The sequence below is a fragment of the Rhinolophus sinicus genome, linkage group LG10, assembly GCF_036562045.2.
Source record: "Rhinolophus sinicus isolate RSC01 linkage group LG10, ASM3656204v1, whole genome shotgun sequence".
NCBI lineage: Eukaryota > Metazoa > Chordata > Mammalia > Chiroptera > Rhinolophidae > Rhinolophus > Rhinolophus sinicus.
In genome coordinates, this window is record NC_133759.1 from 80912487 (window position 1) to 80973434 (window position 60948).

The 60948-nt window shown below is 42.5% G+C and overlaps 1 protein-coding gene, 1 long non-coding RNA gene and 1 other non-coding gene across 10 annotated transcripts in view; 2 read left to right on the forward strand and 1 right to left on the reverse strand.

Moving 5' to 3' along the window:
* SIL1 (SIL1 nucleotide exchange factor) overlaps positions 1-8143 on the reverse strand; it is a 183624-nt gene extending 175481 nt beyond the window's left edge. Inside the window, exon 1 of one of the 3 annotated variants that reach the window (XM_019740406.2) lies at positions 7941-8143. The gene's annotated coding sequence lies outside the window, so the exon portion shown is untranslated. Of the gene's footprint in view, positions 1-6424; positions 6446-7940 lie in introns of those variants that run through there. The other 2 variants (XM_074313593.1, XM_074313592.1) reach the window with 2 other exon arrangements.
* A 38008-nt stretch (positions 8144-46151) lies between these two features.
* LOC109451791 (uncharacterized) lies at positions 46152-55296 on the forward strand. Of its 6 annotated transcripts, XR_012489794.1 has the most exons (7): positions 47209-47282; positions 47490-47585; positions 48506-48543; positions 49250-49300; positions 49815-49894; positions 50679-50761; positions 54766-55296. It is a non-coding gene; the product is annotated as an uncharacterized LOC109451791 (long non-coding RNA). The 6 variants fall into 6 exon arrangements; XR_012489795.1 differs by lacking the exons at positions 47209-47282; positions 47490-47585 and adding an exon at positions 46152-47005; XR_012489793.1 differs by lacking the exon at positions 47490-47585 and having other exon boundaries at positions 47212-47282.
* Positions 50407-50607, forward strand: LOC141567428 (small nucleolar RNA SNORA74). The gene has a single exon (XR_012490008.1). It is a non-coding gene; the product is annotated as a small nucleolar RNA SNORA74 (small nucleolar RNA).
* Positions 55297-60948: the final 5652 nt, after the last annotated feature.

Sequence of the window (60948 nt, forward strand, 5' to 3'; positions counted from 1 at the left end):
GGATGCGGTGTCTACCCTCCAGGAATTTCTAGTTGGAAAGGTAAGCCTTACTCTAAAGAATCAAACTGCTTCAAACACAAAGGGGCCTGGGAGTTGAGCATGCCCGATTCACTGTGGCTAGGGATCAAGGAATGCTTCAGAGAAGTGGGATTTGAACAGGACTGTTATCATTTCTCAGGCTTTCACCTAGTCATTCATTTATTCAACAAGCATTATGGTGTCCATGTTACACTCAGCATTATGCTGGAGACACAAAAAATAAAGCAGAGCCCATGTCCTTGAGAAACTCATATAATAAGAGACAAAATAACTAACCAGGATAAAGTAGATTGAATTCCACAATCAAAGTGTTGCTATGGGATACAGATAAGGAGGTATCAGGCAAGGCTTGCTGAAGAAGGCAGCTGTGCAGCACGAAGTAGGAAACTAAGGAGTGGGTACTCTGTGCAAAAGAACTGGCAGAGATACAGACATGAGTCTTGCTCAGAGGACCACATGGACCAGTCTGTCAGGAGCAAAGGGTACACGTGGGTAATGGTAAAGGATATAAAGTGTAGGACAGGGAAACACCAGGATCGGTATGGAACACCAGGACAACTGATACATGGGAATTTATTCAGCAGCCAGTGGGTGCCACCGAAGGCTTCTAAGCATGAGTGTTCTCTGTCAGCGCTGTATTTAGGAAGACCCCAAATGTCAGTGGCGTACAATGTCCCGGAGGAAGCTGATGCAGGAGCTAGGAGGAGGCTCCCGTAATAACTCCATTATAACAGCAGCTATAGGAAACAGGAAGCAGTAAGACTAGGTGAGATAGCTACTGCAGAGGCCTGCCAGAAAAAATGGCATTTCTTTGAAAACACTTAATTCTCATTTTTTACCAATTCAGAGTGGTCTTGCTCTAAAATAGTGAGGTTTTCGTTTGTTTCATTAAGACACAGGCTATAGTTATGGTGCTTGGGCTTTTTAAATACTCAGCTTGAGGTCAATATAATGGGGGGTAGCAGCTTCAGGAGCTTACTCCCATTCCCACTCCCACTGCTACTCTGAACCAGTTGTAAATCTTAAGGGGAAAAAGGGTCAACTTGAGCACAAAATCCAGGTCAGTGTATTTAAGTATGTCTCCCTGACCTAGCACAAGAATCAAAAATGGGCATGCAAATCAGAAGAAAGCCGTGATGGAAGTCCAAGTTCCCTTAATGAGCTAATTGCTTCATGTCTGAAGAACAGAAGGCAAGAGACAAGGGGAACACACTGTCAGAGGGCCCAGGTGGGCTCTGGACCCACCAGCCCTGCTCCATTAAAATCCCCATTCAGACACTGCCCGGGAAACAGGGCCCGCGGGCTTGGGCAGCCCATTAAAGAGGGCATCAGAAAGGTGAGAAATGAGCAGAGTAAGGAAGGAGACGGCAGAGAAACTGCAAAGTTCCTTACTATTTACAACTTTTAGTTATTCAGCATGAGCTAGCTGAGACTACTGCTATGAATAATAAACCAATCAACAAAGACAGACAATGACACAGTGGCTAAGATAAAACGTGGTCAGTATACCTTATCCTCTAACCAAGTTTTGGGTCAGGAACTGGCAACTGCTGCTGTTGTCATTATTGATAATACAGAGCACTTAAATTGTGCCAGAGAAAGCACTTTCCGTATATATTCTATTAATTCTCAAGACAGCTACAAAAGTAACTATTACTATTCCCATTCTACAGATCACGAAATTAATTCTTTGGCTGCGTTGATTTCAACTTTTTTATTCAAAATGTGTCAGAAATCCACAAAAAACAAAAAGGGGTTATTTTGACTATTTTATGCATTTAATAATAATTTGAGCTGCTTTGTATATGAATGACATTATTTTTATACATAAAAATTTCATTATTCATTCTTGAAAAACACAAAAATACAGAGAAATGTACATCCGCTTTCCTAAACTTCCTTTCTGGAAGTTTCTATCTGCAGTCAGCAGATGGAAACATGAGGTCTCACAACTAAGTTCACAAACTCGCCACCGTACGCTAACATTGGCAACACTGTACAAACAGCTCCGTAAGGTTTCATAACCCTGGTATATCAGTGTCTCACAGCTGTGTTCGTGTCGATGTGTGGCGATGTCTTGCTGAGTGGCGTTCATTATTGTTTGGGCATGTTTTTGTGTAGCATCACAAGAATGTCTGAGCTTGAATTAGAACAACGAACACACATTAAATTTCTTGTTAAACTTGGCAAGAGTGGAAGTGAAATCAGGGACATGTTAGTCCAAGTTTATGAGGATAATGCCATGAAGAAAATGGCACAGTACAAATGAATTAAACGTTTTTCTGAGGGGAGAGAATGTGTCACTGATGAAGAGGGGTCAGGGCAGCCAAAAAACGAGCAGAGCTGATGAAAACATTGCAAAATTCGTCAAATTGTGCATCAAAATCATTGGCTGACTATGAGAAGCAGTGCAGACCAAATAAACATCGATGGAGAAAGTTAGGAAAATCTTAACTGAAAATCTTGGCATGAGAAAGGTGTGTGCAAAAATGGTCCTGAAGAAGCTCACCGAAGAACAAAAGCAAAGAACAAAGTTTGCCAAGACCTTTTGGAGAGGCAAGACGATGTTTTGGGCCGTGTTATCACTGGTGATGAAACATGGGTGTATTAATACGACCCTGAAACAAGGCGTCAAAGTGCACAATGGAAGTCAGCCAATTCTCCACAACCAAAAAAGTTCCGTCAGTCCAAATCAAGAGTCAAAACAATGTTGCTAACCTTTTTTGATTCAGAGGGATTATTCATTATGAATTTATACCAACTGGACAAACAGTTAACCAAGTTTACTATTTGGAAGTGCTGAAAAGGCTCCATGAAAGTTAGGCGACCTGAACTTTTCGCCAAAAATTCATGGCTCTTGCATCACGACAATGCACCAGCCCACACGGCACTGTCTGTGAGGGAGTTTTAGCCAGTAAACAAATAACTGTATTGGAACACCCTCCCTACTCACCTGATCTGGCCTTCAATGACTTCTTTCTTTATCCGAAAACAAAGGAAATATTGAAAGGAAGACATTTTGATGACATTCAGGACATCAAGGGTAATAGAATGACAGCTCTGATGGCCATTCCAGAAAGAGTTCCAAAATTGCTTTGAAAGGTAGACTAGGCACTGGCATTGGTGCATAGCTTCCCAAGGGGAGTACTTCAAAGGTGACCGTAGTGATATTCAGCAATGAGGCATGTAGCACTTTTTCTAGGATGAGTTCGTGAACTTAATTGTCAGACCTTGTATACACTTGGATATATTCGACTGTCACAGTAACAGGGTTAAAGCTTAGAGAAAATAAGTAACTTGTTCTCGATCTGACATCTAATAAGTAGAGAGCAAAACATGAAACCAAGTGAGCTAACTCCAAAGTGTTTTTAAACCACTCTGACCTGCCATTCATTCCTTCACTGTCTTTTTCTTTTAGAGATGTATTAAAGGTCTGCTTGAGTCACCAGAAAAGATCCACTGGTGCACTGGCCCCATTCTTTACAGAACATACTCACAGTGTCTGGTCTGAAAGCTATTTGTTTAGAAGAGAGGGGGAAACTTCAAATCTATTTCCTCAGGGTTATGAGCAAGAGGAAAGAAACACACTTCAACATGAATAGAAGAAATACCAGCATGACAGCCAAAGCTCTCAATGGTGACAACAGACAAGATAGTTAGTTGGGGGGGAGGGGGCCTTCTTTCTCCCTGGAGATTTTCAACTGCAATAGCATCTTGCATCTTTACAGGCTTTAAATAATTCTAACAACTTCTATGGCTACCCTCTGTAAGCTCTCTTGCTTGAGTCTCAGCTCTGCCACAAATATACCGGTGGCCCTAAAAAATGTATATGACCCATTTCACTTCTCTGGGGCTCAGATCTGTCATCAGTAAAATAAGAACCTATCAAATGCAAAACTAAAGCCAGGGCAGTGACAGAACTAGAAGGCTATCTCCTGACTCTTCACTCATCCAAGGAGCCACAAACAGTCATCCCTTGGATCTGAACCAGACCCAGCCCTGATGTTTGTAATGAAATTGATATAAATCCCCCAACAATGATTTCCTCCAGCCCAGAAACACGATGATTTTAGACTTTAGCAGCTGGGCCCACGGATGTAGACTTTGCTTCATGAATACAATCAAATCCAACTCCCCATGAGTATGAGATGGGGAAGATCACAAAATCAACTTAAAATACCTTGCTTAGGAGCTGGCCCCTTAAACTTCCAATGTCTTATTACCCATTGGATTCAAGCATGACCCATCAATGTTGTATCGACTGTTCTACTTTATGTAACTTCCAGGGAACTGAAGCCTGCTAGTCTAGAATTCTAGAGTTTGGTCAGATGGCTGCTACCCACCCACCTTGGGAGCCTCACAGAAATGTGAGGTATGTGCATGAAACTATTCCCGGAAGAAAAGATACCGTGTTTCCCCGAAAATAAGACCTAACCGGACCACCAGCTCTAATGCAATTTTGGAGTAAAAATTAATATAAGACCCGGTATTATATTTTATTATATTATATATTATATTATATATTATGTAAGACCAGGTCTTATAGTAAAATAAGGCCAGGTATTATATTATTTTATACCCAGTCTTACTTATAGTAAAATAAGACTGGGTCTTATATTAATTTTTGCTCCAAAAGATGCATTAGAGCTGATTGTCCAGCAAGGTCTTATTTTTGGGGAAACACGGTATGAACTGAGAGAAGGGCACTCATCATAACGTGACCATGCTGGCACCCTGATGTCACACTTCCAGCCTCCAGAACTGTGAGAAATAAATGTCTGTTATTTCAGCCACCCAGTCTATGGTATTCTGTGATAGCAGTCCATAACTGATTAAGACACTTCTCAATACCTCATACTTCAAAGCCAAGGGCAATATTAGGAAAATGAGGGCAGAGCTGGCCAGCAAACACAACCACACCCTAGTCAAAGAGCTGCCTAGGGGAAACCTGAAGAAACTGTAAGTCCGGATTGAGCATAGTTCCGTTGCTACTATATTCTCACTCTCCAAGGTAGAGAATTGCACAAGTGAGGACACCAGGTGTAAACTCTTAACAAGTCAGGAAAATTCTGGGAGGTTCACCACAGGTATTCTGAGCAGCTTAACTCTTTTAGGGTTCTGTCCCAAAGACAAACGCGATTATTGTTGATGCTAGGAATCAGGGGTTACCCAAACCCCACTAAATGGCAACAGGCTAGTCTCCTTCTCCCTTACTCAGCTGTGAAATCCTTAGTGAAAGTAAATGAAGGAAAAAAAGGGGGCAGGATAGTCCCTCTTCAGACCACATATATTTGAAATAAGAAGCTCTGTGCTGTGGAAGACTAAGGCTTGCAGCTTAAGGCTGACTCAGAGAAGGATAAAGTATTCATCCTCGCTCAGAAAGAACAAGATTAGCTCCACAAAGACAGGTCTCCAAGTTGACACCAAATCCAGCAGTTAGAGATGCCTGCGCTACAGAGCGTGATCTAAGTAAGCGCCATCTGAGGCCCTAGAGAAAAATCCCCAGGAACACACAACCAAGGGACTGGCTTTGTAAAAATGTTCAGATTAGCACTCCTGTAAAGAGGCTTACTCCAAGAGACTGGCAGACGGCCTCTGCAGCAAAGCTTCACTTAGGATAAAAAATTAACGAAGGGAAAAAAAGGAGGCAGGATGAGAAGAGCATGAATCCACAAACATAATGAAGAGATTTGGAAGGCATCCATCTATTTGGAAAAAGGTACAACTTGCCTTTAGAGACTGTCTTTTTTTTTTTCAATATTCTCCGTAATAGCAAATCTTCATTCTTTGAGGTTGAAAACAGTTACTACATTTCTATGTCCCAAGAGCTTTTATATGTATTACCTCATTTAACCACTCTTCAAAGTAAGTATTATTCCCATTTTTATGCAGTGGAAAACCGAGTCTAAGAGGTGAAATAACTCATCTAAGGTCATACGGCTAATAAGCAAGTGATAGACTGAATCAAAACTCATGTTTACCACACTCCAAAAATCTTTTATGCCCACTTCGAAAGAACTGTTAATTCATCTATAGACAAGTCAGATGACAAGTTTCTTAACCATGCCATTTGGGGTTAAAAATAAATAAATAAATAAATAAATAAATATACACACACACACACACACACACACACACACACACACACATATGGTGTCGTATTAATGAAACTGACCTCTCACATGATCCAAAAATGTCTCTGGAGATCATTTCAGAGGTGAACTTTCAAAACTGCTTTAGACAATAGCCATATCACTTAAGGGATGCCACCTTCAACGCCCACCACCCCACATACCACTCTAGAGGAGAGCAACACTCATTGAGGATTAAATTCGGGTGTTTATTTTAAAACCCATTTTGTAGCTTTTTCCTTTCGCTTAATTACCTTTTTTTGGTACCAGTGAAACACACCAGGGCTCAAAGTTGGCCTCTGCAGGGAATAGATGGCCTGCAGACAGCAGAAAGGGGAAGAAAACAGGAACCAGCATACAAGGCAACTTTTCATTCTTGGGCTACTAACATCGCTAACATGTTCCCATTCCCATCTGTAAAATGGGGCCAGTAAATCTTTTCTGTAGCCAATTTCATCAGAACAGCACATGTATTAAATTCACTAAACACCACAAGAAAGTTTAAAACACATCTGCTGTGGCAACACCTTCTTAAAAACTTAAGGGCCATGTTCTCAACTGAAATTATAAACCAAGTCCTGATCCATGTTATACAAATATCAACCCTGATATCCTCATGCCGTGGATCTCATCAAAATCCTATCCAATCCCCAAATGTGGCTATACTTTCATCAAAAAAGAAAAATGTTTGAGTGGAGTGAGAGCTAAAAAGACACACAGATACAAAACATCTTTCACACTGTCAAAACAAACACTGTTAAGTGTTTATAAATACATCAGTTTCTTCTCTTAGCAAACATGGACAGGGCCATTCATTCTCCTGCCTACCTAGTCTGGGTTAACCTAAACCCCCCAACCCCCCAAAGCAGTTTGTGGGTTTGGTTTTGTTTAATTGAGGTCAGAAAGCCAGCTGGACTTGAAGCCAGGCTTTGAAAAAGGTTTATTAGAAAACTGATCTTACATATGTGTTGTCAATACATATTTTTAAAGGCATCAAACAGCCCTCTAGCTCCTACAGGGCAAAGGAAGCCCCCACTGGCCTCTGAGGGGTTAGGCATTTCCTGACTCCTGGTCTTTCCCTCCTGGAGCCATATTAAGAAGCTCATATATCAACTGATTCTGTCTTCTGAAGCAGAGACTCTCAAAGCGAGAGTTTCGCTGAATCAGAACCACCTGGGGAGGATTGCAGGTGCCCAAGATCCACTTCATCAGAAATCCCTGTGGGTAGAGACGAAAGATATGCACAACCTACAAAGTGATTTGAGACACACCAAAGTCGGTAACCCCTACTTTAAAGGCAAGTCTTCCCCTACCGGGACAAAGAAGAACACAAGATAGGACAGGAAGTAGGGCGCAATTCCATATGGTGACGAGACACAGAGGAGTCAGTCAGCCAAGAACACTGGAGCGGTTAGATAGATGCACAAACTGAGGCCGGGAGACGGGAACTGGGAAGGAAACTAAAACGTGTGGAGTCAAAAGCCTGTCTCAGACCCCCCAGCCTCATCTCCTGGTATTTAAGAAGGGTTACTAGAGACGTTCTGAGTAGTGAAGGCAGGGAAAGCAGCAGTTGGGCTGAGAGGCCAGGTCGGCTGACAGTACTGAGCGCAGGACCCACTTAAATGTCCCACTTTGGAGACACGAGGGGGGATACGTGGGGACCCCAGAACAGTGCTGGGAAAGCGCCGGGGCCGCTGCCGGGAGGAGGCCGGGGCAATGCCCTAAGCCCCCCGCCCAGCTCCAGGACCGGACGGCCCTCACCGCCCCTACCTTCGGGTTCCCGCCTGACAGCCGAGGGGCAGACACAACCCCCACAATTCCAGGCTGCCGCAGCGGCAACTAGCTCCAGATGCGCAGACGCCGTGGCGACCGTCCGAACCCGTGAACGCGCGGCTATTACGTCGCTCTCCGCTTCGCCCAATTGCCGCCTTCCAGAACAGCGGGAGGTCGCCTCACTCCCTTTCAAGCACTTTGAGTTGTTAGCCCCGCCTCTTCCTGTCGCTGTTAAATTCCCCTGCCCCACAGCGTCTCCCTCCGCGAACATCCTGGAACTTTTTTTTCCGGTGTCCTTCCGCCGGAGTGAAACACGTCTAAATGATGCCAACGGGCATAGTTTTCCTTCTAAGTTAGGCCAAGGTGTCACTTCTTCTCTGATTTCCCAGCAGTCTAATTTCTTTCTAAGGGGAAGATCCTCAAAAAGAAACGGGAGTGAATTAAAATAAATCAAACTGTTGTGACTCAGTTTGGGATAAAGCCGAGTCTCAAGCAACAAATAGTCCTTCGAAAATTCATGGAGAATAGGCCACCTGCAAGTCACCCACTTTACATACTTGTGTATTGTATGAATTTTTTACAACGACAAAATGTTTTTAAAATATTTTAATCTACTTTTATCACTGAATAGCTGCTATTTTATAGGTGCTAGCTGCTTGCATATACATCGTATTTCTGTAACTTTCTAAGATTAAAATTGTCATCCCATTTTTATAGATGGAGAAGCTGAGGCTCAGAGGTTAAAGGATGTACACAAGCTCACACAGTCAGAAAGTGGTAGAACTGGGAATTCAAGTCAGATTTGTATGCCTCCAAAAGTCCTATTTTTCTTTTCATGATACTACTCTGTTTCAGCTTTCCCTTGCCTCCCCTGACCAGTAAAATGGGGTGCTCCCTCACGCCCTCAAATGATCCCTTGTCATTCAGGGGTGGAGAAAAGGATCATCCGAATAAGCAGTGATCTCCCCCAAACAGCAGGTATTCCCCACAAGCAAGCAAACAACCTATCTTTTGAGTTCCTTTCCCTTTACTTTGTATTATGTGAGCTTCTAGCAATTAATTTACTTTCTTGATTGTTTACTCTAAGCAGGTGGGAAATTGACTTTGCAGCCACTTAGCAAGCCTTGATTAGTATCCTGGGGGAGGGAGAACAAGCTCCTGGGCAATAGTTGAGTGAGTAGTATCAGTGTGGGGACAGAGCCCCAGAGAACAGTTTCCAGGCTCTCAGCCTCACATAGAAAGGTGCTGGCTCAGGTAGTAAATGGCTATCACCTGTGATTAGATGGCCATCAGCTGTGGCTAGTTGGGCGTCAGCTGTAACCAGTGAACCATTGGCCATTAATATAACTGCTGTGGCTAAGCTAACAGAAAATGGGGGCTAGCAAGAAGATGGTGGCTGAACTAGCAAGCAGCGGAGTGTGGCGGAGTGTGGATTGCAGATTCTGTGGCTCCTGCTTCCTGTGTCTCCAACCCAGCCACCAGCGAGAATATAGTGGTATAACTCGCCTATCTATGCCTCTGTGGGTGTTCCTTTTGGGCCTCACCATATCCTGCGTTCCTATGTGGGGAGCGGGACCAGAGACCCCCGCAGGCCGCCCCGCATGACAATCAGTTTACAAGAAAGATCTAGATCGGGGTGTCCAAACTGTGGCCCGTGGGCCAACTGCAGCCTGCAGTCCATTTTTAATTGGCCTGCAGCTAATTCCAAAAATATATTTAGTTTACTTAAATAAACCAGGTAAGTCAATACGTACTTCATCTCGCGTGAGTGGCCCGGCTGTTTGTGTATTTTACCACATATGGCCCTTGGTGAAAAACGTTGAAAAAAGTTTGGACACCCCTGATCTAGATAGAACACTTGCCTGGGACTGGGTGGAAAGGACAGAGAATAGCTCACTTTTCCTATGGAACACCCAGGAGACCAGTGAGAGTAGCTGGGTCCAGAAATAATTCTAACTTGTGGCGTTGCCTAGTACCATAAGGACAGATAATAAATGTTCAACAAATATCTATTGCAAAAGTGATAAATTATACAATGAACATGTAAACTACAATCAAGCCTGACAAAAGTTATTTAAAAAGTTATAAATGCTATAATAGTAAGATGCTTAAAAACAGAATAAGCTCAAATCTGATAATAGAATGAATAAATAAATGTATGGGCCAAGAGAAGAGTTCAGCTGGACACAGCTTCAAGCACTCACGAGTCTGGCTTCCTTCTTCGGACAGCTCTAACCGGCTAACGTGTGTGGGGAAGGGAAATTCCAAGCCTGCCAGTCCTCAAACCTTGGAAATCCCTGACTGAGAACCACCTTCCCAGGGAAACTAGCTCTGAGCTCAAGCCTCCTGAACTGCTGAAACCAGTGTCCAGAACCAATCCTAAGCGTACAGCCTCTACTTTCAAGGCTCCAAACCAGGAGGACCACTACAAAGGTGGGCAGTTGGAAGTCCAGGAAGCTGAGTGCACAGATGGGATCACGGTAGTCTCTTTTTTTGTTTGTTTGTTTCCCTGTATTACTCTTGATAGAGCAGAAATAAGCTTACATTTTTTCTTTTAAATAAGTGAATTAACAACCCAAAAGCCGTTTCTTCCCTGTACCTCTGTTGGAGAGCTGCAAAGTTTCCTCCTCCACTCCCCAAAAGAGCAAACGCTTGGAAGGGTAGAGAGCCTAAGGAATCACCATCAGCTTGGCCACCATCAATCAAAGGAAACTACAGCACCTGGCTAGGGAGAAATTTATATGACCTGGCCTTCTTCAACAAGCAAAATGTCTTGAATGGGTCATTTCTCCCCTGATCAGCCTTTCTCTCTCTCCCACAAGCCCAGTTGTATGGAAGCATTCCCAACATCAGGAATTGGCTCCCTGCTCTCTCTGGATAGGCCTAGAATGTAGAATGTGGGGAGCAGGAGCCCTAGCACTCTGTCTCACCACTATATTGTTCTGCTTTCTCTCTGCTCTTTCCCCGCTGCCCCCACCCCCACCCCCCGCCAGCTTTCACCATATGCTTTAAATCCTGCTGCCAGGAATCCCTTCTGGACAACAAATATTTTATTCACTTGAATATAAGTATGAAGCCACATGTCAGCCAGTGGCTGTGAGGATACAGGTGTGAAGCAGTCCCACCAGGTTCTTATCCTCAAAGGGCTCAGGAACTGATTAGAGGTGCAGAAATTGTAAACAGATCAAATCAAAACAGCCCAACAAGGGCAATAAAACAGAAACATTAGCAAAGAGCTAAAAGAATAAGCCCACTCAGTTCACATTGCTGTCATCCTTTCCAGATCCCTTATGTGAGGAAAACTCTTTCACATTCATCATCTGATTTGCTGCAGACAGCTGTGTGAGGTAAATGATTGCATCCCTATTTTACAGATAAGACAAAAACTCTTAAACTCTTCAGAGCTGTGCCATCCAATACAGTAGCCAATGTAGTTGTTTTTTTTTTCCAAGTCAAGTTGTTGTCCTTTCAATCTTAGTTGTGGAGGGTGCTGTTCATCTTCAAGTTGTTGTTCTTTCAGTCTTAGTTGTGGAGGGCACAGCTCCGCTCCAGGTCCAGTTGTCGTTGCTAGTTGCAGGGGGCACAGCCCACCATCCCTTGCGGGAGTCGAACCAGCAACCTTGTGGTTGAGAGGACGCACTCCAACCAACTGAGCCATCCGGGAGCTCAGCGGCAGCTCAGCTCAAGGTGCCGTGTTCAATCTTAGTTGCAGGGGGCACTGCCCACCATCCCTTGTGGGAGTCGAGGAATTGAACTGGCAACCTTGTGGTTAAGAGGATGCGTTCCAACCAACTGAGCCATTCAGGAGGCAGCTCAGCTCAAGGTGCCCTGTTCAATCTTAGTTTCAGGGGGCACTGCCCACCATCCCTTGCGGGACTCGAGGAATTGAACTGGCAACCTTGTGGTTGAAAGCCCACGCTCCAACCAACAACTGAGCCATCCAGGAGGCAGCTCAGCTCAAGGTGCCCTGTTCAATCTTAGTTGCAGGGGGCAGAGCCCACCATCCCTTGCGGGACTCGAGGAATTGAACTGGCAACCTTGTGGTTGAGAGCCCACTGGCCCATGTGGGAATCGAACCAGCAACCTTCGGAGTCAGGAGCATGGAGGTCTAACCGCCTGAGCCACCGGGCCAGCCCCCAATGTAGTATTTTGATTTAAACTAATTGAAATTAAATTTAAAATTCAGTTTCTCAGTCACACTAGCCACATTTGAAGTGTTTGATAGCCACATGTGACTAATGTCTTTCATATTGAACAGAGCAGAGTCTAGAACATTTCCGTCATCGTCAATAGAAGGTTCTATTGAACAACAGTGTTTTAGAGGTCCTGAGAGGCAGCGCAAGGGCAGGAGTGTAAAGCCAGACCTCTCAGTGTTCCCTAAGTCGAGCTGCCAACGTGGAAGAAGCAGGAAGCTGGGGGCACTGCACAGAAGACCAAGAGGAACTGGCCATCTGAACCAGAATCCTCCAGTTCCTGCGCTGCCCTCAGATGGAGTGGGTTGCAGTTGCAAAGGCGGTGCAGAGACCAGATGATCTCTAGCCGGGGACCTGGCACACCTGAGCCTGTATCAGCCACTTCCTTGGTGGCAGTCAAGAATCCTATGTCTCTTTACTCCAAGAGACCACAAGGACCACAGTGACTATGCTTTGCTCTGTCTCTGGATCATTTCTAAAGGCCTCACTAGCAGAAAAGGACAATTTTTGTTAAATAGCATTTCTAGCCCCTGTGAAAGGCTTATGAGACTTCCGGATGGCAGCCTCCCACCTCCTGGAAGCCCTTGGCAGCTCCAGGAGGCTTTGACCAGAAAAAATAAACTTAAACTGCATTTGCTTTGAGGTAAACAGGCCTCTTTGCTTCAGAGGAAAAACACTCAAGAGAAGAGACCTAGAAGACAGATAAGATTTCAAAGATTTCTCACCAAACAGCTCCCACTGACGCCAAAGCAAAATCCCAAGAACTATGATTCTGTCTCTGGAAACACATTCAACCACACACCTATTCATGTACACAGACACCTGACACAAATGCACTGCCTCCGGGCACCTAGAAAGGCCCTGAATCACAGGAGCACACACAGGACAGACACAGCAACAGCCCTGTTCTGGTTACCCACGGCCACATAACAAAGCATCCCCAAACAATCACTTATTTAGCAGTTTAGACAGGGCTTAGCTGGAAAGAACCGACTCTGCTCCATATACTGTCAGCTGGGGTGGCTCAACTAAGGCAAGACGCTCACTAGCATGGCTGGCAGTGGTTGTGGACTGTCGGTTGGGAGCTCAGCTGGCGCAGTCGGCCAGGACACTGACAAGTGGCCTCTTCCAGTAGCTGCTTGGCCTCCTCACAACTCAGTGGCTGGTTTCCAAGAATGAGCATCCCAAGAGAATAAAAGTGCATGGTATTTTTATGAGCTAGCCTCAGAAGTTGCATAGCGTCATTCTGTCATACTCTTATCGGTTGATGGAGTCACTAAGGTCTGTTCATATTTAAGGAGAGGGAAGGAAAGCCCACCTCTCAGTGGGAGGAGTGTCAATGTCATACTGTAAAGAGAACATGTGGGTGGAATAGAACATGGAAGCTACCCTGGGAAATGGAGTAGGCCACAAGCCCCTCACCCTGTTACAAACACTCACACCTGTGCATCGAGCTTACATATCCAGACTCATACTCTCAGCACATAGACATGTTTACACATGTAGGTAAATGACAACACCCTGTTCACATATGTGAACACTGTCACACCATGATATGCACATTGCCACAGACATATTACTTACATAATTATACAGTTAGGGATGTCTAGTGAAACACGTAAACATACACATATAGAGTAGCCTTGAAAACCAATCAGAAAACCTAAGGAAACCAGACTGGGGACAAATGAAATATAACCTAGATGTCAGCTGTCCCCTCCCTGTCCCATTTCCCCACCAATAACCCACACCTGCAAAAGTATCAGTGTGAAATGCCGAATTTACTAAAGATAGTGATGGAGAACACGAATACCACACACCCTGCAGCAGACATCATGAAAGCCTCGCTGAGCAGTTCTTTCCTCCCCGTTCCCTGTCTCCTCTATGTCACCTCACTGCATCATTTTTATCATTTCTTTCCCTTGCACAGCACCCAGACAGCTAGTTCACATCTCCTCCTAGATTTTCCCTCAAGCTTCCAAATTCCTCACCTCTTTATCATACAGACCAGACCCATGATACAGGGCTGAGATAAAGACAGGCAGGGACTGGAACTGGAACTCAAGTGGTCTGAAGACAGGCTACTACGCTCTCACCTCTCCTCATGGACTACTTGTTCTCTCGCTCTTGTCACCAACATGTATCACACCAACATGTCTGACTGGCTGAGCCAGTTTAACTCTACATACCAAATTTGGGGTGAGCAGGTTGACTCGAATAGTTCATTGCAATCACACACACACACACACACACACACACACACACACACACACCGTGAAGAGCCCTAGAACCAGGGCACTGCATGGCTGTTTTCGGATAGTCTACATGGGCCCTCTTCCTGGCCCCCTCTGTGCCTACCCCCACACAAGCCAGGGCTGCCTCTCCAAGGAGGTTAGAAGAGATGGTGACTGTGACAAGGCATAGTGAGTACAGTGACTGACCACACCAGCACAATCCTGGGTCAGTAAGCCAACAATGGGAGAACCTTTCCCTCCTCAGACACTGTCCCTAATGAAGCTTCCCTAGCACCAAAGCTTTGGGAAATCATATGTGGAGAATAAAGCTCGCTGTGTGACATGTCTCAGAACAACATATAATCAAATCCAGTGTCATTGTCAGCAGAAAGCCTGGATTAAGGATGGTGGAGCAGTTTAAGAACAGGCTTCAGAATTGGACAGACCTAGATTCAAGTCCTGACTGACCCTCACTAGCTAAGCAAGTTGCTTAACACTAACCAACTTGAGAGGGGTGTTTCCTTACCTATAAAATGGAGATAATATTAGTATTCACCTCAACAATTGTTATGAAGATAAATCAAACATGTATATGTAAAGCATTCAGTCCAGTGCCTGGCACAGTAAATGCTAAATAGTTCTTAACTATCAGTACTGTTGTTTTCTATGCCTCTCGGCTACACAGACATTGGGCTAGAGGCTGGGCAAAGTTAAATTACACACAAATACACATGTGGGTACTAACAAATTCACACATGAGATCCCACTTTATATCCCTACTTAACATTCTAAATAATTATCTCACTCCCAAACCTTCACACACACTATATATCATGCCCAGGCTATACAGGAGCTTTTGTGGAAAGAATGGAAGGACATGTATTACTCTCCCTCCAGTCAAAAATGAGACACATAGGAAATGAAAGGTATGGAGTGTCTCTGGGACAGAGGGTTTCAGGGGGCTCTTCTGGGGAAAGGAAAACTGTATTCTCTGAGCTGAATGAGGATGACAGATTCAATGCAGTTTTTCTCAGCAGCGTCTTTATTACTCCATATGTCGGAGCACACAATAAGCCAGCACAGGCGACAGGAGGCTGGTCACATCCAACTAATCATTCTTATTTGTTTAGCTAGTGGGCCTTCCCATTTCCCCACGGACTCTGCAGAGACGCCCAGGGAGGGAGGTACTGGCACCAAGATCATTATGGAACTATGAGACCCATCAAACCATCATTAGAACCACTGTAGGGAAATAAATCTTCCCTAGCTAGAACTGGATTGCATAGCCATAGGAACCCTCCTTCATTCTCCTAACGCCTGCTCCTCAGGACCTGGCAGGGGTAAGAGCTGGAGAGTGGAGTGAGGTTAAGGGGTCTTTGGCTTTGTCTACACCCCACCCAGGGGAACAATGACAATAACAACCTAATGCTAAACAGAACTTTATAGTTTATAAGGCTTTCTCACATTTGTCAGACCATTTAATTCTCACAGGAATCCTGCAGGATGCAGGTTTTATTGTCCCTCATTAACCAAAAAGGAAACTGAAGTTCAAATACTCTGAGGGATGGAGCACGGAACTGGGCCAGGCATGGTAGCCCCAAAATGTAACATGAAGAATGAAGCTCTCCTAAGGGTCCAAGTAGACATTTAGCTCTAAATCTAATACTTCATATTACAAATAAGTCAGATTCCACATACCGGACCGTTAACAATATTTACTGAGTTCATATGTCAGGGGTTGTGCTAAGAGCAGGGGATATAATGATGAGTGAGCTGACTTAGTCTGCAGGTAGATTAAAGAGCACCTCAAATTCTTTGCACTCCTGTGAGAGGTGCAAATATTTTTCCGCCCTTTGAATCAAAGCTGGCTTGTGACTGCTTTGACCAATAGAGTTAGAAGAAGTGACGCTCTTCAGTTATAAAGCTAGTCTTTGAGAGTTTCCATTTTGGTCTTTTAGAGCCCTGAGCCACTGTAATAAGTCCAACCTCCCTGAGGGAGACACAGTATAGAAAGGGAGAGGGGCCCAGCTGAGCCCAGGCTTCCAGCTATCTTGCCAAGGTACCAGACATGAGTGAAGCCTTCTTGGACCCTCCAAACAAGACTGGCCTTCATCTGAGTGTCACTGAAAGGTCCCACTCAATATCACATAGAGCAGAAGAGTCATTCAGCCAAACCCTCCCTGAATGTCTGACACACAAAATCATGAGGTGTAACAAAATTGTTGTTTTAATCCATGGGTTGGCAAACTTTTTCTATAAAGGGCTAGACAGTAAGTCTCTTAGGTTTTGTGGGCCATAAAATGTCTCTAAACAAATTCTTGTTTAGATTTTTTGTTTGTTTATTTTTTAACAACCTCTTAAAAATGTAAAAAGAAATTCTTAGTTTTCCAGTTATACAAAAGCAGGCTATAGGCTGAATCTGGCACACGGGCCCTACATTGCCAACCTCTGTTTTAAGCCACTAAGATTTGGGGTAGTTTGTTACCTAGCAATAACTAACCAGAACAGTCCCTTCCTTCATGAAACTAATAGACTGCAAGTAAGACAGACATTCAGAAGTTAATAACTAATCAAATTGCTACACATACCTCAGATGCCACAGCACTGAACCTCACTGAGGGCTTCAGGAGAGGACTCTCCAAAAAGGCAATATTTAGGCTCAGACTGAAAGGATGACTAGAAGTTCACAAGTAAAAAGAAGCAGGGGAGAGTATAATGGCCTAGCCAATTTTGGCTCAATGTGGGAACTTCAAAGGGCAATACTAGTGCCAGAGCTCTCTGCTGGATTGGCCAAGGGCCTACATCACATTTTGACTCCTTCCTCTGTCCAATTTTCTGCTTCCGTCTTCTTCCTTTCATAGGTGTTATTCCCTAATAAGCATCTTGAACCCTAAACTCTGTCTCAGTGCCTGCCTTTGGAAAACCCAACCAAATGAGACTTGCTAAACAAAAGGGCAACTTATTGAGTCATGTACTTGGGCTGTTCACAGGTAGAGTTCTGAGTTTCGAGCAGAGGTAGATGCAGAGCTCTAACTATGGTGACCAGCATGGAACACAAGACTTTCAGTGCTAACACCAGGAAAATCCCAGGCTAACTGGGATGATCAGTCACTTTTGCTCCAATGTATAACCAGTTCTTTGTATCTCTCCATTTCTTGGCTCTGCTTTCAGCTGGGTTGGATAATTCAGTCTTAGGCACTACACATAGCAAGTCAAGTCAGCAGCTATAAACCCTATATTCTCTCAAGTTGGAGTCCTGCAACAAGGAATTAGTTTGCTCCCCTCATGGCTCCAAAGAATTGGGTTGAGTCTTATTGACTCTCATTGGCCCACTTGAATCATGTGCCCATTTTTTTTAGTTTAGTTTTTTTCATTAAGATATAATTCACATACTTTAAAATTCATCCTTTTAAAGTATGCAGTTCAGTGGGTTTTTGTATATTCACAATGCTTTACAATTATCACCACTATCTAATTCCAGAACATTTTCATCACCTCAAAGAGAAACCCCATATACATTAGCAGTCACTTCCTATTCCCCTTACTGCTAATCCCTGGCAACCGCTAATGTACTTTCTGTCTCTATAAATTTGCCAATTTTGGATATTTCATATAAATGGAATTATACTCATATAACACATGACCTTTTGTGTCTGTCTTCCTTCACTTAGCATAGTGTTTTCAATTTCATCCATATTGTAGCATGAATCAGTACGTCTTTTTTTTTTTTTTGCTTTTTTTTTTTTTTAAGATTTCTATTGGGGAAGGGGAACAGGACTTTATTGGGGAACAGTGTGTACTTCCAGGACGTTTTTCCAAGTCAAGTTGTTGTCCTTTCAGTCTTAGTTGTGGAGGGCGCAGCTCAGCTCCAGGTCCAGTTGCCATTGCTAATTGCAGGGGGCGCAGCCCACCATCCCTTGTGGGAGTCGAACCTGCAACCTTGTGGTTGAGAGAACGCCTCCAACCAACTGAGCCATCTGGGAGCTCAGCGGCAGCTCAGTTCAAGGTGCCGTGTTCAATTTTAGTTGCAGGGGGCACTGTCCACCATCCCTTGCAGAATTCGAGGAATTGAACTGGCAACCTTGTGGTTGAGAGCCCACTGGCCCATGTGGGAATCGAACAGGCAGCCTTCGGAGTTAGGAGCATGGAGCTCTAACCACTTGAGCCACTGGGCCGGCCCCATTTTATTATTTTTTTAAGACTTTTAATAAAAATATAGCTAACATACAGTATTATATTAGTTTCAGGTGTACACCATAGTTATTCAACCTTTATATACCTAAAGAAGTGATCACCGTGGTAAGTCTAGCAACTGTACCACGTTATTACAATATTGTTGACTACACTCCCTATGCTGTACGTTACATCTCCAAGTACTTCCTTTTATGACTGAATAATGTCCCCCATTGTATGGATATACCAACATTTTGTTTATCCACTCATCAGAAATGGACATTTGGATTGTTTCTTTTTTTTTTATTGCTACAAATAATGCTGCTATAAACATTTGTGTATGAGTTTTTATTTGAACACCTGTTTTCAATTTCCTTGGGTACATATCTAGGAATGGAATTGCTGGGTCATATGGTAACTCTATGTATGTCCCCATTTTTTAATCAATTGATATGGCCTGAAGGATAGACTGGTCTAATTGGTTTAAACCTAAGTCACATGTTCTACTCCTGGTGCTGAGGGTACAGTTAGTTTCCTTAGAAACACATGGACTGAGGAGAGAATGATGGTTCACCAGAAGAAAATGGGGTATGGTTATCAGAGGGAGGTTTAGTGGATTCTAGGCAGAAAATCCACAGACCAGTACAAATAGCTACATTTATTGAATGCTTATTGTGAGCCAGGCATTATGCTAAGTACATGAATTATCTCATTTAACACTCACAGCAACATCATGAGGATTCTATTATTATTTCTATTTTATAGATAAGGAAACTGAGACTCAAAAAAGTTGAGTAAGGGGGCCGAACCGGTGGCTCAGACGGTTGGAGCTCCATGCTCCTAACTCCGAAGGCTGCCGGTTCGATTCCCACATGGGCCAGTGGGTCTCAACCACAAGGTTGCCAGTTCGACTCCCGCAAGAAATGGTGGACTGTGCCCCCTGCAACTAGCAACGGTGACTGGACGTGGAGCTGAGCTGTGCCCTCCACAACTAAGACTGAAAGGACAACAACTTGACTTGGAAAAAAGTCCTGGAAATACACACTGTTCCCCAATGAAGTCCTGTTTCCCTTCCCCAATAAAAAAAATCTTTAAAAAAAAAAAAAAAGAAAAGAAAGTTGAGTAAGTTGCCCAAGTTTGTGGGAGGTGGAAAACTGAACCCAGGTCTTATTGCTAAGCAAAGTGTCAGAGAAAAAACAGACTTCCAGTTATATTAAAATACATCTGCAAGAGGCTCTTTTACTTCATTTGCCCAATATTTTTATAATCACTAGAGAAGAATCTGTACAACCCAAAATTTTCTTTCACATCAACAACAGGGAAGAACAGGTTTTTATAATGAAAAAAATCACAGTTGACATTTTTTCCTTTAGATTTCCAAGTAAGCTTCCAATTTTGTCAGCTACTGCATCACCAGCATTGAAATTAAGCAGCTGTATTTCTCAGAAAGCCCGCAGGCTTCTTGTAACCAACCATCTTTTTCTAATAGGTCTAGCAGAATCTCAGCTAAATTCTTGTCCTGAGATTAGGAAATGCAGAACTCCACATCATGCTCTTACCTTCCTTCAGATGATTTACAAGAGCTCTTACCACAGGCTCTGCAACAGTCCCCAGGGTAAAGACCTGGGGCCAGATCTCTGACTCCCAACTCTCTACTCAGGTAGACCAGAGCTTGGATGGTGTGAGATGGATGGGACAGAAGATAGGAGGTAGCCAAAGAGTTGAAGCAGTATAAGGAGTTTAATTTTGTGCTCCCCCCCGACCCCCTCTCCCCTCCAGCCCCCACATCATCCACCAATTCCAAAAGTCCAGCCTATGGAATATCACGGCAGAATAACTTCATATTAAGCTGCATATTGTATTTAGTTTTACACTAAACTGCAGCACACTGACTCCTCCTTGAGAGAAACTTTCCTACCATCCCCTCCTCCCCAATACACACACATCCCCACTAAAGCAACTTGCATCTTAAGGCCTTGAAAGATTTACTGGCAATACCACAAACAAATTAGTGAATACCCCACAGCTGATTCCGAAGACAGGATGCTCATTTGCATGAGGAGTTGTGTGTCATTTGCATTACATTTGCAAGTCATTTGCATATCACGCCTGCCCTGTCAAAATGTACATAAATCCTTTGTACTTTCACTTTTTTATTCCCCCCGCCCCCCCCATCCCCCCCCTCCCCCGAAAAGGATTACACCTCCACATCCTGCCCAGACTGTCTGGTAAAATTACTAGTTGAATATTCCGGGCTTGACTATGAAGAACCTCACATGCCGTGCTGAGGTCTCAAACAGTGGAGAGTCCCCAAGGATATCAGAATCCAGTTTGAGACACTTCATTCATTCACTTATCCCAGAAATCTTTATTAAACACCTACAATGTGCCAGGCACTGTCCTAAGTGCTGAAGATGTATCTGTGAACAATGAGAGAAAAATGATGACAGAATTAAAAGTTAAATGCTGTCTTTTCAGAAGATCACTTGGCAGCAACCCAATCAATAAATACAAGTGCAAACCAATACTAAAATCTCCCCAAAGTGCTTGGTTGTAAGGTGGTCATCTGGGCATTATAGACTATGATGAAATTTTAATTAATCCTAAAATTAAATAATAAAATTCTTGAGGGGAATTGAAGACCCCTGAGAATATGTCCCCAGTGATCCATGAACCCCAGGTTTGAAAAACACTTATTGGGGAGCCATTAAATGATTTAAGCAGGGAAATGACCTGTGTTTGTGTCTTAAAAAGATCACCCAGGCAGCTACGTGGAAGGCGGGCTGGAAGTGGCTTGAGGCCAGAGGCTGAGAGTTCAGAGAGGCTTTGATAGTCTGGGTGTGACCCAGATGGGGGGCTGCCCAGACTGCCAGCCTCATAAGCCTGTGGCCCCCTTACTGGCATTGTTTGAAATTGAGTCACACCACATACAGGTGGCTTCAGAAGTTTTCAATAAAAATTTGTGCCGTCACGGGGAGGGGTCACAACACACATTGCTTCACTTGAAAAGTCAGCTCTAGACATGTCTATTCAAATTCCCTTAGGTAGTTATAAGTAGTAGGTCCTTCTCCACTCTTCTACCACCCAGCTATCAATGGACTCTAGTCTCTGTCTTCTTGATCTTTTAAACTCTGGTACTCCAAATCTTCATCCCTTTATTCTGTGGAGCAATTCAGCTTCTATTCCAAAATTCCAAGGAATGTGGGAAAACAAAGGGCCCTTCAATTGCAGCACCTACCCTATGGGAGATTATAAATAACTTTGTTTTTAAATTCTGTCCTTAAGAAAAAGCTACTAAGGACCTTATCAAGAACAATAGCTCTGTAAAGGAAAGAAGAGACAGAGACATGGCAGAGGGAGAATCAAGACTGTAGAGAAGAAAGGAAGTCCATGGCCAAAAGAAAGTTTCAAGGGGTAGGCCAACTCCTGACAGACAGCTCCCATTAGGTCTTGGTCACATGGTTAGGGTAGATTGCTTCGTTTAGATACTCAGAGGTGCCCACACAGGGTCTGGTTAAAAACCTAGGGTAACACCAACCTATAAAGAAGAGAAATATGGTGGAGTACAGCCCAAGGAGAAGTGATCAAAGAAGTAGAGAAGTAGCAGAAAACAAGAGTTTCAAGAAAGAGGCAGCCAGCAATGTAAAACATCACAGAGAGGTCAAGTGCAAGGAAAACAGGGAGAAGGCATTGGATCCAGCAAATAAGATAACCTTCTAAGAACAGTTTTAGTGAGGTCATGTGGAAGACACAGTTTGATTACTTACCAAAAAGGCATTTCCCACACTTCTTCCTTGCTATTAAGGACTACCTCCCATTACAGGGGCTCAAAAATAGCCAAATAGTTTCTCAATACCCTCCCCCATCCCTTAAACCTAAGGGTAAACTAGTAACCTAGTTCTGGACAATGGGACTTGGGAGAGAGTGTGGAAGCTTCTGGAAAAGATTTTTCTCCTCAATACAATGGATAGCTTCAAGCCCTTCCTTTCCTGCCTTGGAAATTGTCATGTGAGCTCAGGCTGTTTAGAGCTGTGGTAGCATCTTAGACTATGATCGTAGACAAGCCCAAGAATAAAACAAATACCCTGAGGATGGCAAATGAGAAAAGCTTGGATCCTTGATGACATTACTGAGTGGCTAAATTAACAAAACCTGAAGCTACTTACCTCTGGATTTCTTGTTATGTGAGATAAAGAAACGTCTTATTGCTTGAATCACTGTTAGTCAACTATTTCGTTATTTGCACCCATGATACATGGTGGGCTCAGAAGCCAGAATTACATTTACTGAGGAGAGAATGGAAAACAAAAAAGTAAAGATTTTAAGTGTTGTCCAGTGGTTTTCTAATGCCAATTAATGAACTAGCTGCACTAAAATTACATGGGGAACTTTCTAAAAATACAACTTTTTGGCCTTTATTCCTGGAATATTCTGATTTGATTCAGTAAACCTGACACAGAACTCAGGGATTTTTGTTTTTTAATAAAGGCCCCACTAGGACAACATTTTGGAAAATAGTTGTCACTTTGTTATAAAGTTAAATATACACTTACAGGTACACTATAACCTACAATTCCACTTCTAGGTATTTACTCCAAAAAAAAAAGAAAGAGAGAGAGAGAGAGAGAGAAAGAAAGAAAAGAAAAACATGTCCATGAAAAGATGTGTATGAGACTATCCACAGCAACTTTATTCATAATAGCTAAAACTGGAAACAAGCCAAATGCCCATAACAGGAGAATGAAAAAGATCAAGGTCTGGGGATGATTATAAAGATTACCAAGGGGCATTGAAGGCTGATCATGACTGGAAGTCAGACATTGGAGCCCATCAGCATGGTACTGTGGTTCTCTCTAGCAGCCTGGAGGCAGGAGCAGAGAAAACGAAGCTTGTCTGATCTGTGTGTGGGAATTAGAGCGGAGAGGAATGAAAACCAGGAGGCAAAGGAACTAGTGGTAGTAGAGAGAATGGAGTGACTATCTTTGTCTGAGGGTGCTTTTAAAATACCCCTGTCCAGCGCTTCCCTTATTCTGCTCCCTTTAGCTCTGCCCTCTCTGTGTTTCATGCCTTCTCTTCCTCAGATTCAAAGATAGGAAAACCAGCCAACCCACTTTGCACAGTGGGGCCGAGGTTTAGAGGAGAGAAAGTAGGAGAGGTCAAAGTTAGTGCCCCTGAGATGTTCAGCCAACCTGGGGACCCCAGAAATAAGCAGAGACAAATCCCAAGTTTCTGTGGCCACCAGGGAGGATGTTCTTACTGAGGGTCTGAAGAGCTGTCATCCATGGAATAGAGTAACTGGTGGCCTGAAAAATGAATGGGACTGCTCCAGATAAGAGGTAAAAGGAAAATTCTGTCCGAGCAGGTATCACACTAATTTGGCAGGAGGCTGGGTACTGATTTGCATGTGTCAACAGGCACTTCCCTTCCCTCTCCCCTCTCCCTCGGTTATGGCTGGTTTCAAGCTGCTCCCTGGGGAGAAGCATCAGAGAAGTACAACTTTGCTGGAATGAAAACGACACTTGCTTTCTAAGGAGAGAAGTCCAGTACAGCAGAGTGAAAACGGCTGCAACATTATAGTTCTAACTTCCCTTCCTCTCTGTCCCTGCAGGCTCAGTGAAAGAAAAGGAAAATAAACCAACACTATTTCGAAGGTCTACATTGTGTCCAGCCTATTCTGAAGGCTTTGACATTAATCTTCCCAAAAACCCAACTCCAAGACCATATCCAAATTAAAAAAGTGAAGTTTGGAGGAAGCTAGTGAGGGGCCTCACTAGGGCTCCAACACAGGTCAGGCTGACTCAGACTCTGAACTGTTTCTGCTATGATGAGCTGAGTGGTGCTTTCTCTGTGTGTCAAAGATTAGTTGATTCTGTGGTCAGTGTAGGCACTGAACTATAGAGCATTGGCTTGCAGGAGAGGGATCAATTTCCTTAATTCCCAGGATACCTGGTGACACACAGAGCAACAACTGAGACTGCCATCCACCAACAATAACAAAACAACAATGAAAGCCACTACCTCTACAGATCTTAATAAGTGCCACGCACTGTTGTAAGTGCTTTATGGTGTTATCTAATATTTGTTTTCACAATAACCCTATGAGGCAGCCAACAGTTATACTGTCCAGCATCCATGAAACATCTAAAAAATGGGTCACATACTAGACCAAAGAGCATATCTCATCAGACATTTTTTAAAAAATCAATAGACCACTTTCTCTAATTAAAATAGAATTTAACAGCAAGATAACAAGGGCCTCATGCATTTGGAAATACTTATGGACTCATGGGATGAAAAAGAAATAAAAAAGGAAACATTTAGAAATGAAAGTTAGCTGTGGAAAGCAAAGTGGTACTTAGAGAAATGTACGGATTTAAATGTTTATATAAGAAAAGCAAAAGCTGAAAAAAAATCATCCAATTCAAGAAGTTAAAAATGAACAGACTAATCCAAAAGAGAGTAGAACAAAGACATCATAAGACAAAGGCAAAAATTAATGAATTAGAAAATAGAGACACCATAGAGGATCTAGAAAACTTTTTGATAAGCTCAATCAAGAAAAAGAGAAGGCATAAATAAACAATACCAAAAGATTGAAAGGGGACATACCTGCAGACATAATAGACAATTTAGTCATGACGGAATACTATAAAGAATTTTAGGTCAATAAATTTTAAGTTTTTAATGAAAGGAAAAATTTTCCTTAAAATGGAAAAACAATCCTATAATGGAGATAAAATTTCTTTTCCACAGATGAGGAAACTGAAGAACAAAGAGGAACGTGTTCAGATTCCCATAGCTAGTAAGAGATAGAGTCTGGATTTGAAGGCCCAGTGAGTCTCTAATCCATCCTTCCTTCCCTCTCACATTTACTGAGCCACCAGCTAGGCACCGGTCACTGCGCTAGGGATTATAGGAATAAAAGAGAAATTTCTTGCCTTCAGGAAGCTCCCATTCTAGGAGAAGAGACTTGGACTTGGACTAGGATTAGGATGAGTCACGTGAGGTACCTAGGGCACAAAAGTTAAGGATGTATTCACTGTTACTTACACAGCTTCCCTTAACTTGTACACCCTGGTCCTGGCCCCACTATAAACATAACAACTTCAAAGTTACCTGCTTTGAACAACTTGAAACAGGTAAGAATTCTGAGCTATGGATGTGAGGAAAGGGCATTCCAGGCAGGGGAACTAGTGTGAGCAAAGAACAGCAGGGAAGTAGCACGATCCCTGGTGGGAACTGCAAGCAGTTTGGCATTTCTGAGACATACAAATCAATGCAGGGTAGAGAATGACAGAAGAGAGCCTAGAGAGATAGCCAAGGTCCAGGTCATCTTCATAGGCGCTTTATATGGTGTTAAGGAGTTTAGACTTCACAATAAGGGTTTAAGCAGAGGAGACGCACAAGCATAGTTGTATTTTAGAATGATCCCTCTGGCAGGAATGTGGATGGTGGTGGGGATGAAGGCAGAGAGATGAGTTAGGAAGTTGTCACTCGCCCAGGCAAGAGATAAAGAGAGCCTGCACTAGGGCAATAGCAGCTGAAATGAATAACAGGAAATGGATTTAAGAAATATTAGAGATGTAAAATAGGCAGACCTTAGCGGTTGATTGAATGTGGGACAAGCAAGTGTGAAAGGAATCAAGAATGAGGCCTACCACCTAGTTTCTGTCATGAATAACTGGAGTACACAGTGATAACCACAACTTCCATCCATTTCTCGATTCATTCATACATCCAATAATCTATCCATCTATACATCTGTCCTTTGATTAAATTCTTATGAGTGTCAAAGCACTACGAGGAATTGCATGAATATTAAAGGCATAATACTCAGCTTTATTCATTTATTCATTCACTCACTAAACTTGTATTGATATCCTCCTGTGTACCAGATACTATTCTAAGTAATGGAGATAGTATATATATAATAAGCATTATTATACATGACTGATAATATATAATATAATATATATATATATTATAATAGCATGAACAAACAGAAAAGGTCCCATTTAAGGACCTAATATCCTAGTGGGAGATACAGATAGAATACAAAGAAATAATATAATTTCAGGTAGTGAAACTTCTTTGTAATAAAAGAAACCAGAGCTCCTTTGAGAAATGGCTGATTCTAGGGTTGGGGCCTGGAATATATAATATGAGCCTGGAGCATCTTACAGTGCCAGAAAGAAAGTAGGAGCCCAAATAAAAAACAATGATGGTGGTATATCAAAGGGACATAGGAGCCAACTGAAAGAGCTCCCAGTAACCAAAATTGGAACAATTTGAGGAACAAAATAAAATGATATCTGAGTCTGAAGCTCAGAAGCTAGTTCCCAACTAGAGAGATAAGTTAGGAGTCATCAGTATAGAAAGCATTTAAAGCTGATGCTGGAGAAGCTCGCTTAGAAATTAATGTGAGTAAAAGACGGATACTTGGGGCCTTAAACATGTAGAGGGCATGAAGCTAAGGCAAAGCTGCCAGGAAAGCAGGAGGAAACACATGAGAGTCATAGTGCCCAGGGAGCCAAGTGAAGAAAGTGTTTCCAAGGGAAGAGTGTGATTAAATAAGCGAAATACTGCTGAGAATAAATGACGAATGACAGAAAACTGACAAATTTGGCAAGTGCCTTCAAGTTTCTTCTTATCCAAGGGGGAGGAAGAACAGGAACCACCTGTGTTGCTCTGGGAACAAGCCAGGATATAATCCTTAACCAGGCTGTTTGGTGGTAGAGTTTGGAGGGGAGGGTTGTTTAGAGAGAAAGAGGAAACCCTCCAGATTGTCAATATCGAATATTTGTGTCTGAGGCCACCAGACCAAATGGGGCAACTACTAAACCTTCAGGCTAAAAAGATCATCACTAAACACAAAAATCCCTCCTTATCTTCCAGGGAACTAGACCTAAACTTGCAAAGAGAAGGGCTTGCTGGCTGAAGGTACCATCCCAGGATTCCATTCCTTCAGTCATCAAGTATTTATGTGCCAGGTAGTTTAAGGCTCTATGGAAATAGCAGAGAACAAAACAGACAAAACTCCCTCACCTGGGGAGCTAATAGTCCCATGTCCCTGTACTTACTTCTAGTCTCAGCCTCTTTCTTCCACGCCCAGAGGTCCTAAGGCTACAGGGCAGAACTGGGCAGACCTACCCATGACCCACTGAGGCCTAGTAGAACATATAAAACTCTCCCTTTCAGAGCAAAGTACAGAGATCAGTCCGCTGGGCAGAGGATGAATTTTCCCCAGGGTCAAACCCAGGCTGGGAACAGAGGCCCCACACCTGGAGTGCCATTAGTTTGGGTGTCTCTGCAATTATCACATTGGCTCTAGACAAAGCGGAGTCACAATTAAGGACAGGATTTTAAATCATGACTTTCCAGAGTCTCATTAGGTAATTGATGCTGATCACATTGCTTAATGGGGACCCATAAAATGCTTGCTATTTATATTACAATGGCAGAGAAAAGGCTCAACTAACCAGATAATTGACAGATGATCTGAGGGACTAGGGTGAAAGGGTGGGAAGAGGTAGGGAAACCTGGTGAAGTTTCCCTGCCTATGGCTTTTAGCTTTCTATTGGTGATGATTGTTTGACCAGATTCAGAAGAGACTGTGTCCTGGTCTTCAGAAAGCCCAGAGCTGCTTCCCAGGAGCCTGGGACTGAGATAAGAATTGTCATTTAATAGGATTTTCTACAGCAGGTTAAATCGTTTGCTAAATGAGCAATTTCAATCATCTCTTTCCCATTCAGTAGGAGGGAGTTAAGCTCATTTCTCCTCCAGCCTATACTCCCACCTCCCATATCTTCACTCCCCCACCATCTCTTAGCAAGAAAGATGGTCTGGGTGAGGTACAGTAGGTACAGATTATAGCAAGACACTTTGGGCTCAACTGAGTTCACCAGAGCATGAGGCTGTAAAAGAGTAGCACCCCATTTCCCACCCTGCACACCCCAGAGCACACTTGGAGACCCATACACACCCTGCCCAGAACAGAGGCTCCAGGGCAACTTCCCTGCTACTCATCAAGAAGGAGCTGTAACTTCCTACTGCAGAATAGTAGGAGGGAATGAGATTCATTTCTTTCCATTGTCGAGACATGGGGCCTTTCAACTGGGAGTTTTCATTAAATCCCATAAATCAAAGCATATAAGGCATTCTCATAACCTCCAGGTATTTGGAAACGAACCTAGAGACAAGGAAGAAATGATCGTGGGAAGGAAGAAGCCATGCCACTTACCGACATATGGACTGAAATTGGGTTAACGGAAGATGTATCTGATAAGGAAGAATTTAGTGTTTCCAGGATTCTGCCTCTTAATTGGCCTGGGACCTCCCCATATCTGGATTCATTGCTGTTCTTTCCATATGGATGACCACTTCTCTTCCTGTATTCTCCTTTCTCTCTCTCTCTCTCTCTCTCTCTCTCTCTCTCTCTCTCTCTCTCTCTCTCTCTCAATCTCTCTCCTCTAATATGCTCCTCCTCCTGTATCCTTTTGCATTGGGGTTGATAAATGGTATGATGTCCTGATTACAAGCAAGTGCTCTCTCCTTGAAATGGATCTGTGGATTCATTACAGTCCCTATCAAAATTCCAGCTGGCTTCTTTGCAGAAATTGACAATTGGATCCAAAAAAAATCATATGGAAATGCAAAGGACCCAGAATAGCACAACAATCTTAAAAAAGAAGAGCAAATTTGGAGTACTCACCCTTTCTGATTTCAAAACTTAATACAAATCTATAATAAACAAGACAGTGTGCTGTTGGCGTAAGGATAGATATGAAAATCAACAGAATAGACTTGAGACTCCAGAGTAAATCCTACATTTACTAGTCAGTTGAGTTTCAACAAAGTTGTCAAGATAATTCAATGGTGAAAGAAATAGTCTTTTCAACAAATAGTGCTGGGAAAACAGGATATCTACATGCAAAAGAATGAACTTGGATCCCTTCTTCATACCACACATAAACATTAACTCAAAATGAATCACACACTTCAGTGTAAGAGCTAAAACTAAAAAGCTCGCAGAAGAAAATATAAGAGTAAATCTTCATGATTTGGAGTTAAGTAAAGTCTTCTTATATATGACAACAAAAGCACAAGCTGCAGGAAAAAAGCTAAGTTGAACTTCATCAAAATTAAAAATGTCTGTACTTCAAAGGGTACCATCAAGAAAGTGAAAAGACAACCCACAGAATGGGAGAGAATATTTACAAGTTATATATCTGATAAGGGACTTGAATTTAGGCTATCTAAAGAACACTTGCAACCCAATAATAAAAAAATGAACAACCCAATTTAAAAATGGACAAAGGACCTGAATAGATATTTCATTAAGGAATATATGCAAATAGACAATAAGCACATAAAAAGATGTTCAAAACCATTAGTCATCAGAGAAATGAAAAAGAAAACCACAATGAGATGCTACTTCGTACCACTAGGAAAGCTATAATAAAAAAGATAGATAATAACAGGTGTTGGACAGAATGTGGAGAAATAGGAACCCTCATATACTGCTGGTAGAACTGTAAAATGGTGCAGCTGCTTTGGAAAACAGTCTGGCATTTCCTCAAAGGTTAAACATAGAGTTACCATATGGCCCAGCAATTCCACTCCTAGTTATATACCCAAGGGAATTAAAAACAGGTGTTCACACAAAAATTTGTACATGAATGTTCATAGTAACATTTATAACAGGCATAAAGTAGAAGCAATCCAAACTCACTTCAACTGATAAATGGATAAATACAACACTGTATTGTATGGCATGTCTGTACAATATCTATACAATGGAATATTATTATTCCATTTCATTAATATTAATGGAATATTATTTGGCAATGAAAAGAAATGAAGGCCTGATAAATGCTGCAACACAGATGAACCTTGAGGACATTATGCAAAGTGAAAGAAGCCAGTTACATGACCACAGAACGTGTGATTCCATTTATACAAAATGTCCAGAATAGGCAAATCTATATAAACACAAAATAGATTAGTGGTTGCCTAGGGCTGAGGGGGAAATGGAAAATAACTCCAAATGGGTATGGAGTTTCTTTCTGCATCGTGATGAAAATGTTCTAGGATTGATTATGGTGGTGGTTGCATACTCTATAATATACAAAAAACCATTGAATTGTGCACTTTAAATGAATTGTATAGTGTGTAAATGATATTTCAATAAAGATAATATATATACACATACATATATGTGTGAAGAAAAGCAATGGGCAATTCAAAAATTAACTAAAAATTCTGTATCTAAGCGTTACAACTAAGAAGTCTGATTATTGCATTTTTAAAAAATAAATAAAATGATTCTTAAAACAAACTCTGAGGGCTTAGCTGGCAAATCTCACTTCTAGCACCTGCTGACTCTGTGATCTGGGACAAGTTTCTTCACCTCACTGAGCTCATTTTTCTCATCTGTAAAATGTGCATTAGGCCATCATTGAGAATTAAGTAAATCATCACGTGAAGACATCTGGCACTTAGTAGGTGTTCACTACATGAAAACTGTAAAAAGGAGTCAGGGAACAGTGGTAACTAGAGAAGAAGAGAAGAAAAGGAAACAGTATTTGTGGACCAAGGCCACATCCATACATTTATGCCTAACCTTTGGCTGGGTTCTAAGGACATAAAGAAATCCCTGACTTTGAGAAGCTGGAAGGTTAAAGGAGCAGGCATTCCTGGGGAAAAAGGAAAAAAGTACTGCAATAGAATCATGGAAAGTTGCTCAGGGACAAAGGGAAAGGTTTTTAAAGGGGAGGAGACTTTAAGCGTTGGCCAGGTGGAAAAGGGATGAGTGGGCCCTTGTCCCCTCCCCCATTGTGGGTGACCAAAAGGATGTGAAGCACCCCGTTGTGGAGAAAACTGGATGGAACCAACCCAGCACAGACTGGCAGAAGTCGAATGAGTAATTGTGGATTGATTACTCTTAGCCAGGAAGGGCAGTGAAACTGGCACAAGCAGTGGGGCCTGGGGCCTGCCTCCCTGGCCTGGCAATAGGTGAGGAGAGCCTTAGGAGCGCTTCCTGTCTCCCCTCGTTCCTAGCTCCTTTCTGGCCCTAAGCCTCTGCATCTCCTCCCTCCCACCAACCCTCTTTTGGGGAACAGCCCCATGCTCTGTGGGCAGAGCATGACACCTCCATTACTCCTCCCTCTAGTGACTCATCCTCAAGACTGGGGGTGGCAGGAAGTGCCAGGGCCCTAGAGCTGTAGCCCCATCCAGATTCTGGCAATTTAGAGACATCCTATCTTCTTCTCTCCTCTCTCCACCCCCGCCACCTCCCATACTTCCAGCTCTGACTCTTGACATTTCTACGTAAGAGATATCCACCTCCCACAAAACTCTTCTTGCCTCTTCAGTGCCTCCTCTGGTCTCAACTCCAGCCCCCAGGACCTGCTGGGTTGAAACGGCCTGATCCTAAGGTAAGCAGGCACTACCCAGACCTAGAAGGTCTTTCCTGGGGGAGGTGGCTAGGCAAGGTCTATATCCCCACGGCCAGGCCTTTGAGGTACAGGACTCATGATGTACAAAGCTTTCTGAGCAACACTTAAAACAACAATAAAATTATTTTACTACATGCTAAGTGCTTCACAAGCCTTGTCTCATTTATTCTCCCAACAACTCTCTGAGGCAGATACTGTTATCACTGCCATTTTGCAAATAAGAAAAGTGAGGGGAAATAATTTGGAAAGTAGCAGACTGGGGCTCAAACCCAGGACCCAGATATTAGACTCAACCACCAGGCTCTTCTGCCTGTTTTTGGAATGAAAGGCAGTGTAGGCCTCTTTGAGCACAGCCTCTTGAATATTAGGGCAGCACATGAATCCCTGCGGCCCCTGGTACCGCTGCCCTGAGGTATGGCTGCGGCTAAGGGCTTTGACCCAAGCCTCCCTCCTGTTCCCCATGGCTCTGTGAGCCTACCCCATTCTCCACTCCTGAGGGGTGGGATGTGGAGGGCTACTCAGAGGATTCTTGTCCCCCTCAAAATCTTATCTTTGTATTAAACTTCTAGGATAAACAAACATCAATGTGATTCTGGGGTGCCCAGGAGCTACCTAGAAAGAGGGATAGGAACATTGCTTACATGTGCAGGCCAGCAGAAGACAGTACAGACGTCTAAGCGTGAGGTTAGCCTAGGTTTGCAGACAGAGCAGACATCTGTCACACTGAGGTACAGAAATGGCCCATAAGACAATAGAAGCAATAATACTCGTGCACATGCAATCCTAAAGCTTATGTAGCACATTATAATTTCTCAGACACTTTACAAGTATTTGATCCTCCAGCTGACCTCTGAGGACCTAAAGAGGCAAAAAGCATCTTTCATAAGCTGTCACCACCCGTTAAGTTTTCCCCCCAGAGGGGGAAAGATAGTAGGCAGACAACCAAACCCAAGCCCCAGTGGGTAACCGATAGTTTTTATGGTGACTTTATCCTGAAACTCCTCTGATGTCATATTTTCACGGGATTACCACATTTACTTAACCGTGTAGGGTGAGAGACCCTGATAAATTTTCACTGCATGGGGATGAATACAGTGGAAATGTACTTTGTTGACAGTGATTGAATATTGACCTTCAATTTAAGGAGGAAAGAACAAGGCTATTGCCTTATGAAGGGAGGAAAGAAGGATAAGGGGCAGGAGGAAGATCCACGATTTGGAAAAAGGGGAAGAGACTGGGAGAAAGGGAGAGCTTTAGTCAAGGTGGAGAGAGGAAGGATTTAGTCAAGAGTTTAGTGGTGAAAGGGTGGAACAATTCTGCATGAGGTGTGGCTGGCAGCTGGAGAGTGAGAAAGATTCAGAGGTCTTTTGGGTGGGTGCCAGGCTCTCACCTTCATAGCTGGTCATTAGAGGACGGGAGAATAAGGAGAGTCACAGGGCACAAGGGTCCTTTTAAGTCCACTTAAGGTGTTATCAAAGGCCTGTCTGGACTTCTTCCCGCGGTATCCCACCACTCCATCCATCTGTGTCAGAAAACAGGTGAGCCCTGGGGGCATCAGAACCAAGTTCTAAGAATCCCTGGGCCTGAAGTCTTTCTGATCCAGAGATTTGGATTTCAGTCCCTCCTCTGCCACTAACTTAGCTGAATGGTTGTAATCCCCTAAACTCTCAACCTTAGTTTCCCTAGTGATAAAATGGGAATTTATTCATCCATCCAACAAATATTTACTGATTGTACACCAGACAGTATGTTATGGTGTCGTCTATACAACAGAAAACAAGATAGTTAATAGTCCTTTCCTTCAATAAGAGCACAATCCAATGAAAGTAACCACTTTTTCTGAGAAACAGGCCCTGCCCGCACTAGGATAATAGTGATGAGAATTCTGTGCCGGACACGTCCATGTTAACTCCTATAATCCTCACAGCAACCCTGGGTCTTGGCAGGGCCGGGTTAGCTACATATGCTTCTGGGCTCCCACAGCTCTTTCCACAAATCTTTAAGAGTCACTTTCCACGTTGTGTAGTAATGGAACCTTGGTGTCTTGGGGACTCAGATACTAACAGGAACAACTAAGTCTCTGGCTAACACTCTCAGGCTTGCAATTCTCTCCCAGGGAACTTGGACCCTAAGGAAGGAAGGAGAAGGAAAACAGGGAAGGGTGTGGAAGGCCAGGTATATGCTCGGGCCCCTCTAAACCTTTCCCCTTTCCCTCCTCTCCTTCAGGCTTAGCCTCACTACCCAAACAAGCTTGTGTATTGGCCTGCCTGCCCCTCTGTCTCAACTAAGTAGAGTAAGTCCTCACCTCACGTCATCGATAATTCTGTAACTTGACCCAAAAAGATGAATGATGAAACCAATTTTACGATAGGCTAATTAATATAAATGAGAGTGAAGTTCCTACAGCGCTCATCAGTGTTGTAATGAAACAATGTGGAACGAAGTGAGTGCATCGTGGACCTGCTCTACTAAGTCAAATGCCATTGATTTGAGCCATGTAATCCTTCCCCTGCCCCTCCCTCCCTTTGTCCCCATCTCCCTCCCACAATCTACTCACCGCGGGTCCCTTCCCAACATCTGCTCCAAGTCTCTAAAAGCTTCCTGATATTTGGTATGAAGACAAATCTGACGGACCATTTTCTCTCCAGAACAGCTCATGTAAAGGCGTGAAGAACCTGGTATGTTCTGGGAATTACAGATAGTGGTGTCATGTTTAGTCTGCAAAGTGAGGTCGGGAGCAGTGGCAGACGAGGCAGAACAGGGGCCCGAATGAGCCTTGATGGAGGATTTTGTTCCATAGGCTGCGGAAGCCACTAAAAAATTCTGCACAGGCTGGAACTCACTTCCCTTCCACTCAGCCTTCCTCACTTACATCCCTTCCTCTCTCTCTCTTTCCCCGCTCCCATCCCACTTGGCTCATACCAAAATCTTAATAACACCAAAGATTTATTGAGAACCTTCACTGAGTCAGCTTTCTGTTCACATTACCTCATTTCAACCTTTTAGCACCAATGAGATATGCATTATTACTGCCCCCACTTCACAGGTGAGGAAAATGGCTCTGGGCAGTGACTTGCCCTAAGTTACAAATCAAGGAAAAAGCAGAACCCAGTTTCTTAATCATGAATGTAGTTAGTCATGCCCTCTACTGTTTTCTAAATCTCTTCTTTGGGGTGAAATTAGAGGCGTTTGAGGTCTGGAGACAGAAGAGGGAAGAGTGAGACAGGATCTGGACAATTCGGGAAGATGAATGTCCTGGTTCTGCTGGGGCCCATCTCACACAGCCTTTCTCACCTCTCTGCCTGGCAGGCAGTGTCTTCCCATCTCCCCACTCCCCATCTTGGTCCACCTGTTTGCTCCAACTCCCACATCCTTCTTCACCTCCTTGGATACTGCTTGCTTTGTCTTTCAGGTTCTGAGTTATGTATTTGTTCAGAAAATGCCTAGATGCACCAGGACCCTCTGGAAGCCCTTCAGATAATTCAGGTATCTGGAGAGGATGGCCTCCCCACTCCTCCCCCAACTCTAACAAAAGGGGTCTGGCCTCACCCTGGGCTTCCAAGACTCTTGGAAAGGTTAGGTCCTCCCTACCTCATCCACTGCCTAGCCCTATGCAGCAAAAAATACATAACCACATGTGCTTCCCAGAACTTGCCAAGTTCTTGAAACCTTTGCATATCCTTTTTCTCTGTCTGGAATGCCAGGATCCCCTCCCACCAGGAAGACTCCTAATTATCCTCAGCCTTCATTTAAACATGACCTCAGGCCCCACTGATATCATCATCCTTCAGGCCATCATTTCTTGCCTGGACTAGTCCCTCACTGGTCTCAAGGATGCCACTCTGGCCCCACCTTATCCATTTCCCTTACAGCACCCAGTGTAATCTTTCTAAAATGCAAACTTGATCTTATCACTTCCTTCATTAAAACTTTTCAATGGTTTCCCATGCCCTCCAGGTAAAGTCAGAACTTCTTAACCTGGTTTTGACAGCTCTTGCACCCCACTCCCACTCACTGTCTTTGTTTGTGTCTCATGGCCCTGCCCAGCACCCTTTCTGGTACTTCAGTCAGATTTCTGGACATGTTTACTCAGTTCCTTGAAGCTTGCCTGTTCTCTCTTGATCCTACTTGATGTTCCCTTAGCCTGGAACTCTCTTTCCCGGCTCTTTCCCAAGATGACTTTCTATTCACTTTTCACACAGGGCTTAGCCTGAACTCTCCTCCCCAGACTAGGCGAGCTGCCTCTGCTTTCTGTCCCCACTGCCCATTATTTCCCCTAGGACAGCATTCATCCTGTTGGTTACTTCCTATTTATTTACCCCCTCACCCCACTGTGAGCCTACCCTGTTCTCTGCTATAATGTACAGTCTAGTACTGGTAGGCTCTCCATGAACAGTTGTTGAAGTGGTAAGTGAACAAAGCCTTCTCTGTCTTCCCAAAGCAGACTCAGACACCCACTGCAGCTTCTACCACCACCAGCCTCATAGTTACTATTCTGGATGATAGGTGATTGCTTCTCTGGGTGTCCCTCTCTCCTTGTGTCCTGGATGGTACCTTTCATATTTGTACTCCGGTGTCTAATACAGAGCCCAGCATTCATCCTTCCATTTAACGTCTCATTATTTTTAACTATGATACTGAGGATGCAGCAGTGAACAAGGTAGAAAGGTCCCTGCTCTCAAGCTCACATTCTAGGGGCATAGATGGGTGGCTAGTGAATAGGAGGTTCAGTGAATTTCAGTCCTAGTGGGAAGCCTCTGAGGGCTTTCCTGTCCAGAGCTACAAAGCAAGGAGCGTAGACTCCGGGGGTGGAGAGTATATTCTCTTAGTGACCTCAGGACCTCCCTTTGTCCAGGTCTCCTTGGGACTAGCCATCAAGCAGAAGCAGTAACAGCAGGGATAAAGGGGGTTAAGAGAGGGAGGGCAGGGCAGGTGGAGAGGGTCTGAGTCCCTAAAGATTGGCAATGGTGTCCCATGCCCGCAAGCACTTGGCCCAGGCAGTTTGATAACTGACTTTCTTCTCTACCCTGGAGCAGAAAGAAAGAGATCCACAGAGGAAAAGACATAAATGGACAGAGATGACAGAGGAAAAAGGAAAGACAGAAAAAGTAGAACAGAGAGGAGGAGTCAGAAATACAAGGAGAGGGAAGGAGGCTGAGGCACACACAGAAGGCCCACAGGACTGAGGCCTGCCTGTGTTGCTGGGAGGCAGCTCTAGGTGTAGCTCCTCATCTGAGTCCCTTGTGGTAGAGGGGATGCTGGTATTCCAGGGATTCAGTTTTGAGCCCTTGAGATCCCCTAGATAGTTTCCAGAGCCCTCTGATCCCTCAAATCATCTCTGGCCCCATCTGGCCACCCCAGGAGGCTTCAACCAGGGACCTGCCAGCCCCGAAACCAGGATATATTCCATGTAGAACCTCACGAGCAAGGGACAGGCAGTGATGGGAAAACACAGTTGCTCTGGGAACAGCAACCTTTGATTTTCATCTTTATCAGAAAAGATCCTAGAAAAGACCCTGTGTTCGCCATCTGTTTCCTAACTGGGGCTCCAGGCTCTGCTCTCTAAGATACTGGCTTGACAGTACCCAATCTACAGGCACCACACACAAATTTCCCTAAGCTGGGAGCTGGGGAGGCAGGTCCCCACCACCCAGGAGCCCCCCAGATGCCCAGCATGAGTCTGAGTTCCTAATCGTGCGGCTGCTTTTGCCAGCAGCCTCAGCTGCTCGCTCCTGAGGTTGTGATGCCATCTGCTGCTCATCTTAGGAAACTGGCCGACTCTGATTGCACAGCCAAGGCTAAGCCTGGCCGGAGTTGGGCAAGGGTCTCAGGAGAGCCATTTCTTTGTCTTTGAACAGACCCAGTCCTGGGCCTCAAAGACAGAGCAAACACTCTGGTACCATTGTCATTCTTCTTAGACTAGGCGGGATGCCTCTCTTTCACAGGAAGTTTCCTAAGGGTTTTGGAAGAATGGGCAGGTTGGCTCCGCCCTTCATAAAAGTCCAGCGTCTTCTCAAGGTTAAATTGCCCAAAGGGGTCCCAGCCTGCTTTTGAAGTTCTATAGCTTTCCTCCGTGCATTTTTTTTCTTTACAGGTTTAAGTCAGATTATTCCAGGTTGTATTAATTAGGTGAATGAAACAATAAGGCCAGGCCTAGAGGAAGTGGGGCTTTGAAGAGAGAAGCATGCTCATGCAGACTTGAAATAAGACCTTCAGACTCTCAGTGGGTTTTTAAAGCTCCGGCTCTCTGTGTTGTCCCTATTCAGGCCTCCACCCACATAGGGTTGTGAGTTCCAGTGTTTCAGGATCCACACTCTAATGCCTGGCACATTTTTGTTAGTATTTGTTGAAGTAATGATTAGTTTATGGAAATTTCCCACAAACCAGTTGTGATAGCCAGCCTCCAAGGTGATCCCCAATGATCCCCATCTCCTGATAGTCACATAGGTGTAGTCCCCTCCCATACAAAACTAGGGTTTTTATCTGTATGACTAACAGAATATGACATAAGTAGTGGTATGTAACTTCCAAGATTAGATTATAAAAGACACTCTGACTTCCTCCTCTCTCTCTTTCTCTCTCTCTCTCTCTCTCTCTCTCTCTCTCTCTCTCTCTCTCTCTCTCATCACTCACTCTGGGGGAAGCCAGTTGCCATGTCATGACCAGCCCTATGGAGAGGCTCATGTGGTAAAAAACTGAGGTCTTCTATCAACAGCCACCTGCGTGAGCTTGGAAACAGAACCTCCAGTCTCAGGCAAGCTTTCAGATGACCGAAGCCTCATGAGTGATCCCGGAGCCAGCTTAGCTGAGCTGCTCCCAGTTCCTGACTCTCAGAGACTGCTTAAGATAAATGTTTAAAGTTTTGGGGGTAATTTGTTATGCAACAACATCATAAACTGCCATGTGGTATTATTATTACATCATGGCATATCATCTGCATTATGTATCTTATAAGATCTGGTATCTGGACCCCACCCCCTCAATCTTTCTAACCTCATCTCTTACCACCTCACCCTCTCCCCAGCTCAGCCTCACCCTAGGCTCAGTCCTGCGTCAGGCTCTTTGAATTTCCTTTCTCTCTGCTGGAGCTCCCTCCCTCCCAGCTACCCCTAAATCTCCTCATGGTCACTCCCTCATCTCCTTGAGGTTTTTACTCACATGTAAAAACCTTTTCAGTATAGCCTTCCTTGACCCCCTGTACTCCTAAACTGCAATTACCACAGCTGCCTAGCCTTTTCTCTACTTTATTTTATTCTTAGCCCTTATGATTATATAACACATATAATCAAATATATTTTATAGAATTATCTTGTACTTTCTATCCCCCCCACTAGAATGTAAGCTCCATGAAGGCAAGAATTTGTGTTTTTGTCTATTTTGGTTGCTGTTCTATCCCCAGCACCTGTGATAAGCACATAATAGATGTGCAAAACATATTTAATGGGGCGGCTGGATGGCTCATTTGGTTTGAGTGCGACCCTGAACAATAGTGTTGCTGGTTCAATTCCCATATGGGCCAGTGAGCTGCACTCTCCACAACTAGATTGAAGACAACGAGCTGCCGCTGAGCTTCTGGAGGGGAGGCTGGATGGCTCAATTGGTTAGAGCACGAGCTCTCAACAACAAGGTTGCCGGTTCGATTCCTGCATAGGATGGTGGGCTGCGCCCCCTGCAACTAAAGATTGAAAAGGGTGACTGGACTTGGAGCTGAGCTGAGCCCTCTACAACTAGATTGAAGGACAACAACTTGGAGTTGATGGACCCTGGAGAAACACACTGTTCCCCAATATTCCTCAATAAAATTAAAAAAAAGAAAAAATATATATATATAAATATAAAAAAATATAAATATATATATATTTAGTGAATGGGAAAAAAATGAGTGTCATAATTCACCAATTGCAGAGTGCTTGTCTTCTAGATCCCATATCACATATCACATGCTGTAATATCACATATCACATGCTGTATTATGTCACATATGTATTATACTTAAATGCAGTGAAAGGCAGTGCAAAGAGACTAGGGCCATAAATGAGAAGACCTGGCTTTGTTGCTTGCTGGCTAGCTATGTTACTATCAGCCAGACATGTAACCTCTCTGAGCCTCAGTTTTACTCATCTGTAATGTGAGGTTATTGTAACTTCCCTGTCCTATCATAGGGTATTTGTAGAAATCAAATGATGATGAATGTTACAGTATTTTTTTTTTAATCTAATATGATATGTTTTTCTGAAATGTGTTCCAAAAACCATGTCCCAAAATAAGCTCCAAGGGGGAAAAAATTATCAAAGAGGTTTGGGAAATGTGGGTTCCAATTTCTAATGACCCTTGGACATTCAGAGTTCACATTAGCACATGATAGGCTCTGAAAATCCTGCAGGAAAGGTCTTCCCTCAACATACCTTGACTACATTTGGGGAAACATTGCCCTCTAACAGCATTGACTTTATTATTAGGATACTATTATACTTTAGATCAAGAAGGAATTCTAAAGTCCTTGGAACAGAAATCGCAATGGGGGTGGGCGATGAGATCCAACAGCTGAACCGGAGATTAGGAGGCAGGAGGAGGAGGAGGAGAAAAAGGAAAAGAAGGAAGTACAAAAGAGGAAAGAAGGAAACGGAGAACAAGGAGAAGGAAGGAAAAGAAAAATGGTGCTGAAGGGAGAAAAGAACAACTAAACTCATCCTCTTTGAAAAGAACTCTGCAGAACAAGGGCACCCTGAAATTTCCCAGGGGTGGGGGCGAAGTTGGGGATCCAGGAATCCTGGTGCCGCCTGCTGAGCCGGCTTATTCCTTTAAACATTGCCTCTGCCAGTTTCCGCAGTTGGAGCTCAGGCTTCCTTTTCAGCTTCAAAGGACCTCTGATTGAAGAGATTTCTTCTTTATCAGGGAGGAGGAATCAGGTAAACCAGATCAGCAGCTTCTCAATTTAGTGTACTTATTAAGTGCTTGAAATGGCAGCTGCCATTTTTCCTTTCCTTGTGAGCAATAAGCCTTCTAGGCAGCATTCATCTCTCCAGAGCGTGCCTGGCTTGGAAAAGGAAGAACAGCAATTCCTCCCACAAAGATTCCATCGGCTACATAGGACATGAAGAGGTTGGCAGGTTTATTCTCCACCTCCAGGTAGGCCTGCCCCAGCCCAGTCCAAATAGATGCTCTTAGAAGAGGAGATTCTGTAGCTCTTTCTGGCATCCACTCACATTTCCAGCCCTCATAGTGAGGAAGTCCTTTGTTTTCTCTCATTTCAGTCTTTTTGCTATAATTTCATTTCTTTTTTTTTTTTTTTTTTAAATTAAATTTATTGGGGTGACAATTGTTAGTAAAATTATATAGATTTCAGGTGTACAATTCTGTATTACATCATCTATAAATCCCATTGTATGTTCATCACCCAGAGTCAGTTCTTCCATCACCATATATTCGATCCCCCTTACCCTCACCTCCCCCCCACCCCCCTTACCCTCTGGCAACCACTAAACTATTGTCCGTGTCTATGAGTTTCTGTTTCTCATTTGTTTGTCTTGTTCTTTTGTTGTTTTTGGTTTATATACCACATATCAGTGAAATCACATGGTTCTCTGCTTTTTCTGTCTGACTTGTTTCGCTCAGCATTACTCTCTCAAGATCCATCCATGTTGTCACAAATGTTCCTATATCATCTTTTCTCACTGCCGAATAGTATTCCATTGTGTATATGTACCACAACTTCTTTATCCATTCATCTATCGAAGGACATTTTGGTTGTTTCCATGTCTTGGCCACCGTAAACAAAGCTGCAATGAACATTGGAGCACACGTGTCTTTATCTCTAAATGTTTTCAGATTTTTTGGGTAGATACCCAGGAGAGGGATTGCTGGGTCATACGGCAATTCTATTCGTAATTCTTTGAGGAACCTCCACACTGCCTTCCATAACGGCTGCATAATTTCATTTCTTACTGCCTTTCCCTTACCCCAGAAGAAGGGAGCAATCTCACTGCAATCATAAGTTGCATGTATAGTGCAACTTATAGTAACCAATATAAGTAACAACCCATTTCTATGGTTATATGATCAGTGAATACCATTTGAAGAACCTCATTTCCCACCAATTGGGAGACTGGGCTATTTTTTTTTCTTTTGTAATTGTAGGATTCAAAGGTAGGGTAGGGAGGTGATGATTAAAAAAAAAGTGTCATATGTTAGGCACCTGCCTGCTCCCTTATATATGATATCTCATTCAATCTTCACAAACTTAAATGTAAAGATTGCAATTCCCAATTTACAGGTGAGAAAACTGAGGTCCAGAGGTCACTTGCCTAAAGTCAAACAGCCAATATGTTAAGTGATGGAGTCAGAATCAGATCGACTTCTGACTCCCAAATCCATGTTCTCCCTACCCAGGACACACATATACTGTGTTTCCTCGAAAATAAGACCTAACCGGAAAATAAGCCCTAGCATAATTTTTCTGGATGACATCCCCTGAACATAAGCCTTAATATGTCTTTTGAAGCAAAAATTAATATAAGACCTGGTCTTATTTTTAGGGAAACACGGAATCACACAGAAACCTGGGTCTTTGGTTTCCTTGCATCCGTAGTATTTATTTGGTTTATTCCCTAACCCTACAAACATGCTGAGATTCTGGCAATTTTCACATGCAGGGTAAACTTAGCATCAGAAAAGTATAAGTAATTCCCTCAAGGCTTTCCTGTGACCAAATCTGAATTCACTCTACCTGACATCCACCTGCCTCAGACTGTAATTTTCTTAATAGTAAGGACCATGTCTGTTTTATTCTTTACTATATCCCTCCTGAGCCTAGTACAGGGCCTGCAAATGGTAGATACTCAATATTTGTTGAATTAATGAATGGATGACAAAGGCAGAAAGAGACGACTCTATAAAGCAAGATAAAAGAACCTAAGACAAAGATTAAAAAGGCCAATGTTTATTTTAAAGAAGCAAGGAAGAAGTGAGGTAGTCAGGAAGAGAATGAGAGACATAAGATAAAACTCAGCACAAACAAGCAAGATAAAAATAGCCTCTTGCCACTGTCCTTTTAAAATTACTTTCTATATTTGAGCCGAAGTGACAAGTGAAATCTCCTCCATAATTTCCCATGTGTTCAGCTTAATGAATTTCCGGCAAATGATTTCAGTATTGGAGGGCCAATTTGGACATTGTGGGGGTGGGTTTGTTGAGAAAATGAGGGGTATGGAAATAGACTAATTGAGTCTAGAAACCAAATGAAAGAGTGATTGGAGGCTTATGAGGAGAGAACCAAGTCTTAGAAATGCTCAGTGTCAAGAAGGCCTGGAGGGGTGGGCAGTTAGCTCAGTTGTTTAGAGCATGGTGCTGATAACACCAAGATTGCTGGTTCAATCCCCACATGGGCCACTGTGAGCTGTGTCCTCCTTAAAAAAAGATAAAAATAAAAGAATAAATAAATAAAAACAAAGAGGTTTCCAATTAAATATATATGTGTATATATACACACACATATATATAATATATATACACATATATATACTATATATATATATATACATTTAAAAAAAAAGGAGAAGAAGAAGGCCTGCAACTTGTCTTGCTCGAGCTGATATCACCATGATACTTCCCTAAATGCCATAGAGGGAGCCCAGAATCCCAGGATGCTTTGTGACTATTCTTTGTACCACATCACCTACCTCCTAAACAGATTTATTTATTTATTTATTTATATAGAGGGCATTATATTAATAATTTAATTTCAACCATTGGAGGGAATAAAGAGACTTGGCTCTTTCAGGTCTATATACCTTCTACACAGTAGGTACGCTATAAATATTGAACCAAATCATTATGAGTGAGGGGAAGTATGGGAACATAGAGTCTACCCCTTTGCATATGTGCTGCCCACACAAACGTATTAAGTTTCTCTGTATATTGAGGAAGAAGCTCTAAGAGGATACAGGACCCAAAATAAAAAATCCTCTCTAGACCTTAAAATTGGCAGTGACCATGCAGCCCACAATTTTAATCAGAACTGCAGATCTTTCAGTTCCCCAATAATGCTTTTCATTGTTGTTGTTTAAACAGCTTTATTGAGATATGTCACATACCATACAATGCACTCACTTAATGTGTACAATTCAATGATATTTATTTTATTCACATATACGTGCAACCATCACCACAATTTTAGAACATTTCCATCACCTCAAAAAGAAACCCCATAACCTTTGGCTATCACCACATCTCCCCAAGACCCAGACCTAAGCAACCCTTAATTTACTGTCTCTACAGATTTTCCAAATCTGGACTTTCATATGAATGGAATCAAACAATATGTGGTCTAGTTTCTTTAACTTAATGTAATGGTTTCAAGGTTCATTCATTCCTTTTCATGGTCAAATAGTCCACTGTATGAATATACATTTGTCAGTCAACAGGTATTTGGGTTGTTTCAACGTTTCAGCTATTGTGAATAATGCTACTATAAACATTTGTGTACAAGTTATTGTGTGGACATACATTTTCATTTTCTTGTGTATATACGTAGAAGTGCAACTGCTGAGTCATAAAGTAATTCTATGTTTAATCATTTGAGGAACTGCCAGACTGTTTTCCAAAGTGGCTACACCATTTTATATGCCCACCAGCTATGTATGAGGGGTCCAATTTCTCTATATTCTTGCCAATCCAACTATGCTTTTGAGATATAATAAGGACAACTGCAGGATCCCACTCTAACTTGGGCAGCTGTTATAGACAGAGCAGCAGCAAGAGGAGGAGAGGGATGAGGAGGGATCCCTCCTCTGCTCTAAACCCTTACAGTCTTCTAGAAGAAACACTGCCATCTCAGGTCCTCTCCCTGACTACCCAGGCTAGATTAGCTGCCCCCTGACATATGCCCAAGGTCACATACACTTGTCTTTCTTTCCTACTAGATTGTAAGCTTTAGGCAGGCAGGGATCTCTATTGCTCTGACTTTATCTGCAGTGTCTGAAATGGGTCTAGCAAATGGCAGATGCTTAGTAAATGTTGACTGACTGACTGACTGAACAAATGATTAAATATTTCTCTACTGGTCGTTCCTGTCCAGGGAGGAAAGGAAAAGAGCAGTCTCATAGGCAAAAGGCATCAAGGAGGGAAGCAAGAAGGAGAGGATAGATAGAGGTGATAGGGAAAGGCAGGAAAGAAGTTTCGAGACCTAGTGTCCCTTGGGTCCAGCCTTTTGATCATGAAGTCAAATTCAGAGCTGATGGACCTACACGAATCCTTTGCCTTCCATCTGGCTACATTTTTTTTTTTTATCTAGAAATTTTCTCTTTTCTTTTTTGGTACTATTCCTAACAATTTTGTCTTTGCAAGAATAAGAAACAAGCAAAAAAGTAGAAGAGTTGATGTTGCTGGTGAAAGACCACATAAATTAACTCACCAAAATGAATTCAGAATTTAAAAGGATAGAATTTTAAAAATCCTATGAAGGATTTTTAAATTAGGAAATGAAGAAATCATAATCTAGGTTGTCCTCCAAAGAACACTGAATGGCCTACACTGGGGGGAAAAAATCCACATTTTCAAAATGACAGGAGAACATGGCCCATCGCTCAGCCTTACTCATAATGGCTGGCCTTCCCTCCATACAAATCCTGCCTTCTACCTGAACTAATCTGTGAATCCAGTTGTCACCAGGTCATTGGTCCCTCTCTCCCCAAAGGCCTTAGTATCTTCCTAGCCCCAATTACTTCCTGTCTCTTCTTGGAAAGCACACATACACATGTTCACACAAACCTCATCTTTTCATGAATCCTCAGGGTAGCTCTGCCTTCTCCATTTTGTGTGTTTGGAAGGAAAGAAAACAAAATATATGAGATGCTAATGTAATTTTTCCTTTAGCAGAGCTCCGCAGGACAATTACCCACCCAATCTAGCCGGTTTTATAGCTCTCATAACCCTCTTTTATGAACACACTGTGACAGTTGGATGAGAGCATTGATTATGGCAGCAGTCCTCAGCCACATTCCTATTTAACTGCAAAGCAGAGCTCCTGCCTACCAGGCCAGCGCTGCTCATGTGACTTTTTAAATTACTGTATTTATGTAAGCCTTTTTCAGACCAGAATCTGTGTCTGATTCCATCAAAACCGGAGAGGATTTGTGCTTGCTACTTCTCTAGTGGTGCTCTGGCCTTATTGCCTAGGGTCTCTTGCTGGAATCAATTTAGGGCTCTGGGCTTTCTCGGCAAAAGCCTGGGAGGGTTGGGTGCACAGGAAGCACATTTTTTTTTCATTATGAAAAAGCTGAGGAAAGATAATAAAACATGTTGGTAGATGCCAAGAGCAGTGGATGATTCCCAGGTGCTCACCTGGCAAATAGATCAGCAGAGCCGGCAGAATGCTGGGGAAGCTAGGAAGGGAGGGGCTCTAGAATTTGGGGAACAGATTTAGGAATTACTGCTACTGAGCCTCGCCCCTTTGGGCCCCAGCTTTACCAGCTGTTCAGCAGGACAGAATCATACTGAATTCAGCTAGAAGGGAAAGGAAGTTTTAGTGTTCAAAAGAAATGCTAGTAACCTGGTGGGCAATCTGTCCAGATCAAGGATGTGGCTTCTTTGGCTGATTCTGCCACAGGTGCAAGTCTGTCAGAATGAGCCTGTGTTCTTTAGCTGCTGCAGCTCAGCTAAGGACCCCAATGCAGGCATTAGTGATGTGGTCCCACAGGGTTAGGCTGTAGGAGTGACCGGTATAATGAACCCGAAAACCTCCTGGAGAGAACCTGCAAACCAAGGTGACCTCTGTGGATGAGCCATCCACAAGCAGAGTCAGAGCGCTGCTGGAGAAAGCCAGAAAGAGGATCTACTTGGGAGGTGGAAAAAGCGTGGGCTGAGCCTGAAGGAACCGAAAGGCGTCACACGTGTAAGAGGAACTGGTGTCCCAGAGGCGCACGGTGTGGGCAGGCAGGAAGCACGGCCGCACTAGGACATACCAGGTTTTCTCTTTAACAACTCCAAACCCAGCGCCTCTTCCATCCGTAAGTAACAAAGGGAATGGGAGTCAAATAAATGTAGCCCTTGTTCAGATTCCTACCCTTTTCCTTCTGGGTCCACCTACTGTTAGGAGTACGCTCACCTGTGCCAACTCGCATATTTCCAACTGGGCCTTCCCTGGGCGGGGCTCCGGGGCCCCGCCCACCAAGGCCCCGCCCAGTAGCCGCCCCGGGGCGGGGCTCCTCTCGGTTCCCGGCTGTCCTTTCTCATGCGGCCTCTGCCGGGGTTGGAGTACCCCTGCGGAGTTCCGGACACGTGCAGGTGAGTAGGGGCCAAGTGGGGAGAAACCTTGGAGGTTTACAAACCCGGGACTAGAGGCAGTTATAGGGAGGCTTCTTCCGTGGCACGGGACGAAATTGGGGCTCGTTTCCTCGTGACCCCGGGTTTGGAGGGCGTCTTGAAGAGACACTGGGAGATCGTAGCCCTACAGTCGCCCCCTGATTTCTCCCATCCCTTTTGTCCCTGAAGGGTCACCTAGAACTGGTCAAGGAGAGCCTCGCCCCCCAGGCACGAGGGCCAGGGACTTTGGAAGCGTTGTGAGGAACACGTGTCCGGTGGAGCTCGGTTGGTTCCTTCAACCCAAGTCGCTAAAAGGGGCAGGCTATTTTTAGATTCGTTTTTAGACCTGGACAGTGAGCCCACTCTGGTATCCTTTTCCTCTAAATTGTTTGAAGGCGGTCAGGAGTGAAATTAGATGGTGGCTGGGAAAAGATGTGGTCTCAGATACCCTAACCTTGTATAAAATAAGGTAAATTATAAGGGTGAGTGGGTAGGAATGTTTATTAATATTTTTGCAAACATTTTGGTTATTGCTTTCAACCAGTAGTTGAGGTCTTTGGCAGAATGGCAACCTGTGTCCAGTTCCTTTCACATCCATTACTGCATCCAATTATTTTTCTAAAGCTCTGCTTTTATAGTTCTTACAGAAGTCCTATATTGCAGGCCCTCCTCAACCTAGTTTTAACCAATCTTTCCAATGTTCACTGCCCGTTGCTCTCCCAGGGTAACTTGTCCCTTCTACCCACTCGTGTCCATCATCTGCTTGCCTGGAATGTAGCTCCTGATAATAGCAAGTGTTTACTGAGTGCCCAGATATTATCCTATGGATGTAATTTATTTTCCATTTAAGCCTCCCAACCACCTTGTGTAGAGTACTATTGATAACATTCCCATTTTACAAATGAGCCTGAGATACAGAGAGGTTAAGTTACTTGTCTGCTGTTACTTGGCGGTTATGTGATAGAGCCAGGCTTCCTGATACTTGTTGGCTAGACCATTTACTTGCTCCTGTTGAACTGCTGTGGGACATAAGTAACAAATAACGTGTGAAAATAAAGCTAACCAAAGGAAAGCTATTTTATTTCCTGCTGTTGTTTCTGTGGCTCCGGCCTCACTGTTACAGGGTTTTGAGGGCAGGGGTCTTGAACTGCACATGGTATTCACTAACTGTTGGCTGACTTTAACCTGGTGTGCTTTGATTGCAGAGGGGCCAGTTGTGGATTTTGGACAGATGTAGTGCCAGGTGAGTGCAGTGCCATTTGCCTACCTTTGGCCCCAGCTGTAGGCAGCTGCCTAGGTTGCCTTGTACCTAGGCAAGTGTTACACTGCTGGGAGAACAGCAGCAGAAAGCTGGTTGGCATTCTGGGCCTAGTTCATGCCATCTCTGTTGTTAACTATACCAGGATGCCAGCATAGTTGCTTATCCATTAAGGTTAAATCTGCAAGAGCACAACTTTGCAGGGAGAAACCTAAAAATACAGACATTTCTGAGTGGTTTGGTCCAACAGGTTTGGCTAGTATGAAGTTACTTGAATTACACCTCAGAAGTAATCAAGCCATGGAGGAATGTATATGTAGGGAAGAAAAGGCTTTCATTTTTTGAGTGCCTTCCAAGTATTCAAAAGGGGCCTTATACAGAGAGGAAGTAGATGGGATTTTTGCTCATTTTCACTGAAATCAGTTCATGGGTCCCACTCCCTTATACAAAGCTAGTCAGGTTGATTCCTTTGTAGAGGGGTTTCATAGCTGTAGTTATATCTATACAAATGTCTTACAGGGAAGTGTTGATATGAATTTTCTTTAAAATTGTAGGCTATTCTTTAGTTCATTAATAAAATATAAAAATAGTAATTGATGGGCTCTACACGTTTACTAGGCCTAGCTACAGCCATACTCATTTCTGCTTTAGGCTGACAGAATATTTGTGTTGCTTTCTTACTGATTTTCAGGAGTGAACAGAGTTGTTGCCCCTTTGGAGCAGTAAATCTTGAGCCCTCTTTGTAAGTGATTTTGTTTTGGAATGCTAATTTTCTGAGAAGAGATGCTTCTCAGTTTTAGGCAAACACTAATCACTCAGGGTGATGCTGGAGATTGTCCAATAGGGCTGACTTAGTTGCTGCTTCTGTGAAAAGTGACATCCTGGTTTCCATAGGAGGAACTGATAAGGATGTTGGGAGGCCAGGGAGTTATTTATCAAAGCTAGTTTTGTTCTATCAATTTGCTTTTCCTTAAAAGGATTTGTGTGAATATCTCAGATGTTCATTGTGAGTATAGCCTTTTACATATGGGGTCTTAAGACTAGTGGTATCTCGAGGGCTTGGGGGATGGTTAGCTTTAATGGTAATCATAGGCTAGAAAAAGGCAAATGGGAAATAAAATAATTCCTGAGGATGTAAAAAATATGGTAAATTATAAATGGCAGGCAGCATTCTGCTTCCACCTCTACAGAAAAGCAGCCTTAGGAGCTGCTGTTTTAGTCTGGGGTATTAAACAGTAAAATCTTTTTCTTTTTAGGATGACTTGAAAGTAGGGCATCCTTGGCCCTCCTGAAGAGAAAATTAGTGGCAGGTGTACAGTCTGTATGGAGTTTTCAGGTAAATGTCTCTATTCATTCCAACATTGAATATGTGCCAGTCATAGAGTCTGTTAGTTGGTGTCCATCAGGAAACAACTGGGAGGCAAAATAACCTATATTTGTCCCCAACAAATTCAGCCTGTCAGTGAAAGGCTGAGTAGGATTTTGATGTTTATAGTCTGAAGGCATTAGGATCTTTGAGATTATCTGTATCATTCCATCTGAGGAATTTGTAGGGAGATTGTAAGTTTCGTGAGGGAAAGGATAGGGTATTTTGCCTTGTTCACCGCTAGATCCAAGCACAGTACCCAGTACCTGGCCGGAACTCCCCGAATGTTGGATAAAATGACTGAAGGCATGTATGGAAAAGGGATTCTTGTTTTCCTGTATGTTTAAAGGCTTTGGCAACAGGGTCTGCAATCAGTGCTTGTTTTGCAGTCAACCTTTAATTCATGAGGATACCTGTATCCATGTCTTCTACCTGGGATGCCTGGGTATCTGAAACAAATAAAGCTATTTTACTAGGAATCATCCAGCAGTTGTCAGCTATCCAGGCTAGTGTGATGCCTCGGATGGTGTTACACTGTTGGAAGAGCAATTGCTGCCTTTATTAAGGTCTGGATCCAAGCACTGTTTTGGTGTTGTGTCCAAGTGCCTTTGGGCAGCGTTTTGCATCTCTGAGAGTGGAATAACTTCTCCTGTGGAGTTGGTCCTAGTCTGGGTGCAAACAATTTTTTTTCTTTTAGAAAAGGACCCTGTTAGAGACAACCTGTCATGTCATTCCTTTCCTCTTTGAATCCTAGATGCCTTCACCTGAATGAGAAGCCTGCCTCCATCATGACCTCATGTCTTACAGCCAGCCCTGTGTGACACCAAGATAACTAGTGTATGTAGTCCTTTTGTCATGTAGGTCCTAATTAATTTGCTCCAGCTCAGATGGGTGGTGTGAAATAATAGAGGAAAATAAATTGGTCTCTGCCCCTGGTTTCTGGCACAGAGCTCCTAAAACTTGTAATTTCCTAAATTGTAAGAGCGCTTGGAGCATCTTTTGTTTTAATACTCACTTTTTGACTCTAGTTCCAGACCATAGCTCCTAAATCCTGTGAAATTTCCGGGGTGATAGGAATGTCTTTTGTTCTAGTGGGGGTTTGTCACCAGAAAGACCAAACAATGATTAGAAACTTGGAATTTTCAGCCTCAGCTCACATTCTCCAGAGGGGGGTGAGGGGCTAGAATTGGAGTTAATAATTGATCATGCCTATATGTTGAAGCCTCCATAAAAATCCCAATAGCATGGGGTTCAGAGAACTTTCAGGGTGGTGAACACATGGAGGTGCTGGGTGAGTGATGCTCCTGGAGAGGGCATGAGAGCTTGGTACCCCTTCACTTGTACCCTGTCCTATGCATCTCTTCCATTTGGATGTTTATCTGTATCCTTTATCACATCCTTTTAGAATAAACTGGTAAACAATAATATTTTCCCCCTGAGCTCTGAGCTACTCTAGCAAATTAGTTGAGCCGAAGTAGAAGATTGTGGGAACCTCAGATTTTTAGCCTATCAGTCAGAAGCATGGGTGATAACCTGATCTTGTGATTTGGAGGTAGGGTGGGCAGTCTTGTGGGATGTAACCTTAACCTGTGGGATCTGATGCTGTCTCCAGGTGTAGATAGTGTCAGAATTGAGTTAAATTTTAGGACACTCAGCTAGTGACACAGATGTGCTTGGTGTGGGGAAGAAACCCAGACATTTGGTGTCAGAAATGGTGGTAGTAGTGTGAGAGCAAAGGGAAAACATAGAAGAGAGGTATTCTTTACAGGTAGAAAACTTAAAATTGTAAAAATTTAAGTCCAAGACTTAAACTAAGCCCTCATTTCCTAGGGCTCTGCTGTACAATACATGTGGCTGTTTAAATTGACAAAAATTAAATCAGTTTCTCCATCTCAGGATTTAGTAACTACTATCATGTTTCCCCAAAAATAAGACCAAGCGGACAGTCAGCTCTAATGCGTCTTTTGGAGCAAACATTAATATAAGACCCAGTATTATATCATATTGTTATATAACATATTATTATATATTTATTATATTATGAAGACCCGGTCTTATAGTAAAATAAGACTGGGTCTTATATTAATGTTTGCTCCAAAAGACTCATTAGAGCTGATTGTCCAGCTAGATCTTATTTTCGGGAAAAATATGATATATTGGACAGCCCAGAGAACATTTCCACCAATGTAGGAAGTTTTATTATACACTGCTATTCTAGAGCAGGGGTTGGCAAACTTCCTATAAAGGGTCAGGTAATATTTTAGGCTTGTGCATCATGTGGTCTCTTGCAACTATTCAGCTCTGCAATTGCAGTGTAAAGGCAGTCTTAGACAATTGGCAACAAGTGAGCATTACTGTGTTCCAATAAAACTTTATTTATGGACACTGAAATTAGAATTCATAAAATTGTCAGTGTCACAACAAAAATTTTTCCCTCGACCATTCTAAGCTCGGGGGCCTTTGGAAAACAGATGGCAGGCTTCTGGCCTGCAGTCTATAGTTTACCAAATTCTGTTCTAGAGAATGGAATTCAGGCCTTGACAGTTGACAGCTCATTTGTGACAGATTCAGGGCCAGTACCAAGATGGGAAAAAGTCCATGTTATCAATACCCTTCTCTTATAGCAAACCTTTACCATATAGCCTTAAACGCTTCATCTCTTAGAGGATGAGGGTGACTTTAGTAAATTATTCAGTAGTAGAATAGTCCTTATTTCTTGTGTTTGGGATTTATGTATACTTTATGCATGAGCTACTTTGATCATAGTGGTTCTCTTTTAAGGTACACCTAAGGAAGAGGTTATAAGAAAGAATAGCAGTCTTCAATTCCAGCAGAGCCTAATCACAGCCTCAGCCCTAGGCAGTGAAATAGAAATGGCTACTAAGAAAAGGGGAATATTAAATATCATGAATAGCCAGGGTTTAAATATGAGATCTCAAGTTCCTCTGAGCATACTGATTGCCTTCCTGACCATGGTAACGCTACCCAGGTGCAGAGAGGCCCCTAGGTTGCTACTTGAAAAGGGATAATTCATTTGGTATTTGTGCCTGTATTTAATACCCTAAGAGGTTTCAATGGCTTAATCATGCACATTAAAATAATTTCACGGGATTTCCTACTTGATAAGTGAAGTTAATTAGTCACCTACTACTCCCTGTTGACTTGATTTTTTTTATTTCCTGGTGAGTCTTAGGAAGAAGATGAAGTGTAAAACATTTCAAAGATTTTTATTCATTCCTTCTCTTTATCATCCTTTTGCAAAGGAAACTGAAATTGTACTGGCAGGGTTACTGGTCTGTAAATATCCAAGTGCCTCTCTTTATTGCTCTGATCAAGTCTCAGGCCCCAGTCCTGTATAAGAGGAAAAACTAAAGCAGGGTGAGTAGGGGGCCCTAAGTACTGAGTGCTATCCCGTCGCCTGTTTCCCTCTCAGGGTTGAAAGAAACTACTGTCAATAGACTTGCATTGAACATTTGGATCACGTCTCAAATTTTAATTGGGAAAACAAAACCCCAGAAGAATAAATTCTGCATGCCCCAAAGGGATACTAATAGGAAGCTCAGTGCCTAGGAATTCACACAAAAGAAAACAACATGGTAAGAGCAATTAATTAAGAACTTTAAAAAGTGACAATGACTCCTGTTAATCTTTTTCCTTAATTGGGGCTTTATGAACAGCTCCAGTTAATGAGCCTGTCAATATTCTCTTGGAAAAGAATTTCACTGAATTAACAAATCAACTGTAATACTTAGAATGTCTGCTTAAAAACATTTCTCTTTAGTACTATTTTAGAACACTTAATGAGCCAATTTGCTGGGTCATATATTTGTTAATTTAGTATCTTAAGGCCAGGGTTAAAGGAGCCCCTGTTACTTTAGCCCTCCCTGTTGTCCAGTAAAGGCCTTTTGGGGTGTGAGGATGTTCTGTACTGCTTGTTTGGGTGACTTAACTACTCCCCTGGGAAGGGGTGATAAAATGGACCTTGAAATTTATTTTATTTTAGAATAGTTGTAGGTTTACAGAAAAGTTGTGAAGATAGTACAAACAATTCCCATGTCCCCCACACCTAATAACATCTTACATTAGTATAGTATGTTTGTCATAATTAATGGGCTAATATTGATACATTATTATTAACTAAAGTCCATACTGTATTCAGATTTCTGTAGTTTTTATCTAATGTCCTCTATCTGTTCCAGGATCCCACTGAGGATGTTACATTTACTCATCATGTCTCCTTAGGCTCCTCTTGGCTATGACAACTTCTTAGACTTTCCTTGTTTTTGATGACCTTGAGTTTTGTGTCAGGTATTTTATAAAAAGTCCCTCAGTTAGGATTGAGTTTTTCTCATGATTAGGCTGGGCTTAAGGGATTTTGAGAGGAAGACTACAGAGATAAAGTACCATTCACATCACATACCAAGAATACATGCTAACAACATGATTTATTACTGTTGATGTTAGACTTGCTCACCTGGCTGAGGTCTTGCCAGGTTTCTCCACTGTAAAGTTACTCCGCTCCACCCAATACTGTACACTTTGCAATGAAGTCACTATTGCAAAGTTACTTGGAATTTTTCAGAAAGAAATTGGTCTTTTCTCCCTGTTTATCCAATTTATACTACTATGGAGTCATGGATATTTATACTTTGGGAAATAATTTGATAATACTTCATTTTGTTCAAAGCGTTCCATCTCTAGCCATTGGCAGCTCTTTCAGTTGGCTCTGTGTCTCCTCAATATGTCCCCATTATTGCAGGGTTGTGTTTAAGCATGTCTCACTTTATGGCACTATAAGATGCTCCGGGCTCATTTTGTATCTTTTTTTTTTTTTTTTTCAGGAGCCAATGTGAGGATATGTATTCATTCATTCACCAGTATTTATAAAGTGACTACTAAATGCCAAGCACTGTGGTAGACAGGATGAAGCAGTGAAGGAGTGGAGCACAGACCCTGCTTCATGGGAGTCATGAGTTCACACCAGTGTTTAGACCCGCAGCAGCAACATCACCAGGGAACTTGTCAGGAAGACAGCTTCTCAAGCCCCATCTAAAGGTGAGGACCAGCCATCTATGTAGCCGCAAGCCCTTCAGGTAATTTTGATGCACAGTAAAGCTTGAGAACTGATTTAGAGGAAGGAAAATTTCACTGTGAGCTGCAATTTCATGGAAGAGGAAGAATTTGAATAATATCAAAGCTCACACCTGGGACGGCATGTGAGCAATAGATGGTCATCTAAATACCACCTTGCTGATTTCTTGGTTTAAAAAAAAATTCATGCTGTATTTTCCCTTCAAAGATTCACAGCCACCTCTGAGCAAATAAAATTACTGAATTTTTCAGACACTTACAAATAAATGTCTACGTCCTTTTCTGTTGTCTCCATTCTTGTCAGACATTGGGTGTTATATCTTGAGCACTGTCCCAGATCTAGCAACAGTTTTGAGATTACGAGAGAGATTCTGGAAGCACACCCCAATCCCATCCGCCTCCCACTGTCTGACCTCCGCCAAGGTGACGCAGAAGTCATTTAGTATCTTCAACCTGTCCCAATCTCTGAGTCAACCATTTAGCCAAGGAGCCCTGGTTTCTTTATTATTTAATGGTATTAAGGAACCAAGATCTGGGTGTTAGATGTGCTCTTGATACTGAGATGTTGCTTCTATCCCTGTGAGCTGATAAAACAATGAAATACGTGTGCCAACCAGGATCCATAGTTCAGTGCCCTCTATATTCAATTAACGTTTTATTTTTAATATTCTCAACACATTTTATCCTATGGTCTTTGTTTATTCTATTTCATCCAGAAGAGTGGTTGAGCCTATAGTCTTTTATAGCAGATGTTGCAGTCCCCAGATGACTGATTATTTTTACCTGATGAGCTCACAGTAGAGGATGGGAATTTTGTGTCAGCTGTTGATAAGAGGGAGGAGCCCAGCCCAGGCCTGAGTTGAAGGAGAGTTGAAGGAGAGTGGAGGTACCCTCAAGGCACAGAACCTCTGAGGTAGAATCTGGGCTTCACCAGAGTGGCAGATGATAGAATTCCTATCCTTCCCTTCAGTTGTAACTCTCTTGAGGAGAACTCCAGGGCTTAGGTAAGCTTATAATATGCTGGCCACCCTAGCCAGTGATGGTTTGGATATGAGGCAGTGAACAGGAGGGGAAAGGGACAAAATAGAAAAGTTCTATTCCAGCTTATATTACTGCTACTCCTATGGCACTCTACCCTTTTCTACACTGGGTTTCCATTTCTTGCCCCTGTATAGTAAAACCCAGTCATGATCTGTTCCTCCGGGGGGCAGTGGGGAAACCTCATATTTATCAATCCCTAACCTCCATGGGTGAGTGAGAGACAGTAACCTGTGCGAATTACCCATCTTGTCAAAAGACTGGTCATTTAACTCATACCCTTTTTACGGCTTTTATTAGCTGAACTCTATGCTAGATATTGGGGATAAGTGATAAACAAGACACAGTCCTTGCTCACCTTAACATGGCCAGTCAGTTCTTGCAGCGTCTATCCTTACCTCTCCCACATTACTTATCTTTACCATCCTCAGATCCCCTTCTAGCCAAACTGTTTTATTTCAGTCTTTGATAAGACTTTTGCTACCTTCTCTGCACATGCTGTTACCCTGTCTGGTTCCATCATCCTTCTCCACTTTGTGTACTTTGAGATCTTAGTTCACACTGCACTTCTGCAGAGAAGCCGCCTTCCCTGACTGGGCACCCAGTATGTGTGTCCTTGCACCATGGTTTAACACAGCCAGCCAGTAAGATTCCATGTAAGATTCCTTTGAAAAGATATTCACCAGCTTCTAAAGGTTTACCTCCCTCCCATATAGCCACGGAGCATCAATTCTACTGACAACTAAAGAGCCCCAGCTGGTAAATATTATTAGGTTGGTACACAAGTAATTGTGGTTTAAAAGGTTAAAAATAATTGCAAAAACCACAATTGCACCAACCTAATAATATCTATGTGTCATAATGCACCCAAAATAGAGTAAGGCCATAGGCATAGCTTGCTTTTCAATAACCCCAGTAAGAGTAATGAGAGTGCTGGTTCTGTTCTTTTTTAAAAAGTTTGAAACAGAAAAATGATGGAAACAAAGGTGTCAGATTTCTAAATCATTGGCTAGAGGACCCTAAAAATACAACATACTGCACAACTATTTGAGAATAAATTTAACTTCAAAAAGTAATAGATGAAAATAATGGATTTTCAGAGGACTTGTTAAAATTTGAGACATCTGTTAACTAAAATATATATGTGGGCTTTGGTTACTTTTTTTGGTAATCTATAAATGTCTTTATAGTTAAGGAAATTTGTGAAACATCTTTGTGTGTAAATTATACCTTGCAGAATCTTAACTAGCGGTCATTGCACTGACAAGTAGATGCCAGGATAAAACTTACAACCAAATTTAAATGGAGAATTTTAACATGTTCACTCCGGGCTTTACAAAAATGAATAATCTTTGAATTTATGTTTTGTTATTTTAGGATAAATATACTGCAGGATGAATGTGGCAGTGTAGAATATTGACATTTATTATATGTTGACCATGTTCCAGAACTGCTAACTTCATTCTACACATCTCTTAATCCTCTCAACTGTCCTACTGGGTATATGTTGTTATTTGCCCAAAGTCACACAGTTAATGGGTCCAGGTGCTACTGTGATGTTCAATAACTGGAGAAGGGGAAAAAAGAAAAAGCTTTGTTCAAATGTACTATAAAAGGCAATTAGGCAAGATAAGAAAATAAATGTATAAGTGGGGAAAGTAAAAATCACTTGTAGATGGTAAGTGTACTTAAATGCTATGAGCAACTAAAAATAGTTCATTGAAATAGCAAGTAATCAGTTTGAAGATAAACTGGAAGGAAAATAAAACTAGGAATACTTGAGACAAAAAAGACATATATGAAGAAAACATTAAAATACTGACAAGACACAAATGAAACCATAAATGGTAAGTTATACCATGTCCAAGAAATCTCAACATAAAAATAATTCTGAAGAAAACGAAGTTCTTTAAAATCTGAATAAAAATAACAGGATTATTTTGGGAACCAGACAAGTTGATTCCAAAATTCACTTGGAAAAATAAGAATAACCACAATATTGTGCAGAATTAGAGTCATAAAGGAAAACTAGCCCTACCAGATGTTAAAACATTAACAAAAAGAATAAAACGGTAGAACAGATAAGAAAGTCTAGAAATAGATCATGAACCAAATTAAATGTAAAAGTACAGGAAGAAAAGAAAAAAGTTTTTTCATTGTGTAGTGGCTTTGCCTTCTAAGTTGAAAACAAAATGAAGAATACTTAAAAATAATGGATGATGTGACTAAATTAAGTTCTGTATGAAATAACATCACGAACAAACCAACCAACTGGTAAAAGATGTTGCCTGGGGTGGCCGGTTAGCTCAGTGAGTGTTGCTAACTAACAACACCAAGGTTGCTGGTTCGATCCCCACGTGGGTCACTGTGAGCTGCACCCTCCTTTAAAAAAAGATTGCAAAGGGTTAATTTTTCTTTATTACAATTTCTATAAATCCAAGAGTAAAAGTTCAACAACCCAATAGATAAATGGGCAAAAGATACAAACAGTTGAAAGATGATGCTTAACCCCATTAAAGCAAATCTATAGTTGACATTTCATCATCCAGCAATCAGATTTTCAAATATTAGGTTGGTGCAAAAGTAATTGCGGTTTAAAAGGTTAAAAACAATTGCAAAAACCGCGATTATTTTTGCACCGACCTAATAGATTTGGATAACCGTTATCAAAGGAACAGGATAACGGTCACTCATTTCTTCAGAGAAAATTGGTAAAGTCTTTAAGGAAGGCAATCTAGTTTTTAAAACTTAAAATGTATACTCCTGACCAAGCAATTCCAAAGCAATGAAAACCATATTTTATGACGTGATAATTATATGATATTCCAATTTTAATGTTAATAGTCATACTCATTTATCGACCGATTGTCTGTGACTGTTTTTGCACTACAATTGCAGAGTATTTCTGACAGACCATATGGCCCATAAGCCTAAAATAACATTTGTCCCTCCACAGAAATTGTGCCTGATCCCAGCTCTAGAACAGCACTGTATAATAAAAATTTCTGCAATGGCAGAAATGTTCTCCCAGCTGTCCACTAGCTAAATGTAGATAGTAAGACAGTGAGTGTAGCTTATGGCTATTAGATAGTGGACAGTGTAGCTCTAGAAAACAAGGAGTTTATTTTAAACTACCATATACTTTTACATGTGTGGAGTAATATATACATGACTTTTTTATCACTGCTTTGAATAACAGAAAATAGCTAAATTGTAAGTTGGAAGAACATTGGTTATATTTTGTACCATCCCTATAATAGAGTACTAGGCAGCGTTCTTGGAAGATATCCAAGGAAGTAAAACAAGAAAAATATATAATCCTAAAGCTTTGTTTAATGTATCACTGCACAACAAACCTCCTTAAAACTTAGTAGTGCTTCAAACAAGTCTCAAAATTCTGTGGGGTGATTGGGCTCATTCGGGTGGTTGTGTTCCACATGGGTTTAGTGGGGGCTACAGCCATTTGAAGGCTAGACTTCGGCTAGCAGTTGGTCCTGGAGGTCACTTGGGGGCTCCACTGGAGCTGTAGACCCATGGGGCCTTTCATATTGGTTGGAATTCTCACAGCATGGCAACTGGGTTCCAAGTGGATAAAAGTGGATCTTAAACGTCACTTCTGCATTATATTGGTCAAAGTCACTTACAGGGCCCTTCCAGATTCAGGTAGAGGGGAAACTGATTTCACTATTCAATGAGAAGAGTGGAATTCATGGCTATCTTTAATTCAGCACAAGTGTATGTATGTGCACATACACAAAACGTTCATATATTTATAGAAAATCCTTAGAACACACAAGAAATGTAGGGAAATAGAAGTTGGGAAAATTTTAAGCCCCCTTCCCCACCTCTACCCCCATGCTACTAGTAAAAGGGCCACTAGTTAACAGTTTTCTCTTTTTCAGTACCCTAAAGCATAAAAATGACCTGCTTCCAGAGCATTAAATCTGATTTAAAAACAACTGGATTATGGACTGCCAGGAGATTCTGAGATCACACCTCTGCTGAAGGCAGTACAGTATAATGCTCTGAGTTTGTGTTTTTATAGAATTGGGTTTGAATCCTGCCTCTGTCACTATTGAGCTTCATGCCCATAGGCAAGCTTTTTAATCCCTTATGTAAAACAGGAATAATAGCACTTTACCCTTTAAATTATGGTCTACAGCTGCTTATTGATTGTGTGGTGTCAAAATATATGTTCTCTATCAGTGTGCCTCCTGTGCTCAAAATTGCAAATGGTTTTCATTATCCCCTCAAATCCAGACTATCCTGATGTTTCCCCATCTCACCCCACCCCCTTCTACATTGTCCTTCATGAAATAGGCATTTGATGACTGGAATCCTGTATTAACTTTGGTTTCCAATGTATATTTTTGCTGATGAGCCACTGAGCAGATCCTCAATAAATAACTCAATTTAAAAAGTTTGACTTTTCTGTGTGATCACCAGATGGCATTACAGTCTTATACAAAAGCCAGGGTAAGTGCATATCTGATCTAAGATGCATTCATGTTTTGTCTCCAGAGAAGCAGAGCCGCATGTGTCATCTAAGATCTGGGGACAACATAAAGGGAAGTCTTAGCCAAGATCAGTTGGAATCAAAGGCTCACAGAGTAGAAGGCAGATCTAGCTTTGAATGGAAAGAAGACCCAAGATTTACTGAAGAAGTAGGATCCCTAAAATTTCATTCCAAAGCTAACTATATAGTGGGCTTAAACATCACTTAGTCAGGGGGGCCCCAGGCCTTGAATTCTACTAAATGCTTTCTCAAAACCTGTGGAAAATCACAGCATACATGGAAATGGAAATGGAAATGTGGGGTTGCAGTTCCACTCTTCACAATGGCTACTTAAAATTTTACCCTGGTACAACTCTGAACAGGTGACTTAGTCACAAAA